This window comes from Amblyraja radiata, unplaced genomic scaffold (assembly GCF_010909765.2).
Source record: "Amblyraja radiata isolate CabotCenter1 unplaced genomic scaffold, sAmbRad1.1.pri S89, whole genome shotgun sequence".
In the NCBI taxonomy this organism is placed as follows: Eukaryota; Metazoa; Chordata; class Chondrichthyes; order Rajiformes; family Rajidae; genus Amblyraja; species Amblyraja radiata.
Window position 1 is genome coordinate 1,034,252 of NW_022630172.1, and position 71,451 is coordinate 1,105,702.

Here is a 71,451-nt window from a genome sequence, read left to right on the forward strand (position 1 = left end):
GGAGAAGGCAGGAACTGAATGGGGATGATCAGCCATGATCACATTGAATGGCGGTGCTGGCTCAAAGGGCCGAATGGCCTACTCCTGCACCTATTGTCCATTGCCCCAGCGCCCCGCCATTCACAGTGAAGACCCTGCCCTGGTTTGACTTCCTAAACTGCAACACCCTCCCCACCCCCAAACAGTGTGACCTCCTCCCTGTGGCTCCCTGCCCCTTACCCCTGCTGCCTCCTGCCCCTTACCCCCCTTTGCTCCCCCTCCACCCCCAAACAGTGTGAACCCCCACCAGGCTCCCTACCCCCTTCCATGACTCACTTGACCCGTCTCTCTCCCCCACCCCCCTCATCCCCCTCGGCACCAAACCAACTCCCACTTGAATCCCTCCCTTTGCTCCCTCCTTCCCCCCACTACTCACTTCATCCCTTTTCCCCCGGTCTCTCACTCTCCCCCCTCCTCCCTCCCCCGGACTGTCTCCTCTCTCTCTCTCTCTCTCTGAACCTCTCCCATTATTCCTGCCCCTCTCAGCCCCACCGCTCAGATATCTCTCTCTCTCCTCAACTCCCCCCTCTCTGTCTCTCCCTCCCTTCTCTCTCCACCTTCTATATCTCTGCCCCTCTCACTCTCCCCCTCTGTCTCCCCGTCCCCACACTCTCTCTCCCTCTCCCTCCCCACTCTCTCTCTCTCTCTCCACCGCATCTATCCCCGTCCCCACTCTCTCTCTCCATCTCTCCATCTCTCTCCCTCTCTCTCTCTACCTCCCCACTCTCTCTATCCATCTCTCCATCTCTCTCTCTCTCCCTCTCTCACCGTTCAGTGCGGATCGGCTCCATCTTGGTCGCGACAGTTGCGTCATTTCCGGGCTAGGGCCGCCCCGCAGAGTGCGGGGCAAAGGGCGTCCGGGGCGGAGACGTCATTTCCGGGTTAGGGCCGCCCCGCTCGAAGGTTCTCGAGAGGGGGAGGGAGAGAGAGGGGGCATGAGCCCGGAAATGACGTCGCGCACAGTCCTGCATCGTTGCCCCGCAGGTTGCAGCCCGGATATGACGTCTCGCCGCGGCCCAAGATGGAGCCGATCCGCACTGAACGGTGAGAGAGAGAGGGAGGGAGAGGGGGGGCGGGAGAGAGAGAGGGCGGGGCCACTAACAGTCCACCAATCACAAGCTGCCGAGCGCATCTATGACATCACTATGGGACGTTGCCAACGGTAACCACGGCAGGAGAGTTCGAGGGAGACAGAGACAGAGAGAGATATAGAGAGTGATGAAGGGATAGAGGGAGGGATATAGGCAGAGAGAGATATAGCGAGATCGACATATAGCGAGATAGAGATATAGTGAGAATCAGAGAGAGAGATAGAGAATATATATATGGAGAGGGTGACAGAGAGATAGAGATATATAGAGAGGGGGAGATATAGAGAGATAGAGTGAGATAGAGATAGAGTGAGAGAGATATAGCGAGATCGTGAGAGAGGAAGAGATAGAGAATATATAGGGAGAGGGAGAGAGATAGTGAAATTGAGAGCGATAGAGAGGGAAATAGGGACATATATATAGATATAGAGAGATAGAGAGGGAGAGGGAGGGAAATAGGGACAGATAGAGAAATATATATATAGAGAGAGAGCGAAATAATATATATATAGAGAGGGAGAGAAATAGAGAGAGATATAGAGGGGGAGAGAGGTAGAGAGACATAATATATATAGAGAGGGAGAGAGAGATGTAGAAATAGTGAGAGGACGAGAGAATATATAGAGAGGGAGCACTTGGTCTAGTTATTCCTATTATCTTGTTATTTTGGGTGAAGTTCATCCCTCTTTTCACTATTATTTTTGTTACTATTTTCATTTTTTTTGCTATTGTTGTGGGCGACGTTTTGATTTTGTTCTTCAGTGAGTGGAGCTGCTGCTGACCTTAACTGGGCTGGTGGGCACCTGGATCAGGATGGTGTGCAGGTAGAAATGCGTTTATATTGGGCATAGACACTGCTGGCCGAAGGGGCGGCTCCTGTTTACTGCTCTGCGTTGTGTTTTGTTTTTGTTTTGTAAACAGTGCAGGTGTAGTCCATTCGGCCCTTCAAACCAGCACCGCCATTCATTGTGATCATTGGGGGAGGGGTGGTGTGGGATTGTAGGCGCCCATTCCAGGTGGGGCAAGAGGAAGAGAGAGAGGGGTGGGGAGGGGGGGGGGGGGAGGAGAAGTGTCATATCTAGCTCATATTTAATTTAATACATTGTGTTCTTGGCTTTGATAGCAATTGATTTCTATGATTGCTGCATTTAACTACAGAGTTCCAATGTCTGTTTGTGAAAAATATGGTTGCTTATAAATTAGATAATTAGTACAGGATTCTGCCAGTAAATGGATATGTTAAAGAAAAACAGGTGCTATCAATATGAAACAAAACGATGATTGCTGCACAATGTACAGTGGATCATTACGTGTATCCATTGAATACTTTCTATGTCCAACATCTGTCAGTCTTGGTGGAACACACCTGCCTTTGACAGGCAGACAGACAGAAACAGACAGACACAGACAGACAGACACAGACAGACAGACACAGACAGACACAGACAGACAGACATACACAGATAGACAGACAGACACAGACAGACACAGACAGACACAGACAGACAGACAGACAGACAGACAGACAGACAGACAGACAGACAGACAGACAGACAATTAATTTCCAGGATAGGTATTTGGGTTCAGTTTATTGGGGATTTCCTTTCCAATCATGACTGCTCTCTGCCTCCTAATCCCATTTTCCTGTCTTCTCCCCATAACCCATGACTCCTGTTCTAATTAGAGTTCAGGTTGTTACAAGAATGCTGTTTGAATCAAAACTCCGTGGTGTTTTGAGAATTTTAAAGTTTGCACCTTAAGACGTAGTTGCTGGACTTCGACTTAGACTTAGTTCCTCTCACACTGTTGAGTTCATTGGTCAGCAAGCTTTGGCCATTCTGTTCAGTCGTGTGCACCATCTTCCACCCTCGATAGGTTTGTGTCCCGGGCTTCCAAATCCTTCTGCAATATTCGCCTCCATATGAGTTTTGGTCGGCCTCTTTTCCTTCTTCCGTCAGGTTGTCATTGCTATCTTAGGTGCACGTTCTGGTGACATTCTGAGTACGTCCTGCAGATTTCATCCTGCGTACCTCCATGTCCTGGCTGAGAGGCTTTGTTGCAGTTTCCCAGTAGACAAATGCATTCTCAGGTGTCTTTCCTTTGAGAACCAGCAACTTACAAGATGTACAGCTGTATCAATTGCTGAACTGAAGTATGGGCAATCAGTAGTGGTATTGCCAGCATGAATATTGACTGGGAATTAATTATTTAAAATGTTAAAATTATTTAAAATATGTATATTTTTGTCTTTGTAAACGCAGTACAAAGGAAGAAATGAAGAAAGCAAACACTAGTTGAATATCGAAAATCATGAACTTGGTGGGTAGTGATATAGATACACTAATTGTTTTAATATCAATCCATTTGAATAACATTCATATCAATTTCTAAACTGAAGTTTTCAGTTAATGTAAACGTAATTGATTAATTCTAAACTAATGGTATCTATAATATAACGCAGGTAAAGTTCACAAATTATAGGAGTAGAATTAGGCCATTCGGCCCATTGGGTCCACTGCCATTCAATCATGGCTGATCTCTGCCTCCTAATCCCATTTTCCTGCCTTCTCCCCATAACACTTGATACCTGCTCTAATCAAGAATTTGTCTATCTCTGCCTTAAAAATATCCACTGACTTGGCCTCCACAGCCCTCTGTGGCAATGAGTTTTACAGATTAAATACCATCTGACTAAAGAAGTTCTTCCTCACTTCCACCTCCTCTTTCTAAAAGAGCGCCCTTTAATTCCGAGACTATGAAACTCTGGTCCTAGATCGGGGTGGGGAACCTGCAGCCTTCTAGACCATTAAGTGCGGCCTTTTGAATGAATCCAAATTTTGTAGAACAAATCCTTTTATTTTTATTAATATTTTGTTTGTCTTTTATTATTTTAATTTTAATCTTAAAATGAACGTATTTAAAATATTAAAGAGTAAAAGAAGATTCAACAAAATAATCCTCCGCGACTGACGCCCACAACTTAAACAATAGTAAGTCATGAGGGCTATTTTAACAAAATAATGTACATTTTGAAGTTTATCTAATTGAAGTTTGCTGGATGCGGCCTTAATAGATTACAGCTAACTTAATGCGGCATTCCAACATGAAAAGGTTCCCCGCACCTTTCCTAGACTCTCCCAACATTGGAAACATCTTATAGCCTGGGACAGGATGTCAATATCCCGACAGGCTTTGGGAGGATGCTACTAGCTAGAGACAGACAGAGCAAAACTCTGGGAACAGGAGAACAAAGAAACACTGTGAAAATCAGATATGGACTTCGTTAATTTAAAAGGTATACCTTTCCGAATTATAATGGCTGTGCCTCTTGGTTTAGAAGTGAATGCGGAGTAGTAGGTTTGACCTATCCAGTTAGCCCTTAATCTGATCTGAGTTTGTTGTTTCAAATGCGTTTCTTGTAGGAAAGCGATATCCATGTTTAATGATTTACATATAATGATTGTGCCAGAATTTTACCCCTCTTAATTGGCTCATTCGCACCTCTAATGTTCCAACTACAGAAAGTGAGACCTCCGGTGTTTATTCGACTATTATCTTGCATTGGCTATTATTACCAGAATATATGATTCATGTGATGCAGCAAAGTTCCTCGAAATCCCGAGTCCAGGGTTGTCCTTCATTATTTCTTCACTAGTTTAACATCTCCTGGCACTATTAAACATAATTAAGGGAAAGAGAAAATCATAAAATGAAGTGTTCATAAAGATTGTTAAATCATACAACTCATAATAGTGAATTAACAAAAAAGGTCAGTGTAAGTTATCAAAAAAGCAATATCTTACAAAAAAGCCACCTATGGTGGGTAGGATTCATTTTAAATTGACCTCCGTCGATGGAATTATGCACTGGGCTTTGCCCTCCTAGTAAAGTATCATCCAACGTTAGTCGGTTTCCTCCACTTATAACCAAAATTATCATGTCAGGTCGATTAATAGCTAAAACATTTAAAATAAAATAGAAGAAAAGCTAGAAGATTTGAAATAAAATAAGAGTTATTATGGGTTAAAGTACATAGAAACATAGAAACATAGAAAATAGGTGCAGAAGTAGGCCATTCGGCCCTTCGAGCCTGCGCCACCATTCAATATGATCATGGCTGATCATCCAACTCAGTATCCCGTACCTGCCTTCTCTCCATACCCCCTGATCCCTTTAGCCACAAGGGCCACATCTAACTCCCTCTTAAATATAGCCAATGAACTGGCCTCAACTACCTTCTGCGGGAGAGAATTCCACTAATTCACCACTATCCCTGATTTCCCTTGTTATCCACGGATGCACTCCCTTCTCTGATTTATTTTTTTGCAAAACTGGGATGAACAATTGTTGTAGTTCATCCATGCAGTCTTTAAATACCTTCCATTGCATATCCACCGTCAACCCATTAAGAATCAATCGCCAGTCTATCTTGGCCAATTCACGTCTCATACCCTCAAAGTTAAGTTTCTTTAAGTTCAGGACCCTTGTTTCTGAATTAACAATGTCACTCTCCATCCTAATGAAGAACTCAACCATATTATGGTCACTCTTGTCCAAGGGGCCACGCACAACAAGACTGCTAACTAACCCTTCCTCATTACTCAATACCCAGTCTAGAATAGCCTGCTCTCTCGTTGGTTCCTCTACATGTTGATTTAGATAACTATCCCGCATACATTCCAAGAAATCCTCTTCCTCAGCACCCCTGCCAGTTTGATTCACCCAATCTATATGTAGATTGAAGTCACCCATTATAACTGTTTTACCTTTGTTGCACGCATATCTAATTTACTGTTTGATGCCATCCCCAACTCCACTACTACTGTTAGGTGGCCTGTACACAACTCCCACTAGCGTTTACTGCCCCTTAGTGTTTCGCAGCTCTATCCATAACGATTTCACATCCTCAAAGCTAATGTCCTTCCTTTCTATTGCGTTAATCTGCTCTCTAACCAGGAACGCTACCCCACCTCCTTTCCCTTTCTGTCTATCTGATTGATATTGATTGATATAATTTAATTGCCACACAACCAAGGTCGGTGGTATTTGGGTTGCCAGCAGCGGTACAATAATAAAGAACACAACCACAATAAAAATGTTACACAAACATCCACCACAGCATTCATCACTGTGGTGGAAGGCACAGAGCTTGGCCAGTCCTCCTCCATTTTCCCCCGTGGTCGGGACCACCACCCTCCACAGCCGTTGCTGCGGGCGTCCAGATGGTAAGGGACAAAGTCAAAGTTAAGGTGAGTCCAGGATCGGCTCTTCCCAACCAGAGACCGCGGCTTCAGGCTGGTGAAGGCCGCAGGCCGGCGGTCAAAGTTTAAAAGTACCTGCCGTGCCGCAGCCGGAAGCACCGCAGTCTGCAGGGCCGGCGGTCGAAGCTCCCCTCCAGGGGTGATGTTAAGTCCATACCACGCCCGCGGTAGAAGATGGCCGCGGGCCGGCGGTGGAAGCTTCTTCCACCCGGGTCCCCAACGTGAGATCCCGGGCTGTAGACGCCGCACCAGCTGGAGTTCTGCAGACCGCGGCTGCCGGCTGCCGCGGGCCAGCGTAACGGAGCGCTCCCCTCCAGCGAGGGCTCACCCGCTCCGCGCCGAGAGTCCACGCTGCGCCCGCCGCTGAAGCTCCGGGCGCGTCTCCGGGAAAGTCCGTGCCGATCCTTGCTGTTAGGCCACGGGGGAGGCGACCTGAAAAAAATCGCCTCTCCATGGAAGAGGCGGCCGAAACGGTTTCCCCCTTACCCCCCCCCCCACATCACCCCCCACACATAACACACAAAGAAACATTAAAAACAGACTTTTAAACATACTAAAAAAAATTAAAAAGTTGAATAAAAACGGACACGCTGCCGACAGGCTGCTGCCAGTGCAGCGCCCCCCATCTCTCCTGAATATTGAATATCCCTGGATGTTCAGCTCCCAGCCTTGGTCACCCTGGAGCCATGTCTCCGTGATCCCAACTCCACTTCTAACATCTAACTCCCTCTTAAATATAGCCAATGATCTGGCCTCAACTACCTTCTGCGGCAGAGAATTCCAGAGATTCACCACTCTCTGTGAAAAAAGATTTCCTCATCTCAGTCCTAAAAGATTTCCCCCTTATCCTTAAACTGTGACCACTTGTTCTGGTCTTCCCCAACATCGGGAACATTCTTCCTGCATCTAGCCTGTCCAACCCCTTAAGAATGTTGTAAGTTTCTATAAGATCCCCCCTCAATCTACTAAATTCTAGTGAGTACAAACCGAGTCTATCCAGTCTTTCTTCATATGAAAGTCCTGACATCCCAGGAATTAGTCTGGTGCACCTTCTCTGTACTCCCTCAATGGCAAGAATATCTTTCCTCAGATTAGGAGACCAAAACTGTACGCAATACTCCAGGTGTGGTCTCACCAAGACCCTGTACAACTGCAGTAGAACCTCCCTGCTCCTATACTCAAATCCTTTTGCTATGAATGCTAACATACCAGTCGCCTTCTTCACTGCCTGCTGCACCTGCATGCCTACTTTTAATGACTGGTGTACCATGACACTTAGGTCTCGTTGCATCTCCCCCTTTCCTAATCGGCCACCATTCAGATAATAGTCTACTTTCCTGTTTTTGCCACCAAAGTGGATAACCTCACATGTATCCACATTATACTGCATCTGCCATGCATTTGCCCACTCATCCAGCCTATCCAAGTCATCTTGCAGCCTCCTAGCATCCTCCTCACAGCTAACACTGCCCCCCAGCTTCGTGTCATCCGCAAACATGGAGATGTTGCATTCTATTCCCTCGTCCAAATCATTAATATATATCGTAAATAGCTGGGGTCCCAGAACTGAGCCTTGCGGTAACTCACTAGTCACTGCCTGCCATTGTGAAAAGGGCCCGTTTACTCCAACTCTTTGCTTCCTGTCTGCCAGCCAGTTCTCTAACCACATCAATACTGAACACCCAATACCGTGTGCTTTAAGTTTGTATACTAATCTCTTATGTGGGACCTTGTCGAAAGCCTTCTGAAAGTCCAGATATAACACATCCACTGGTTCCCCTTATCCACTCTAATAGTTACATCCTCGAAAAATTCTATCAGATTTGTCAGACATGATTTACCTTTTGTAAATCCATGCTGACTTTGTCCAATGATTTCACCACTTTCCAAATGTGCTGCTATCCCATCTTTAATAACTGATTCTAGCAGTTTCCCCACTACCGACGTTAGACTAACTGATCTGTAATTCCCCGTTTTCTCTCTCCCTCCCTTTTTAAAAAGTGGGGTTACATTAGCTACCCTCCAATCCTCAGGAACAGAATCTAAAGAGTTTTGAAAGGAGGAGGGGAGAGAGAGAGAGAGTGGGGACGGAGATAGGAGGAGGGGAGAGAGAGATAGGAGCGGTGGAGAGAGAGAGAGATAGGCAGATAGATCGATACAGAGAAGGAGAGAGAGAAAGATGGTGTGAGGAGAGAGAGGTTGACCCCACCCTCCATCCCCCTCTCCCCCTCTCCCTCACCCTCTCACTCTCCCTCTCTCACACACACAGTGAAGTTTCCTCCCCACTCTCGTGTCGGGTTAAAGAGAGGGTGTGAAGTTTATTAATGATGATATTTATCAGCGGGTGGTGAATCTGTGGGATTCGTTGCCACAGACAGCGGTGGTGGCCAAGTAAGTGGGTAAACAAGGAGGGGGGGGGCATTGAAACGTCACCGAACAGTGGGCGGCCCGGATAGAGTGGATGTGGAGAGGATGTTTCCACTAGTGGGAGAGTCTAGGACCAGAGGGCACAAACTCCCAATTCAAGGACGTTCCTTCAAGTCAAGTCAAGTCACATTTATTTATATAGCACATTTAAAAAACAACACTTGTTGGCCAAAGTGCTTTACATTTGTTATAAGACTAGCACAACAAAACAAACTACATACATATATACATGTAGCCCTCACTCAGAGGACATCAGGAAAGGCTTGGGAATATAGATAAGTCTTGACTTAAATGAGTCGATGGAGGGGGCAGTTCTGATGGGAAAGGGGATGCTGTTCCACAGTCTAGGGGCTGCAACCGCAAAGGCGCGGTCGCCCCTGAGCTTATGCCTAGACTGTGGGATATTCAGCAACCACAAGTCGGCCGATCTGAGGGGCCTGGAGGTGGAGTGGTGGGTGAGAAGACTTTTTATGTAGGTAGGGGCAAGCCCATTGAGTGCTTTGTAGACATGGAGGAGAATCTTGAAGGAAGGAGATGAGGAGGAATTTCTTTTTCCAGAGGGTGGTGAATCTGTGGGATTCATTGCCACAGACGGGGTGGAGGCCACAAGTCAGTGGATTTATTTAAGGCAGAGATAGATAGATTGTTGATTAGTGCAGGTGTCAGGGGTTATGAGGAGAAGGCAGGAGAAAGAGGTTAGCAGGGAGAGGTAGATCAGCCGTGATTGAATGACGGAGTGGACTAGATGGGCCAAATGGCCTAATTCTGCTCCTATCATAGAAACATAGAAAATGTGTGCAGAAGGAGGCCATTCGGCCCTACGAGCCAGCACCGCCATTCATTGTGATCATGGCTGATCGTCCCCTATCAATAACCCGTGCCTGCCTTGTCCCCATGATCATCCCTGATGATCTTGTGATTTCACTCAACAGGTTTTCACACTAGAGCAGTTTGTTACTTTTGGTTTGCTGAAAACACATTCTCAGGTAGGAGAGAGAGAGGGGAGGGAGAGAAGGAGGGGGGGGGAGAGAAGGAGGGGGGGAGAGAGAGAGAAGGAGGGAGAGCGAGAGAGAAGGAAGGAGGAAGGGGGAGGGAGAGAGAGGAGCAGTGAGAGGGAGAACGAAATGGAGAGGGAGGGGCGAGGACAGGAGGGTCTGTTTCCCGAAGTATTTGAACATCTGTTTCCCCTCCACCTCTCTCTCCCCCCCCACCTCTCTCTCCCTCTCCCTCCCTACCTCTCCTTCCATCTCTCTGTCTCTCTCCCCCTCCCCCTCTCTGTTTCGCCTCTCTCTCTCTCCATCTCTCCGACTCCCTCTCTCCGACTCCCTCTCTCCGTCTCCATCTCTCTGTCTCCGTCTCTCTCTCTGTCTCTGTCTCTCTCCATCTCTCTCCCTCTGTGTCTCTCTCTGTCTCTCTCTCTCTCTGTCTGTCTCTCTGTCTGTCTCTCTCTGTCTGTCTCTCTCTGTCCCTCTCTCTCTCTCTCTCTCTCTCTCTCTCTCTCTCTCTCTCTCTCTCTCTCTCTCTCTCTCTCTCTCTCTCTCTCTCTCTCTCTCTCTCTCTCTCTCTCACTCTCTCTCTCTTACAGGTAGCTACATCACTACTATCGGAGTGGATTTCAAGATTCAGACGGTCGATGTTAATGGGGAGAAGGTGAAGCTGCAGATCCGTACAATCACGTCTACGTAAGTTTGATGAAGCTGAATTTTAGTTAAAATATAAGAAGATATTAAATTGGCTTCTGGGCTAGCTTACAGCTTATATTTAGTCTCAAATTAGGCTTGCCTCAGGTTTCGGGTGTGTGGGATAATAAATCCTATAACATTGTCTCCCAAGTGAGGAAGTGACAGAGAAAGAAACAGCTAGTCACATCTTTGAAGTAAGATGCCATAAACCAAATGGCCTATGTTTATGAAGGACCAAATGACAGAGAGGAAGCAGCGAGAGCTAGGGTGATCTCTGTGAAGATAAAATGTCGTAAACCAAATGGCCAATGTTATCTTGTACTATGTAAACAAAAGGCCTTTGATGTGATGCATTCTGTGGAAACCTTTTCCTGTACCTCTGACCATGACTAATGTCTGTGAAATGTGCTAAGGGGACAAAAAAACCCTATTTAAGGCAATGTAATTCTGTTGTTCAGTGAGGTGAACGGAGGACGGTCAAGTGTCTGTAATGGTCACTTGACTGGAGTTCTCCCTCCCTTCCATCGGCCGATAATAAGTAAAGTTGTGAACTGGTCTACCAAACAGTTTGTGTGGTGTCTGTTTATTAAGAAGCGAACCTGGTTTAGTAGTTAAGATTTTCATTGGCGTAGTTATGCAGGCCTCGCTGGGACCACATCAACAGCTGACTGTGCAAGAGGTTGCCGGGATTGGAAGGGAGATAACTGAGCTCTGTCGGCCCCCTTGTCAGACCGACTCCCTAGAAACTCCCGGGAACATCTGTGATCCTTCATCAGACATTGAATTGGTTCCCTGCCGAGGTTCTTCGAAACAGACACAGGTAAGACCAGTTGGGCTTTATATGTTTTTTTTTAAGAAGGGATTGTGTATGTATTTTTAAGACAGAATTGTGCATGTATTTTTAAGAAGGACTTGAGCGGTTTCGCTTTCTATCTCTCTTTGTTTTCTCTTTTTCTCTATCTCTACTAAGGGCTCATAGGCCTCATTGAGACATCCGTGATTTGTCGGGTTGAGAATGGGGGGTTGAGGTGTGCGTCTGGCTTATTGAGACATCTGAAGAGTTGTCGGATTCAGAAATAAGTGGCGTTGTATATTAAAGATTTAAGAAGTTTGCCAGGTTGAGAAACAGGGGTCCCGGTTAGTGGGTCTGCTTCGTTGAGACACTTGGGTCGTATATTAAAGAGTTAAATAGTCAGCCAAATTGAGAAACTGGGGTCTCGAGTAGCGGGTCGGCCTGGTTGATATATTTGGAACGATTCGGAATTAAGAAGTCTGTTTTCTCTCTCTTTCTATCTATATATGAGGAATGCTCTGGATAACAGTCCAACATATGTGTTATTTGAATCCTAAGTATAATAAGAAATTTAGAATGTTAAGTTACAAGTTGACCAAACGGTTAGGGGATGAAGCCTGACCAGTAGGGGGAATATGGAATGTAGAGACATTTATATGGGAAAGGAAGGCAGGAAAGAAATGGAAGAAAGGAATTAAAACATGGGAAGCAGAAGCAGTGAAGAAGCATGAGGAGAGTATAGAGGTTGAAGTTGGATGGATGCTGTATGTAAGAAGGGGATAGAGTTAAGAAACAAGGATAGCACTCGGAAAGGATGGAACGTATTGCAACTAGAATGCCAGTGGGCAGAGGAACAAGAGGAAATAATTAAAAGACAGACAGGAGGTGAGAAACAGGTGATGATTAGTAAAAAATAAACCCAGTACTGGTAAATCCTCTGGAGGAGACTTCATGTCTGGCACGACGACCCTATTTGGTAATGAAGATGAGGAGTTAGATCATCTTGGGAGATGTCCACCTCCCTATGCCCTACCAGTAGCAATGGCATCTTTACCTGGGACAGTTCCGTCAGTAACATCCCTATACCTTGAAGTTCTGACCTTACAAAGCTCCCCAGGATTGGGAGCACGGGAATGCCTTTCTGTGCGTAATTTGTTTAACGCATTGATGCTACCAGAACAGCTGGTCATTGTTAAATGTACTGCACACACTGGTGCTGGGGACCCTATAGCAAAAGGCAATAGGTTGCTGATAGTGTATCCAAACAGGCAGCCTGTACATCCAAATGTGTAGTGACAGCACGTAAACAGATGCTAGCAAATAGAACGGTCCTACCAAACATGAAGGAGGTATGTACATTACAGAGGGACGCCTCTTATATATAATATAACTATGGAAACAAGAGGGCTGTGCCATTGATTCAGCACACCCCGATTGGACAAGTTGGTGTAAACTACATTTTTACCCGTCTTACCCATGCTGGTAAGGAGGGAATGATAGGATAACAAAGGAAATGTGGTGGCAGGCCTATGAATGTAAAATTTGCCAACAAAGTAATCCAGGCAAATCAATTAAGATACCCTCAGCGGTGACGCCAATGCCATCACGATCGTTTGAATGCATACAGATTGATTTTATTGAAATGCCAAGGGCCCAGTGTTATAAATATTGCTTAGTGATTTTAGATTTATTTAGCAGCTGGAGTGAAGCTCTACCAACCACTAATAATACTGCTGAAACTACAGTAACATTGTTATTCCCAGGTTTGGCCTACCTACTGCCATAAGTTCAGACAATGGTCTTCAGTTTATTGCCACTATTAATAAGGAAAAATGTGCACATTGTAATATTCGACAGCAATTTCACTGTGTACACCACCCACAGGCATCTGGGATGGTGGAAAGAGTAAATGGGGATTGCAAAACAAAATTACCCCGGAGGTAAATCCTTTTTCTGACAGGCAACTATGTTATAAAAAAATTGGGGATGAAGGAAAATTTGATGGAGAAATAAGGATAAGGTAGTGAGACTGAAAAGTCACGGGGAGTCTGACTAATCATGATCTGGATCAATGTCCAATTAGGGTTAGGTAACCAGGATTTTGGTAAACAGAAGTCTTGTCAGAAAAAGGGAAAGTAAATTACAAAGAGATGTCTTTGAAGATGAAATATTATATACTGCTGGTAAAACAATGTTTTTGTATATGTACTGCTGGTAAAACAATGTTTTTTGTATATGGAATGTGTGAAATTTGAAGCAATGAGCAAAGTTGTGTGTCACTTTAAGAAGTTGTCCTTTAAAATGCAAATGGACAGTTTATGGTGTGCTCTGTTGAGAAACAGGCATGAATGGGGGGTGGAGCTATACTCGAATGATAAAATGTGTTGGTTGATTATAAATCTTTTGAACCAAGTTTAAAAAAGACTCATCCCGATTAAAGTGTTAAATGAGATTGGAGATGTCAAAATTACAGAGAAAAAGAAAATGTATTATTGATTACTGATTCTGAGTGAGTTCTTTTGGGAAAGATTGTTTTGAGATGATAACAGAGGTTGTCTTTTAAAATGCAAATGAAGCAAGATTACTGTTTGGTAAAAGATAAAGTAGATTGGGGAAGAGAACATATTTGGAGAATTGAATATTTAGGTGGAGAGAGCCTCTTCGGATATTATCGAATTAAAGAATAAATTCAAAGGGAAGTGTTAGGAAGGAACTGGAGATGCTGAGAGATCAAAGGAAGACAAAAGTGCTGGAGAAACTCAGCTGGGAACAAGATTTACAACTTTTTATTGATACAGGAAAAGCTGCGGTGTCCACCCCCTGGAGAGTGGGGGGAAGCCACTTACAGGCCCTGGGCAATTAACTAATTATGTATGGACGGCAATTAACCCATGTCTTGCCAGATCTACATTCCCAGGTTGGAGGAGTTTTTGCTGGAAACCAGTGACCAAGGCCATAAAAGCTATACGATGATGGTGCTGGGACAAGGAAAAATTGAGACTGTGTTGAAAAGAACAACCAAGTGTTGCTAACAACATGAACTGCTGTAAAGATTGAAGATCATCGTCGCTGGATACATTTGATTGACTGTGAACAGTTTGTGGAAACAAGGACGATGGGCTATTGATACTCCCTTTATTCTGGGGTGGCCCAGCCCACATGGACTGAACTTTCTTCAGGCTGGCAAGCTTGTGGACTAACCCACATTTAAAGGATGGTACACACCTCCTTTTAAACAAGATTGAAGTCAAACATGACAAGCGCAGCAAAGAAAACCTGACTACAGACAGTAAGAGGTCTGCAAAGGCCAGTTAAATCTACCTGTTTTTGCCACAACCAAGGCACTGGTGTATTTTTAGGAAACAGTATATTTGTGACAGGCATTGTTATGTTGCAAATGCAGTGCCACACAAGAGAAGCATGAACCAGTTACACCAGCACACGGGGAATTCCAAGCGAAGCCGAATAAAGGCTGAGCAATTTTTATGATCCTTTTCCTGTCCTATGGTAGTATCTTAGTGTCACGTTCGGGGGAGGTTGGTGGCCATTTAAAATGTTTGGAGGGACTTGTGGAACGATTGTCCACTATGAAATGATTGTGTTGCTAGTGTACTATTAATTTGTCTGATGAGATGCTTATGGTCTTTCGTATGTACTCAGCAAGGACTGTAGTTGTTATCAAAAATTTGATAAAAGGATGGAATGATGAAGCTGAATTTTAGTTAAAATATAAGAAGATATTAAATTGGCTTCTGGGCTAGCTTACAGCTTATATTTAGTCTCAAATTAGGCTTGCCTCAGGTTTCGGGTGTGTGGGATAATAAATCCTATAACATTGTCTCCCAAGTGAGGAAGTGACAGAGAAAGAAACAGCTAGTCACATCTTTGAAGTAAGATGCCATAAACCAAATGGCCTATGTTTATGAAGGACCAAATGACAGAGAGGAAGCAGCGAGAGCTAGGGTGATCTCTGTGAAGATAAAATGTCGTAAACCAAATGGCCAATGTTATCTTGTACTATGTAAACAAAAGGCCTTTGATGTGATGCATTCTGTGGAAACCTTTTCCTGTACCTCTGACCATGACTAATGTCTGTGAAATGTGCTAAGGGGACAAAAAAACCCTATTTAAGGCAATGTAATTCTGTTGTTCAGTGAGGTGAACGGAGGACGGTCAAGTGTCTGTAATGGTCACTTGACTGGAGTTCTCCCTCCCTTCCATCGGCCGATAATAAGTAAAGTTGTGAACTGGTCTACCAAACAGTTTGTGTGGTGTCTGTTTATTAAGAAGCGAACCTGGTTTAGTAGTTAAGATTTTCAAGTTCAATCCCCCGCTCCCCCGCAGGGCTCTCGCTTAACTTTTTTTCCCTGTTGCCAGCCGGACAACCTAGGCAAAGTGTTCAAGAAGGAACTGCAGATGCTGGAAGATCGAAGGTACACAAAAATGCTGGAGAAATTCAGCGGATGCAGCAGCATCTATGGAGCGAAGGAAATAGGTGACGTTTCGGGCCGAAACCCTTCTTCAGACCCGTTCAGTCTGAAGAAGGGTTTTGGCCCGAAATGTCACCTATTTCCTTCGCTCCATAGATGCTGCTGCACCCGCTGAGTTTTTCCAGCATTTTTGTGTACGGACAACCTAGGCAGCTTTTTAGGTTGCCAAATGATGGAACCCTGGTCTCTGGCGCCGTGAGGCGGCAACTCTACCGCTGGGCACCGTGATGCCAGAGAGGGAGGGAGGTGAATACTTCTCTCTCCCTCCCTCATCCCTTTCTTTCTCTCACACTCTCTCTCCCTCTCTCTCAATTTCTCCAAAACTTTTCAAAACTCTCCCAAACTTTCTCTCATACTCTCTCTCTCCCTCTCTCTCTCCTTCCCTCTCTCCATCCCTCTCTCTCCCTCCTTCTCCCTCCCTCCTTCTGCCCCTCCTTTTTCTTCTCCATCCCACCCTCAATGAAAGCGCTCCAGAGGGCCATTGACAACGCCCAGAGGATTGTTGGCTGCCCTCTCCTTACCTTGGAGGACTTACACAGTTCCCGCTGCATCAAAAAATCCCAGAGTATTATAAATTACATTTCCCACCCGGGACACTCCCTGTTGAACTGTTGCCGTCAGGCAGACGGTACAGATCTACAAGGACAAGGACAAACAGACTTGAAAACAGTTTTTACCCCACTGCTATAAAGGAACTAAATGTAGCCGCCAAGGAACGCAGGGGCGATACATACTAAGGGACTGTGGTACACTGTGAAATCGACATAAGGATGTAGGGTTGGGTGTTTACGCGTGCTATTTTCATGATATTTATTTTAGTTGTTTATCTTTTTTAATATTTTACCTTGTATGTATCGTTAGCTTTTAGAAATGTTTGAATGGTGCACTGACTGGCTGACATTTTTAAATTTCGTTGTACATGGTTCATGTTACAATGACAATAAAGAAACTATTCTATTTCTATTCAATGCACCAAAGAACCATCCGGAACCAACATTCGGCGTTTCGCCCTCCACCCGGACGCCTGAGACCCACCGTCCCACTTTCCCAGCGCCGGTGCGCCGCTCTAAATCGTCCCCCTTCCTGCCGGAGGCGCCTTTGTCGACGAGAGGTTCGCCACCCAACCGGAAGTGGTGCGGGAATGCAGCTGTGAAGAGCAGGTGAGGATAAAAGCTCTGTGATGCAGCGGGAGAGGCAGCAATGCAGCCAGTGATGCATGCATTCCCTTTAATGCAGCAGGGGGAGCATGCACAGGCACTGGCAGGCGGTTCCCCCTCTCTCCATCACCCCCCTCTCTCTCCCTCCCTTTCTCTCTCCCCCCCTCTCTCTCCCTCCCTTACCCTCTCTCCCTCCCCTTCTTTCTCCCCTTCTTTCTCCCCCTCTCTCTCTCCCTTTCTCCCCCTAGCTCCCTCCCCCTATCTCCCTCTCTTCCCCCCCCCCTCTCTCTCTCTCTCTCTCTCTCTCTCTCTCTCTGTCTCTCACCCATCTCAGCCTCTCTCTGTCTCTCCCTCTCCCTCCATCCCTGGTGAGACCACACACTAAGTATTGTGTGCAGTTTTGGCCTGTTGGCCTTCATAACAAGAGGAGTTGAGCATAGGAGCAAAGAGGTCCTTCTTTGTACAGGGCCCTGGTGAGACCACACCTGGAGTATTGTGTACAGTTTTGGTCTCCTAATTTGAGGAAGGACATTCCTGTTATTGAGGGAGCCCAGCGTAGGTTCACCAGGTTAATTCCCGGGATGGCGGGACTGTCATATGCTGAGAGAATGGAGCAGCTGGGCTTGTACATTCTGGAGTTTAGAAGGATGAGAGGATATCGTTTTGAAACATATAAGATTGTTAAGGGTTTGGACACGCTAGAGGCAGGAAACATGTTCCTGATGTTGGGGGTGTCCGGAACCAGGGGCCACAGTTTAAGAATAAGACGTCGGCCATTTAGAATGGAGATGAGGAGAAACTTTTCCACTCAGAGAGTTGTGAATCTGTGGCCATTTAGGACTGAGATGAGGAGAAAATGTTCCACCCAGAGAGTTGTGAGTCTGGGATTTTCTGCCTCAGAAGGCGGCGGAGGCCAGTTCTCTGGATTTTTTTTTCAAGAGAGTGCCAGAAAGGGCTCTTAAAGATAGCGGGGTCAGGGGATATGGGGAGAAGTCACGAACGAGGTACTGATTGGGGATGATCAGCCATTGAATGGTGGTCCTGGCTCAAGGGGACAAATGGCCTCCTCCTGCACATGTTGTCTATTGTCCAGTGAAGGTGATTTGACTTGTTGTTAGACAAAAATGCTGGAGAAACTCAGCGTGTGAGGCAGCATCTATGGCGTGAAGGACATGGTTCTTGAGTCTGAAGAAGGGTCTCGACCTGAATCATCAACTGTTCCTTCGCTCCATAGATGCTGCCTCACCCGCTGAGCTACTCCAGCATTTTGTGTCTACCTTCGATTTTCCAGCATCTGCAGTTCCTTCTTAAACATTTAGACAACATTGTTGTCTCGTTTATTCCATTCCATTAATAATAATAATAATAATAATAACTTTATTTATAAAGCACTTTAAACAACTACAGTTGCCACAAAGTGCTGTACATGAGAAATCATGAACAAAAAGCTATTACAAACAATTAAAAACCATTAAAAACCGTACAACGAAGGACTATAAAAAACACACTAAAAATTAAAAGACATTAAAAGCACTAAAAACAGGAGCAATGCCTCAGCCAGTGTCGAAAGCCAAAGAATAAAAATATGTTTTTAGGGAGGATTTGAAGATGGACAGTGAGGGGGCCTGTCTGATGTGCAACGGCAAGGTGTTCCAGAGTGCCGGAGCAGCAACAGAAAAGGCTCTATCCCCTCTGAGCTTCCGCCTAGTCCTTGGTACCTCAAGGAGCAGCTGATCAGCTGACCTGAGGCACCCACAGGAGCATATAGGTGGAGCAGCTCAGAGAGGTAAGGCGGGGCGAGCCCATTCAATGATTTAAAAACAAATAAAAGAATTTTGAAATGAACTCGAAAGTGCACTGGGAGCCAGTGTAGGGTTCTTACAAAGAACGAGTCCTTACAAAGAACGAGTCCTTATAAATATCTGACCTGGCCAATGGCGTTTCTATTTGCAGATCATTTCTCTTTCCTGTCCTATGTGTTGAGTACGTTATGTATCTATCTGCAGTTAGGCCCACGGTTGGCAGGAATGGGTCTATGTTCACCCAAATCCTCTGTCCCAGAGAGGGAGAGAGAGAGAGAGAGGGTGATATATAGATATAGACAGATAGAGGGAGAGTCAGAGAAAGAGAGAGAGAATGAGAGAGACAGAGAGAAAGAGAGAGAGATAAATATATAGACAGAGAGAGAAAGAGAGAGAGACAGAGAGAGACATAGTTAAGGAAACCGCCTGAAAATTAGAAGCTGGTGTGACTGCAGTAAGGGGGAGAGAGAGAGAGAGCGAGACGGATAGACAGAAAGAGAAAGAGACAGAGAGGGACACAGACAGACAGACTACATTAATCCCACCCTGACCAACATGCCCCATCTACACAATAACCACCTGCCAGCATTTGGCCCATATCCCTCCAAACATGTCCTATCCATGAACCTGTCCTAGTGTTGCGATAGTCCCAGCCTCAACTACATCCTCCGGCAGCTCGTTCCACACACCCACCAACCTCTGTGTGGAAATGTTGCTCCTCAGATTCCTATTCAATTTTCCCACCCCCGCCTCACTCACCTTACACCCGCAGGTCTTCGATTCCCCTACTCGGGGCAAGAGACTCTGGCCCCTTGAGTCCCGGCAACATCCTCGTAAATCTTCTCCGCGCCCTTTCCAAGCTCAACGACATATTTCCTGTAACACGGTGCCCAGAACTGAACACAATGCTCTAAAGGCAGCCTCACCAACGTCTTGTACAACTGCAACGTGACCTCCCAACATCTAGACTCAATACAGAGAGAGAGAGGGGGAGGGAGACTGAGCGTGGGAGAGAGAGAGACAGGGAGGCAGGGAGAGATACAGAAAGGGAGAGAAAGAGGAGAGAGATAGAGAGAGAGATAGAGAGAGAAGAGAGAGAGAGCGTAGAGAACTCTCTCTGAGCTATCTCTCTGCTCTCTCTCTCTCTCTCTCTCTCAGAGCTCTCTGCTCTCTTCCTCTCTCTCCTTCTCTCTCTCTTCTGTTCTCTCCTCTCTTCCTAATACCACTATTTTACAACATCCAATTTCCAATTAAAATCTGATTAAAATATTGACAGTGTAATCCAGCCTATTGCGCTTTATGGTAGTGAAGTATAACTCAGTCACCATAGTTATAGTAAATGGGAAAAACATACAACGGAGGCCCTTCATGCGGAATTTTGTCGGAACATTCTCCGTATCCAAAGGAAAACACCAACAAACGCATGTAGGGCAGAATTAGGCAGATACCCACTGATAATAAATATCTAGAAAAGAGCACTAACATTTTGGAATCACCTTTAATCTAGCCCCCGATCCCCTCCAGTGTAAAGCCCTTCAAACAGAAGAGGGAAACCCAGAAAAGAGTTCCCTGTGTCAGTTGGTACTGAGACTGACTACCCCTATTCAGTTAAACCCTATCCAATTAAACCCTGACCGGCCCCAGATCAATACTGATCCCCAATCACCAGTTAGAGTGAACCAAATTATCAAACAATGTAAAGAAACGTACTTGGAACATTGGGATAAAGAAACCAAAAGCCAAAGCAGATTAGAATGTTACCGTGCGTGCCCTAAAAAGAGATTATAAATTGGCAGACTATCTCTCAACTGTTAGAGACATAAAGCAGAGACAGACCCTCACCAAATACAGGTTAAGTGACCACTATTTGGCAGTTGAAAAAGGAAGACAGAAGAGATTCTGGCAACCAAGAGAAAACAGAATATGCGGCCACTGTTTGACAGATGAGGTTGAAACAGAGATGCACTTCCTCCTAAAATGCAAAAAAATTGACAAAACAAGGAAAGGATACTTTGTCAAACTCAGTGTGGCAACCCCTGATTTTAAAGAACTAGATGATACATCAAAACTAAGAATAATCCTTGGCGAAGGAAATACGGCACATCTTGGTGCACAATACGTAACAGCATGCCATAACCGGAGAGATGGTGATTGACCAACATACACATATGTATGCACACGCTAATCGACATTAACTAACACTAAGAAATTAATATTGAATTGCTAAACTTGCGATTGTGTTGTACTGCTTACAGCTGCAAGAACGTGTAGCAATCAATAAAGGGCTATAGGCCTATTGCGAGTTTATGTACAGGGACATATCTATCCATGGTGAGGGAGAGAGAGACCGAGAGAGAGAGAGAGAGAGAGAGAGAGAGACTGCCAGAGAGAGAGGGAGAGAGAGACAGAGAGAGAGGGAGTGACAGAGAGAGAAACAGAGTGTGTGAGATAGAGACAGACAGGGAGAGACAGAGAGAGAGGGAGAGACAGAATGACAGACAGAAACAGAGAGACTTAGAGAGGGAGACTGAGAGAGAGGGAGAGACAGAGCGAGAGACAGAGTGTAAGAGAGAGACAGACAGGGAGAGAGAGAGAGAGCGAGAGGGATAGACAACTACAAAGGCAGAGAGAGACAGAAAGAGAGAGAAGAGAGAGAGAGACATAGAGAGAGAGAGAGACGGAGAGTAAGAGATGGAGAGTGAGGGACAGAGGGGGGGAGAGACAGAGAGAGCGAGAGAGAAAGAGGGAGAAAGAGAGAGAGATGGACAGAGAGAGAGGCAGACAGACAGAGGGAAACGGAGAGAGAGAGAGGCGGGGAAAGGGAGAGAGACAGATAGAGAGAGAAAGAGACAGAGCGAGATGGAGAGAGGGTCAGAGAGAGAGATGATGAGACGCAGAGAGAGAGGGGAGACAGGGAGAGAGAGAGGTAGTCAGTGAGAGACGGAGAGAGAGAGAGACATGGTGAGGGAGAGAGAGACAGAGAAACGGAGAGAGAGAGACGGAGAGACAGATAGAGATATTGAGAGGTAGACAGAGAGAGAGAGTGAGAGAGACAGAGAGAGAGAGACGGTGAGATAAAGAGATGCAGAATGTGATACAGTTACAGAGAGCGAGACAAGAGAGGGACAGAGAGAGATGTGAGAAACATACACAGAGAGAGAGAGTGCTGGAGTAACTCAGCATGTCAGGCAGCATCTGTGGAGATGATAGACACAAAATGCTGGAGTAACTCAGCGGGTCAGGCAGCATCTGTGGAGAGAAGGAATGGGTGACATTTTGGGTCGAGACCCTTCTTTGCTTTTAATTTAGTTTAGAGATGCAGCGCGGAAACAGGTATTTCGGCCCGCGGAGTCCGTGCCGACCAGCGATCACCCCGTACACTAGCACTAGCGGTGAGGCAGCAACTGTACCGCAGAGCCATTGTGCCACGCAGAATTATATAACGGTTTCCTCCGCCAAAAACACACCCAATATGTGCTAGTAATGTCCTGTTCACCAGCTTGTTGACCCTCTGTGTTCCCCTCCTGCAAGGTTTAGGAGCCGTTGCTGTGGGCAGAGAGACGGGGACGTGAGCGGCCATTGAGGGCGGCCAGGGTGCAGGTGAGCCCCCCCCCCCCCCATCTGCTCGGTGTGCGGCTGAGCTTCGAGGGGCTGAGCTTCGATGGAGGACCACATGATGGGGCACAACAAGGAAAAGTGTTATGAGTGTGACGTCTGTGGCAAGACCTGGCAGAGCCCTAGCAAGCTTGAGACCCACCGGCGGGTGCACACGGGAGAACGCCCCTTCGACTGCTCGGAGTGCGGCAAGAGCTTCACCCGATCCTGCAGCCTGCTGCGGCACAACCTCGTGCACTCCGGCGAGAGGCCCTTCACCTGCTCCGACTGCGGCAAGAGCTTCAAGATGCCAAATCAACTGAAGAAGCATCGGCGGGTGCACACGGGTGAGAAGCCCTATTGCTGCTCCACCTGCGGCAAGAGCTTTGCCCAGTCGTCGGCGTTGTGTGAGCACCGGCGGGTGCACAGCAGTGAGCGACCCTTCACCTGCTCCAACTGCGGCAAAGGCTTCAAGTCGTCCAACTACCTGAAGGTGCACAGGCGCCTGCACACCGGCGAGCGCCCCTGCAAGTGCATCCAGTGCGGCAAGGGCTTCACCTCCTCCAGCAGCCTGCTGAAGCACCAGCGCACCCACACCAGCGAGCGCCCCTACACCTGCGCCCAGTGCGGGAAGGGCTTCACCCAGTCCAGTAACCTGCTGACGCAGCAGCACACCCACACCGGCGAGCGCCCCTACTCCTGTGCCCAATGCGGCAAGGGCTTCACCCAGTCCGGCACCCTGCTGACGCACCAGCGCACCCACACCGGCGAGCGCCCCTACACATGCGCCCAGTGCGGCAAGGGCTTCACCCGTTCCTCCAAGCTGTTCTCCCACCAGCGGGTGCACACCGGCGACCATCCTGTCCCCAGTGTGGAGAGCGCTTTGCCAAGGCCTCCCATGCCCTGTCTCACCAGTGCGTGCACACCAGTGGACAGCCCTACGACTGCCCGTACTGCGGTGAGCAGTTTGACAGTTCGCGGGGGTTGCGGCAGCACCGGCGGACCCACGCCGGCGAGCAGCTGCTCCCACTGTGACAAGAGAGCACGGGGGCTGTGGGAGCAGCAGCGGTTACACACCGGAGAGAGACCCTTTGTGTGCGCTGAGTGTGGCAAGGGTTACATCCGCATGTCCAGCCTGTGGCAGCACCGGCGTACCCACAACGGTGAGCGTCCCTTCCCCTGCCCGTCCTGTGGTAAGGGCTTCACCTGCCTTGACCACCTGCTGGAGCAGCAGCGAGTCCACACCGGACAGCGCCCCTTCACCTGCCCGCTCTGTGGCAAGGCCTTTGCCCGCTCCTCCAGCTTGCTGGCACACCGCCACGTTGATAGATAGGCGCTGTTCAGGTAAACACAAAAATGCTGGAAGGAATGGGTAATGTTTTGGGTCCTTTCTTCACTCGCACATTCCTTCTCCCCAGAGATGTCCCGCTGAGTTACTCCAGCACTTTGTGTCCTTTTCTCAAATTCTCTCCACTCCATCCTCTCGTGCCCCCCTCCTCTCTCTCTCACACACTCCCTCTCTCGCTCCCTGTCTCTCTTACACTCCCAATCTCACCCCCCGTCTCTGTCACACACTCCCTCTCTCACCCTGTCTCTCTCACACACGCCATCTCTCACTCCCTGTCTCTCACACACACAAACGCTCCCTCTCTCACTCACACACACTCCCTCTCTCTCTCACACACACACTCCTGCTCTCACACAAACACACCCTCTCTTTCTCTCACACACACACAAACACTCCCTCTCTGTCACACACACACTCCGTCTCTCTTGCTCTCTCACACACGCACTCACACACATGCTCTCTCTCACACACACATTCTCACGCACGCTCTGTCACACACACATTCACACACACACATTCTCGCACACGCTCTTTCTCTCAAACACACTCTCTCTCCTTGTATCTAGACTAATAATAATAATAATAATAATAATAATAAATTTTATTTATGGGCGCCTTTCAAGAGTCTCAAGGACACCTTACAAAAATTTAGCAAGTAGAGGAAAAACATATAAGCGGAATGAATTAAATGGTAGAGACATGACTAGTACACAAATTAAAGACATAATTCAATACAAAACAAAATATGAGGCAATTCAAGCACAGATGAAAAGGGAGGGGGACGTGAGGCTAAGGATAGGCAGAGGTGATGAGATGGGTCTTGAGGCGGGACTGGAAGATGGTGAGGGCCACGGAATTGCGGATCAGTTGGGGGAGGGAGTTCCAGAGCCTGGGAGCAGCCCTGGAGAAGGCTGTGTCCCCAAAACTGCGGACGTTGAATTTGTGGATGGAGAGGAGGCCGGCTGATATGGATCTGAGGAACCGTGAGGGTTGGTAGGGGGAGAGGAGGTCAGTGAGATATGGGGGGACCAGATGGTGGAGGGCTTTGTAGGTGAGGACCAGGACTTTGTAGGTGATCCGGTGGGAGATGGGAAGCCAGTGAAGTTGTTTGAGGACTGGAGTGATGTGGTGCCAGGATTTGGTGTGGGTGATGAGTCGGGCGGCTGCGTTCTGGACCAGTTGGAGTCGGTTGATGTAGGTGGAGCTGATGCCAAGGAGAAGTGAGTTGCAGTAGTCCAGTCGGGAGGAGATGAAGGCATGGATGTCTTTCAGCAGCGGGAGGTGTGAGAGAGGGTCTGATTTTGGCGATGTTGCGGAGGTGAAAGAAAGAGATTTTAATAACATGGCGGATGTGAGGCTAAGGGAGAGGGTGGAATCAAAGATCACGCCAAGGTTGCGGGCCTGGGGAGATGGGGAGACAGTGGTGCCGTCGATGGTGAGAGTGGGGTTATTGAGTTTGCTGAGTGTGGATTTGGAGCCTATGAGGAGGAATTCTGTTTTATCGCTAGACTAGGCGTGCATTTCTCCCGGTTGCCAACTATTTTTAACTTCCCTTCCCACTCCCACACTGATCTTTCTATCCTGGGCCTCCTCCATTGAAAGAGCTAATAGTCAAATCTAAAATGGAGTTCTTCTACAAAAGCATGGTCTAGTTAGAACAAAAGAATGGCTCGGTGACAAGTCTGGATGACTTTGCAAATTATATGGAACACAATATGGTGGACAGTTTGTCTTTTTAATAAAGGCATTAAGATGGAAGCCTGCGTAATAACATGTGCTTCTTTCAAGGCCATAAAGAAGCCAAGATTGAAAAAGCCAGCTTTTCCTATATTCTGAAAGGCTACAGAATCTTTCAGTCATGCCATATTTAGACCTGGTAGGAGTGTTTTACTGATGAGAAAAATGTATAATTGCGCTAACTTTCCTTTGTTCTGTGAGTGGAGCCTGAGAAGCACTGAGCAACGTTTGTGCTCTTTGTAGATCTTGCCTCTCCCGTCTGACGAATTAATTAAAGATTGCCATGGTTTACCTTTAACAATTTTGTTGCGATCTGCTTTTTAAAAAACAAACTTTGAGAAGGTGACACACAAGCTGGAGGAACAGCAGTGTCCAGACCCAACACGTTGCCTGTTCATTCCCCTCCAAAGTACCGGTAGAACTCAGCAGGTCAGCCATCCGTGGTGGGAAACGGATGGAATAGTGTTCCTGATATAAGCCCCCCTTGCCCCTCTCGTGGAGCAGACAATCAACAATACCAGAACCTTCTCATTCATACTGTACTCGTGAAAATGCTAAAGTGAGCCAAGCTGCACACAGCCGACTGCTCATAGTACCAGCTGGCTGCCACTGGCCCAAAAACTTAAGGGCATTTTAAAGTGTTTTTTTTTAAAGAAAATGTTCGCGCATTTGTCCCTTACGTAACAAATAAAGCAAGTTTAGCCTGACCTCACTATGAAATAGTTTAATTTGGTCAAGTTTTGTTCCTAAATTCAAAGAATTCAATGGAGATTTGCTGAAAAACAGAAAGCAGTCAAATTTAAAAGAGAACTAAACTAAGTGGGACCCGTTGGGTTGCAGCTTCACACGTTCCCCCAACGATGTATTCCACCTCTCCACCAATTCCAATATTGCTGGCGGGGGGGGGGGGGGGTGGTGGCTTTCTGGATCACTAGCATTGGTGTTGTGGACCGAAGGGGCTGGTTTCCAGAGGGCTAATATGGACATTGTGGGCCGAATGGATTATTTGGCTGGCAGCTCAGTCACTCAGGCCAGGCAGCTCAGTCACTCAGGCCTGGCAGGCTGGCAGCTCAGTAACTCAGGCTCAGTAAGTCTTAGTGGCTCTCCGACAGCGCAGCCATTCCCGCCTATTAGGTTCCCATTGTGATGAAGAACATGAACGCATGGCAAGTGGAAATTTTTTTTTTATTTATTCATTTATTTATTTATTTATTTTTAAAAATTAGAAGTACGGTAAATTACAATAATACACAACACATATATCTTAATACATTTTTTGTACCGCTTCATTTTTTTGAGCTTTAAGAAAAAGATAGAAGTAAGGAAAGTAAAGAAATTGCGCAAGAGTCGTGAAGTGCAAGAGAGTGTTGGGAAAAGAAAGCCCCTTAGAAAAGAAGTTAGAGAAGGAAGTAAAGTAAGAAAGTAGACCCTAGAAAAGAAAGAAAAAGAAAGTAGGGACAATCGCTCTATTATAACATTAAACTTCGCAGAAAGGGGACTACCAACCAAGTCTGTTTTTGTTGTTTTACCTCCCATTGCCAGGTCCTGATACCATTTATTTATTTATTTATTTATGTTTTAAATTACTATTGCACCTCATGCTTGTAATAGGTCCATAAACGTAGACCACGTCTTTTGGAATTGGTCTGCTTTACCTGCTAAGAGGAATCTCATCTCTTCCAGATGTAATGTTTCAAACATATTTGATGTCCACATTTTTATTGTTGGTGTGGGCGCATTTTTCAAAAATTTAAGTATGAGCTTTTTTCCCATTATTAGCCCGTAATTGAATAAATTCTTCTGATACACGTTTAATTCAGGGATACCTTCCGATATTCCAAAAATTATCCATTCTGGTTTTGGTACCAGTTTTATTTTAATTAATTTTGAAAAAATATCAAATATTCCATACCAGAATTTTTGGATTTTTGTACAAAAAACAAAAGAATGCGCTATGGTAGCTTCTTGACACAGACATTTATCACAGATTGGTGAAACATTAGGAAAGATTTTATTTAATTTGGTTTTTGAATAATATAGTCTATGTAATGTTTTGAATTGGATAAGCGTATGTCGTATGTTGATCGAACATTTATGAACCTGTAGTAAATGATTATCCCAGCTCTCTTTTGAAATTTTTATAGCTAATTCTTGTTCCCAGTCTCTTCTAATTCCATCTGTTGTGGGTATTTCTATGTTTAAAATGATATTATATAAGTACGATATTAGATTAGCTGATTCCGCCTTTGTCTTCATTGCTTCATCCAGTAAGTCGGAAGGCATATTATGATAATCTTTTGTGTATTTTTTCATATAATCACGAATTTGAAGATATTTAAAATATTGGTTATTTTTCAAATTATATTTCAGTTGTAATTGTTGAAATTATAGTAATTGTCCCAATTCATACAGATCTTCGAGCGTTTTGATTCCCATTCTTTCCCATTGTATAAATGATTTGTCTATGATTGATGGTTTAAACGATGGGTTATTGACTATTGGTATTGAGAGAGATAGGTTTCTTAATTTTAGATTCTGTTTTATTTGTTTCCATGTTCTAATTGTGCTATGTATAATTGGGTTTTTATTATAATTTTTATTATTCAAATTTATTGGTGAGAGGATAATCGCTCCTATATTACTCGGGGAGCAGTCCCCTTTTTCCATTACAATCCAGTCCGCCTGCTGGGCAGAATTGTCCAGCAGGTGAATCATATTTTTAATATTTACTGCCCAATTATAACCATATAACCATATAACAATTACAGCACGGAAACAAGCCATCTCGGCCCTACAAGTCCGCGCCGAACAATTTTTTTCCCTTAGACCCACCTGCCTGCACTCATACCATAACCCTCCATTCCCTTCTCATCCATATGCCTATCCAATTTATTCTTAAATGATACCAACGGACCTGCCGCCACCACTTCCACTGGAAGCTCATTCCACACCGCTACCACTCTCTGAGTAAAGAAGTTCCCCCTCATGTTACCCCTAAACTTCTGTCCCTTAATTCTGAAGTCATGTCCTCTTGTTTGAATCTTCCCTATTCTCAAAGGGAAAAGCTTGATCACATCAACACTGTCTATCCCTCTCATCATTTTAAAGACCTCTATCAAGTCCCCCCTTAACCTTCTGCGCTCCAGAGAATAAAGACCCAACTTATTCAACCTATCTCTGTAACTTAGTTGTTGAAACCCAGGCAACATTCTAGTAAATCTCCTCTGTACTCTCTCTATTTTGTTGACATCCTTCCTATAATTGGGCGACCAAAATTGTACACCATACTCCAGATTTGGTCTCACCAATGCCTTGTACAATTTTAACATTACATCCCAGCTTCTATACTCATTATAATACATAAAGTTAGGGAGCGCTAGACCCCCCAACTCTTTTAGTTTATTAAGGTGTGTTCTTTGTATTCTATGGGATTTATAATCCCATATAAAATTTGTAATGTCTGAGTCCAATTTTTTGAAAAACTTTTTTGGGTGATATATAGGTATTGATTGAAATAGGTATAGAATTTGTGGTAAGAAAATCATTTTTATAGCGTTTATTCTGCCTATTAAGGACATCGGAAGTGTTTTCCAGAATTTAATCAAATTATTTAATTTCTTAAGTAAGGGATTATAATTGGCTTTAAACATATCCTGGTAATTTCTAGTAATTTCAATTCCCAAATATTTGAATTTTTCTGTAGCTATTTTAAAGGGGAATTTCCTGAGGTGTGTTGAGTCTTTTGGTTTTATCGACATAATTTCACTTTTGTTCCAATTTATTCTATTTCCTGAGAAGGATCCAAAGTCCTCAATTAAATTTAATATATTCGGTATACTAATTTATTAAAGTTTAAGATGTGAATGATTCTTAAAATATAACAACAATTTAAATGTTAAAGATGAGATTTATTGAATTCTTTCTTGTTGTGTCTCTTGTTGTGTTTTGCTGCTCAGTGCTTCTAGATGGCTCTTTGCTGTTGATAAAAAATGGAGACATTGAGCGGTCAAATTTTAACAGAAAATCTGAGCATTTATCTCAAAAATCATTCAGTGCAGGCCTGCACATCCAATCCCACAGCACTCGAAGCGGAGTGCAGGCCGCAAATCCAATCTCGCAGCACTCGAAGCGGACTGCAGGCCACAAATCCAACCTCACAGCACTCCAAGCGAAGTACAGGCCACAAATCCAACCTCACAGTTCTCCAAGCAGAGTGTAGGCAACAAATCCAACCTCGCAGCACTCCAAGCAGAGTGCAGGCCACAAATCCAACCTCACAGGATTCCAAGCAGAGTGCGGGCAGCAAGTCCAACCTCGCATCACTTCAAGCAGAGTGCAGGCCAGCAAATCCAATTTCACAGCATTTCAAGCAGTTGGAAGATTTTGTGATGTGTGACTGAATTAAAGGAATCACACCACAACATCTACACCCCCATACCTATTCACCTATTACCTTACTCCCCCCACTTTCTTTTGCACTCCTCTCTTTCCCTCTCTCTCTCTCTACCCCTCTCCTTTTTTTAATTTCCTCTCTCCTCTTTCTCTCCCCTCTCACTCTCTCTGTCCCTCTCTCTCCTATTTTTAATCCCCTCTCCCTCTTTCTCTCCCCTACCTCTCTGCCCCACTCTCTCTCCTCATTTTAATCTACTATCTCCCCTCTTTCTCTCTCTATCTGTCTTGCCTCTCTTTCTCTCCTATCTTTCTCGCTCCTCTCGCGCGTCTCTTTCTCTCTCCTCCCCTTTCCTCTTTCTCTTTCCCTCTTTCTTTCCTCCTGTTCTCCCCCCTCTTTCTCTCCCCTCTCTCTCCTCTCTTTCTCTCTCGCTTCTCTTTCAGTCTCCTCTCTCTCTCTCCTCTTTCTCCCCCTCTCGTTCTCACCTCTTTCTCTCTCCTCTCTTCCTCTCTCTTCTTTCATTTTCCTCTCTTTCACTCTCCTCTCATTGTCCCCTTTCTCTTCTCTCTATCTCCCCCTTTCTCTCCCCTCTCCTTTCCTCCTCTCTTTCTCTCCTCTCTTTCTCTCCTCTCTTTCTCCCCCTCTTTCACTCTGATCTTTCTCTTTCCCTCTCTTTCTCCCCCCCCCCTCTCTTCCTCTCCCCCTTTTCTTTCTCTATATCGTCTCTTCCTCTCTCCTCTCTCTTTCTCCTCTCTTTCTCCCCCCCCTCTTTCTCTCCCCTCTCTTTCTCGCATCCTTTTCTCTCGCTTCTCTTTCTCCAATCACAGACGAATGTAACCAGGTTGGCTCTGCCAAACAATAAATTACTTTTGAGAACGTTTATTTAAGTATTCTGAGAGAAAAAAGAATATTTTTGTAATTAGAGAGAAAAACGTTTATTTAGGAAATATAGAGTTTGTTTTTCAAATAAAAAGTTAAAAAATGTTTATTTTAGTAGAAAAATGTTTATTTCAGTAATTAGTGCGAAAAAAGTTTATGTAGGAAATATAGAAAGAGTTTGTTTTTAAAATAAAAAATTAAAATGTTTATTTTCGTAATTAGAGAGAAACACAGTTTATTTAGGAAATATAGAAAGAGATTAGTTTTCAAATTAAAATTATTTTAAAGTTTATTTCAGTAATTAGAGAAAAAAACATTTATTCAGGAAATATAGAAAGAGTTTATATTTCAAATAAAAAAATAAAAAGTATTTAGTAGAAAAAAGTTTATTTTAGTAATTCGGGAGATAAAAACGTTTATATAGGAAATATATAAAGAGTTCATTTTTCAAATAACAAATTTAAAATGTGTATTTTAGTAGAAAAAGTGTATTTTTGTAATTAGAGAAAAAATAGGTTTATTTTAGTAATTAGAAAATACGTTTATTTCGGAAATATAGACAGAGTTCATGTTTCTAACAAAAAATGTTTTAGTTTATTTTAGAGAAAAAAGTTTAGTTTGGTAATTAGAGAGAAAAAGGTTTATATAGGAAATATAGGAGTTTGTTTTTCAAATAAAAATTAAAAACGTTTATTTGAGTAATTAGAGAGAAACCAGGTTATTGAGGAAATATAGAAAGAGTTGTTTTGCAAATTAAAATTTAAAAAAGTTTATTTTAGTAGAAAAAAGTTTATTTCAGTAATTGGAGAGAAAAAAAGTTTATTTAAGCAATATAGAAAGAGATTAGTTTTCAAATACAAATTTACAAATATTATTTTAGTAATACAAGAGAAAAAAAGTTTGTTGGAAATATAGAAAGAGTTTATTTTTCAAATGAAATTTTAAAAACCTTTTTTAGAAAACTGTTTATTTTAGTAATTTTGCTGCTCCAGCTCCACGTTGAATCCAACCGTGAAGGCTGCTGGGAGTTGTAGTCTCATTGTCCCATCACACGCATGCGCACCGATGGCCGCCGGCACCCACGCAATCTGCACGGCAACAGCCTCCCATTGGCCGGTTCCCCGCCTCCCACGTGGGTCCGAGCAGCGTCACGTGACTCTCTCTCTCTCTCTCTCTCTCTTTCCCCCTCCCCTCTCCCTCTCTCCCCTCTCTCTCTCTCTCTCTCTCCCTCTCTCTCACCGTTCAGTGCGGATCGGCTCCATCTTGGTCGCGACAGATGCGTCATTTCCGGGCTGAGGCCGCCCCGCAGAGTGCGGGGCAAAGGGCGGCCGGGTCGGCGACGTCATTTCCGGGCTAGGTTCTCGAGAGGGGGAGGGAGAGGGCATGAGCCCGGAAATGACGTCGCGCACAGTCCCGGCTCGTTCCCCGCAGGTTGCAGCCCGGATATGACGTCTCGCCGCGGACCAAGATGGAGCCGATCCGCCCTGGACGGTGAGAGAGAGAGAGAGAGGGGACGGAGATAGGAGCGGTGGAGAGAGAGAGAGATCGATACAGAGAAGGAGAGAGAGAGAAAGATGGTGTGAGGAGAGAGCGGAGAGAGAGGTTGACTCCCACTGTCCCCTCCCTCTCCCTCTCTCCCTCTCCCACACACAGTCAAGTTTCCTCCCCACTCTCCTGTCGGGTTAAAGAGAGGGTGTGAAGTTTATTAATGATGATATTTATCAGCGGGCGGTGAATCTGTGGGATTCGTTGCCACAGACGGCGGTGGAGGCCAAGTAAGTGGGTAAACAAGGGGGGGGCCATTGAAACGTCACCGAACAGTGGGCGCTTTGCCCGGATAGAGTGGATGTGGAGAGGATGTTTCCACTAGTGGGAGAGTCTAGGACCAGAGGGCACAAACTCCCAATTCAAGGACGTTCCTTCAAGTCAAGTCACATTTATTTATATAGCACATTTAAAAAACAACTCTCGTTGGCCAAAGTGCTTTGCATTTGTTATAAGACTAGCACAACAAAACAAACTACATACATATATACATGTAGCCCTCACTCAGAGGACATCAGGAAAGGCTTGGGAATATAGATAAGTCTTTTGTCTTGACTTATTTGTCGATGGAGGGGGCAGTTCTGATGGGAAAGGGGATGCATTTACACAGTCTAGGGGCTGCAACCGCAAAGGCGCGGTCGCCCCTGAGTTTATGCCTAGACCGTGGGATATTCAGCAACCCCAAGTCGGCCGATCTGAGGGGCCTGGAGGTGGAGTGGTGGGTGAGAAGACTTTTTATGTAGGTGGGGGCAAGCCCATTGAGGGCTTTGTAGACATGGAGGAGAATCTTGAAGGAAGGAGATCAGGAGGAATTTCTTTAGCCAGAGGGTGGAAACAAAATTTTGTTTGAGTCTCACTGGGGCTCAAATGACAATAAATGTGTATTGTATTGTATTGTATTGTATTGGTGAATCTGTGGGATTCATTGCCACAGACGGGGTGGAGGCCACAAGTCAGTGGATTTATTTAAGGCAGAGATAGATAGATTGTTGATTAGTGCAGGTGTCAGGGATTATGAGGAGAAGGCAGGAGAAAGAGGTTAGCAGGGAGAGGTAGATCAGCCGTGATTGAATGACGGAGTGGACTCGATGGGCCAAATGGACTAATTCTGCTCCTATCATAGAAACATAGAAAATAGGTGCAGGAGGAGGCCATTCGACCCTAGGATCCAGCACCGCCATTCATTGCGATAATGGCTGATCGTCCCCTATCAATAACCCGTGCATGCCTTCTCCCCGTGATCATCCCTGATGATCTTGTGATTTCACTCAACAGGGGTTGGAAAGAGCAGTTTGTTACTTTTGGTTTGCTGATAACACATTCTCAGGTAGGAGGGAGAGAGAGAGGGGAGGGAGGGGGGGGGGGAGATGAGGGAGAGAGAGAGAATGAGGGAGAGGGGAAGGAGGGAGAGAGAGGAGGGAGGGGCAGTGAGCAGGAGAAAGTAATGGTTAGGGAGGGTCGAGGACAGGAGGGTCTGTTTCCCGAAGTGTTTGAACATCTCTCTCCCCTCCACCTCTCTCTCCCCTCTCTCCCTCCCCACCTCACCCTCCGTCTCTCACCCTCCGTCTCTCTTCCTCCGTCTCTCTTCCTCCGTCTCTCTTCCTCCGTCTCTCTTCCTCCGTCTCTCACCCTCCGTCTCTCTCCCTCTGTCTCTCTCCCTCTGTCTCTCTCCCTCTGTCTCTCTCCCTCCGTCTCTCTCCCCTTCCCCCTCTCTCTTTCGCCTTTCTCTGTCTTTCCCTCACTGTCTTTCTCTCGCTCTCTGTCTCTCTTCCTCTGTCTCTCCCTCTCTGTCTCTCTCTCCCTCCGTCTCTCTCTCTGTCTCTCACTCTCTCTCTCTTTCAGGTAGCTACATCACTACTATAGGAGTGGATTTCAAGGTTCAGACGGTCGATGTTAATGGGGAGAAGGTGAAGCTGCAGATCCGTACAATCACGTCTACGTAAGTTCAATCCCCCGCTCCCCCCTGTTGTCAGAGAGGGAGGGAGGTGAATACTCTCTCCCTCCCTTTTCTCTCTCTCTCTCTCTCTCTCTCTCTCTCTCTCCTCGTCTCTCTCTCTCTCTCTCTCTCTCTCTCTCTCTCTCTCAATTTCTCAAAAATGTCGTAAAAACTTTCTCAAAAGTTTCTGAAAACTTTTCAAAACTCTCCCAAATTTTCTCTCACTCATTCCCTCACTCTCTCTCTCCCTCCCTCCTTCTCCCCCTCTCTATCTACCTCCATCTCTCCCTCCCTCCTTCTCTCCCTCCTTTTTCTTCTCCATCCCACCCTCAATGCACCAAAGAACCACCCGGAACCAACATTCGGCGTTTCGGCCTCGAACCGGACGCCTGAGACCCGCCATCCCGCTTTGCCAGCGCCGGTTCGCCGCCCTAAATCGTCCCCCCTCCCGCCGGAAGCGCCTTTGTGGACGAGAGGTTCGCCACCCAACCAGAAGTGCAGTTGTGAAGATCAGGTGAGGATAAAAGCACCGCAATGCGGCGGGAGAGGCAGCAATGCAGCCAGTGATGCATGCATTCCCTTTAATGCAGCAGGGGGAGCATGCACAGGCGCTGGCAGGCCGATCCTCCTCTCTACATCTCTCCCCCTCTCTCTCCCACCCTCTCTCCCTCCCTCTCTTCCTCTCTCTCACCCTTTCTCCCTCTGTCTCTCCCTCTCTCTCTCCCCCTCTCTCTATCCCTCTCTCCCTCTCTCACCACTCTCTGCCCCTCTCTCTCCCTCCCTCTCCCTCCATCCCTGGTGAGACCACACACTAAGTATTGTGCGCCGTTTTGGCCTGTTGGCCTTCATAACCAGAGGAGTTGAGCATAGGAGCAAACAGGTCCTTCTGCAGTTGTACAGGCCCCTGGTGAAACCACACCTGGCGTATTGTGTACAGTTTTGGTCTCCTAATTTGAGGAAGGATATCCTTGCTATTGAGGGAGCCCAGCGTAGGTTCACCAGGTTAATTCCCGGGATGTCGGGACTGTCATATGCTGAGAGAATGGAGCTGCTGGGCTTGTTTAGAAGGATGAGAGGGGATCGTATTGAAACATATAAGATTGTTAAGGGTTTGGACACGCTAGAGGCAGGAAACATGTTCCCGATGTTGGGGGAGTCCGGAACCAGGGGCCACAGTTTAAGAATAAGGCGCGGCCATTTTGAACGGGGATGAGGAGAAACGTTTCCACCCAGAGAGTTGTGAATCTGTGGTCATTTTGGACTGAGATGAGGAGAAACTTTTCCACCCAGAGAGTTGTGAGTCTGTGGGATTTTATGCCTCAGAAGGCGCTGGAGGCCGGTTCACTCTTAAAGATAGCAGAGTCAGGGGATATGGGGAGAAGGCAGGAACGGGGTACTGATTAGGCATGATAATCCATGATCACATTTAATGGCGGTGCTGGCTCGAAGGGCCGAATGGCCTCATCCTGCACCTGTTGTCTATTGTCCAGTGAAGGTGATTTGACTTGTTGTTAGACAAAAATGCTGGAGAAACTCAACGTGTGAGGCAGCATCTATGGAGTGAAGGAAATGGTTCTTGAGTCTGAAGAAGGGTCTCAACCCGAATCATCACCTATTCCTTCGCTCCATAGATGCTGCCTCATCCACTGAGTTACTCCAGCATTTTGTGTCTACCTTCGATTTTCCAGCATCTGCAGTTCCTTCTTAAACATTTAGATGACATTGTTGTCTCGTTTATTCCATACCATTGCGGTTCTTACAAAGAGCTAGTCCTTATAAATATCTGTCCTGGACAATGGCGTTTCTATTTGCAGATAATTTCTCTTTCCTGTCCTATGTGTTGAGTACGTTATGTATTTATCTGCAGTTAGGCCCACGGTTGGCAGGAATGGGTCTATGTTCACCCAAATCTTCTGTCCCAGAGAGAATGTGATAGAGAGACAGAGAGAGAGAGTGAGGGAGAGATGGAAAGAGAGAGGGACAGAGGGAGGGAGAGAGACAGAGACAGAGAGAGAGAGAGGGAGAGGGAGAGGGACAGAGAGACAGACACACAGACAGACACACAGACAGACAGACAGATTGACAGAGTGTGAGAGAGAGAGAGAGACAGAGGAGGGTGATATAGAAATATAGCGAGGGAGAGATAGAGGGAGAGTCAGAGAGAGAGAGAGAGAGAGAGAGAGAGAAACAGTAAAGGAAACCGGCTGAAAATTAGCTGTTGTGACTTCAGTGTGGGGGGAGAGAGAGAGAGATACAGTGCGGAAACAAGCTCTTCAGCCCAACTTGCCCACACCGCCTAAAATGCCCCATCTACACTAGTCCCACCCCGACCAACATGCCCCATCTACGCTAGTCCCACCCCGACAAACATGCCCCATCTACACTAGTCCCACCCCGACCAACATGCCCCACCTACATTAGTCCCACCCCGACCAACATGCCCCATCTACACTAGTCCCACCCTGACCAACATGCCCCATCTACACTAGGCCCACCCTGACCAACATGCCACATCTACACTAGTCCCACCCCGACCAACATGCCCCATCTACACTAGTCCCACCCCGACCAACATGTCCCATCTACTCGTCCTACCCTGACCAACATGCCCATACCTACACTAGTCCCACCCCGACCAACATGCCGCATCTACACTTGTCCCAACCCGACCAACATGCCCCATCTACATTAGTTCCACCCCGACCAACATGCCCCATCTACACAGTCTCAACCCGACCAACATGCCCCATCTACACTAGTCCCACCCCGACCAACATGCCCCATCTACACTAGCCCCACCAGCCTTGGAGGGCATCTACCACACGCGGTGCCTCAGGAAGGCCCTCAGCATCCATAAGGACTCATCACACCCCTGCCACGGTCTGTTTCAACTACTTCCCTCCGGCAGACGTTACAAAGCCTTCTACGCCCGAACCTCCAGACTCAGGAACAGTTTTATCCCAAGAGCTATAGCGGCTCTGAACCGGCCCTAATGAGTGCCCCCCCCACCCACCCCCTTTGGACAGTCTCCCTCAGATGGTCACGTCAATCAATTCAGCTTGTCTATTTATGTATTGTATTTATTTACCTTCCTTGTACATCAGTGGAGCTGCACACTAAATCTCGTTGCACTGACGTGCAATGACAATAAAAGATATATTATTATTATTATTATTATATTATTACCAACATGCCCCATCTACACTAGTCCCACCCTGACCAACATTCCCATACCTACACTAGACCCACCCCGACAAACATGCTGCATCTACACTAGTCCCACCCCGACTAACATGCCCCATCTACACTAGTCCCACCCCGACCAACATGCCCCATCTAAACTAGTCCCACCCCGACCAACATGTCCCATCTACACTAGTCCTACCCTGACCAACATGCCCATACCTACACTAGTCACACCCCGACCAACATGCCCCATCTACACTTGTCCCACCCTGACCAACATGCCGCATCTACACTTGTCCCAACCCGACCAACATGCCCCATCTACATTAGTTCCACCCCGACCAACATGCCCCATCTACACAGTCTCAACCCGACCAACATGCCCCATCTACACTAGTCCCACCCCGACCAACATGCCCCATCTACACTAGCCCCACCAGCCTTGGAGGGCATCTACCACACGCGGTGCCTCAGGAAGGCCCTCAGCATCCATAAGGACTCATCACACCCCTGCCACGGTCTGTTTCAACTACTTCCCTCCGGCAGACGTTACAAGGCCTTCTACGCCCGAACCTCCAGACTCAGGAACAGTTTTATCCCAAGAGCTATAGCGGCTCTGAACCGGCCCTAATGAGTGCCCCCCCCACCCACCCCCTTTGGACAGTCTCCCTCAGATGGTCACGTCAATCAATTCAGCTTGTCTATTTATGTATTGTATTTATTTACCTTCCTTGTACATCAGTGGAGCTGCACACTAAATCTCGTTGCACTGACGTGCAATGACAATAAAAGATATATTATTATTATTATTATTATATTATTACCAACATGCCCCATCTACACTAGTCCTACCCTGACCAACATGCCCATACCTACACTAGTCACACCCCGACCAACATGCCCCATCTACACTTGTCCCACCCTGACCAACATGCCCCACCTACATTAGTCCCACCCCGACCAACATGCCCCATCTACACTAGTCCCACCCCGACCAACATGCCCCATCTACACTAGTCCCACCCCGACCAACATGTCCCATCTACACTAGTCCTACCCTGACCAACATGCCCATACCTACACTAGTCCCACCCCGACCAACATGCCCCATCTACACTAGACCCACCCCGACCAACATGCCCCATCTACACTAGTCCCACCCCGACCAACATGCCCCATCTACACTAGTCCCACCCCGACCAACATGCCCCATCTACACTAGTCCCACCCTGACCAACATGCCCATACCTACACTAGTCCCACCCCGACAAACATGCCCCATCTACACTAGACCCACCGCAACCAACATGCCCCATCTACACTAGTACCACTCCGTCCAACATGCCCCATCTACACTAGTCCCACCCCGACCAACATGCCCCATCTACACTAGTCCCACCCTGACCAACATACCTACACTAGTCCCACCCTGACCAATATGCCCCATCTACACTAGTCCCACCCGACCAACATATCCCATCTACACTTGTCCCACCCCGACCAACATGCCCCATCAACACTAGTCCCACCCCGAACAACATGCCCCATCTACACTAGTCCCACCCTGACCAACATTCCCATACCTACACTAGACCCACCCCGACAAACATGCCGCATCTACACTAGTCCCACCAAGACTAACATGCCCCATCTACACTAGTCCCACCCCGACCAACATGCCACATCTAAACTAGTCCCACCCCGACCAACATGTCCCATCTACACTAGTCCTACCCTGACCAACATGCCCATACCTACACTAGTCCCACCCCGATCAACATGCCCCATCTACACTTGTCCCACCCTGACCAACATGCCCCAGCTACATTAGTCCCACCCCGACCAACATGCCCCATCTACACTAGTCCCACCCCGACCAACATGCCCATCTACACTAGTCCCACCCCGACCAACATGTCACATCTACACTAGTCCTACCCTGACCAACATGCCCATACCTACACTAGTCCCACCCCGACCAACATGCTCCATCTACACTAGACCCACCCCGACCAACATGCCCCATCTACATTAGTCCCACCCCGACCAACATGCCCCATCTACACTAGCCCCACCCCGACCAACATGCCCCATCTACACTAGTCCCACCCTGACCAACATGCCCATACCTACACTCACCCACCCCGACAAACATGCCCCAACTACACTAGACCCACCGCAACCAACATGCCCCATCTACAATAGTCCCACCCCGACCAACATGTCCCATCTACTCTAGTCCTATCCTGACCAACATGCCCATACCTACACTAGTCCCACCCCGACCAACATGCCACATCTACACTAGTCCCACCCCGACCAACATGCCCATACCTACGCTAGTCCCTCCCCAACCAACATGCCCCATCTACACTAGTCCCACCCCGACCAACATGCCCCAACTACACTAGTCCCAGCCCGACAAACATGCCGCAGCTACACTAGTCCCACCCCGACCAACATGCCCCATCTACACTAGTCCCACCCCGACCAACATGCCCCATCTACACTAGTCCCACCCCGACCAACATGCCCCTACACTAGTCCCACCCTGACCAACATTCCCATACCTACACTAGACCCACCCCGACAAACATGCTGCAGCTACACTAGTCCCACCCCGACTAACATGTCCCATCTACACTAGTCCCACCCCGACCAACATGCCCCATCTAAACTAGTCCCACCCCGACCAACATGTCCCATCTACACTAGTCCTACCCTGACCAACATGCCCCACCTACATTAGTCCCACCCCGACCAACATGCCCCATCTACACTAGTCCCCCCCCGACCAACATGCCCCATCTACACTAGTCCCACCCCGACCAACATTCCCATACCTACACTAGACCCACCCCGACAAACATGCCGCTTCTACACTAGTCCCACCCCGACTAACATGCCCCATCTACACTAGTCCCTCCCCGACCAACATGCCCCATCTACACTAGGCCCACCCCGACCAACATGCCCCATCTACACTAGTCCCACCTCGACCAACATGCCCCATCTACACAAGTCCCACCCCGACCAACATGCCCCATCTACACTAGTCCCACCCTGACCAACATGACCTATTTGCACTAGTCCTACCCCGACCAACATTCCCCATCCACACTAGTCCCACTCCGACCAACATGCCCCATCTACACTAGTCCCACCTCGACCAACATGCCCATACCTACACTAGTCCCACCCCGACCAACATGCCCCATCTACACTCGTCCCACCCCGACCAACATGCCCCATCTACACTAGTCAAACCCGACAAACATGCCGCATCTACACTAGTCCCACCCCTGACCAACATGCCCCATCTACACTAGTCCCACCATGGCCAACATGCCCCATCTACATCAGTCCCACCCCGACCAACATGCCACATCTACACAAGACCCACCGCAACCAACATGCCCCATCTATACTAGTCCCACCCCGACCAACATGCCCATACCTACACTAGTCCCACCACGACCAACATGCCCCATCTACACTAGACCCACCGCAACCAACATGCCCCATCTACACTAGTCCCACCCCGACCAACATGCCCCATCTACACTAGTCCCACCCCGACCAACATGCCCCATCTACACTAGTCCCATCCCGACCAACATGCCCCATCTACACTAGTCCCACCCCGACCAACATGCCCCATCTACACTAGTCCCACCCCGACCAACATGCCCCATCTACACTAGGCCCACCCCGACCAACATGCCCCATCTACACTAGTCCCACCTCGACCAACATGCCCCATCTACACTAGTCCCACCCCGACCAACATGCCCCATCTACACTAGTCCCACCCTGACCAACATGACCTATTTGCACTAGTCCTATCCCGACCAACATTCCCCATCCACACTAGTCCCACTCCGACCAACATGCCCCATCTACACTAGTCCCACCTCGACCAACATGCCCATACCTACACTAGTCCCACCCCGACCAACATGCCCCATCTACACTCGTCCCACCCCGACCAACATGCCCCATCTACACTAGTCAAACCCGACAAACATGCCGCATCTACACTAGTCCCACCCCTGACCAATATGCCCCATCTACACTAGTCCCACCATGGCCAACATGCCCCATCTACATCAGTCCCACCCCGACCAACATGCCACATCTACACAAGACCCACCGCAACCAACATGCCCCATCTATACTAGTCCCACCCCGACCAACATGCCCATACCTACACTAGTCCCACCACGACCAACATGCCCCATCTACACTAGACCCACCGCAACCAACATGCCCCATCTACACTAGTCCCACACCGACCAACATGCCCCATCTACACCAGTCCCACCCCGACAAACATGCCCCATCTACACTAGTCCCATCCCGACCAACATGCCCCATCTACACTAGTCCCACCCCGACCAACATGCCCCATCTACACTAGTCCCACCCCGACCAACATGCCCCATCTACGTTAGTCCCACCCCGACCAACATGCCCATCTACACAAGAACCACCTGCCAGCGTTTGGCCCATATCCCTCCAAACTTGTCCTATCCATGTACCTGTCCAAGTGTTGCGATAATTCCCTGCCTCAACCACCTCCTCCGGCAGCTCGTTCCATACATCCATCTGTGTTGCCCCTCAGATTTCAATTCAATATTTCCCACCCCCGCCTTACTCACCTTGAACACATGTCCTCAGGTCCTCGATTCCCCTACTCAGGGGAAGAGACTGTGCGTCTCCCCGATCTATTCCTCTGGTGATTTTGTACACCTCTATAAGATCACCCCTCATCCTCCTGTGCTCCAAGGAATAGAGTCCCAGCCTGCCCCAACTTCTCCCTGTAACTAAGGCCCCTCGAGTCCCGGCAACATCCTCGTAAATCTTCTCCGCGCCCTTTCCAAGCTCAACGACATCTTTCCTGTAACACGGTGCCCAGAACTGAACGCAATGCTCTAAATGCAGCCCCACCAACGTCTTGTACAACAGCAACATGACCTCCATTTAATATGATCATGGCTGATCATCCAACTCAGTATCCTGTACCTGCCTTCTCTCCATACCCCCTGATCCCTTTAGCCACAAGGGCCACATCTAACTCCCTCTTAAATATAGCCAATGAACTGGCCTCAACTACCTTCTGTGGCAGAGAATTCCACAGATTCACCACTCTCTGTGTGAAAAATGTTATTTTCATCTCGGTCCTGAAAGATTTCCCCCTTATCCTTAAACTGTGACCCCTTGTTATGGACTTCCCCAACATCGGGAACAATCTTCCTGCATCTAGCCTGTTCAACCCCTTATGAATATTGTAAGTTTCTATAAGATCCCGCCTCAATCTGCTAAATTCTAGCGAGTACAAACCGAGTCTATCCAGTCTTTCTTCATATGAAAGTCCTGACATCCCAGGAATCAGTCTGGTGAACCTTCTCTGTACTCCCTCTATGGCAAGAATGTCTTTCCTCAGATTAGGAGACCAAAACTGTACGCAATACTCCAGGTGTGGTCTCACCAAGTACAACTGCAGTAGAACCTCCCTGCTCCTATACTCAAATCATTTTGCTATGAATACTAACATACTATTCGCTTTCTTCACAGCCTGCTGCACCTGCATGCCCACTTTCAATGACCGGTGTACCATGACACCCAGGTCTTGTTGCATCTCCCCTTTTCCTAATCAGCCACCATTCAGATAATAGTCTACTTTCCTGTTTTTGCCACCAAAGTGGATAACCTCACATTTATACACATTATACTGCATCTGCCATGCATTGCCAACTCACCTTGCAGCCTCCTCACAGCTAACAGTGCCACCCAGCTTCGTGTCATCCGCAAACTAGGAGATGTTGCATTCAATTCCCTCGTCCAAATCATTAATATATATTGTAAATCACTGGGGTCCCAGCACTGAGCCTTGCGGTACCCCACTAGTCACTGCCTGCCATTTACTCCTACTTTTTGCTTCCTGTCTGCCAGCCAGTTCTCTAACCACATCAACACTGAACCCCCAATACCGTGTGCTTTAAGTTTGTATACTAATCTCTTATGTGGGACCTTGTCGAAAGCCTTCTGAACGTCCAGATATAACACATCCACTGGTTCTCCCTTATCCACTCTACTAGTTACATTCTCGAAAAATTCTATAAGATTCGTCAGACATGATTTGCCTTTCGTAAATCCATGCTGACTTTGTCCAATGATTTCACCACTTTCCAAATGTGCTGCTATCCCATCTTTAATAACTGTAGCAGTTTCCCCATTACCGATGTTAGACTAACTACTCTGTAATTCCCGGTTTTCTCTCTCCCTCCCTTTTTAAAAAGTGGGGTTACATTAGCTACCCTCCAATCCTCAGGAACTACTCCAGATTCTAAAGAGTTTTGAAAAATCATCACTAATGCATCCACTATTTCTGCGGCTACTTCCTTAAGTACTCTGGGATGCAGCCTATCTGGCCCTGGGGATTTATCGGCCTTTAATCCATTCAATTTACCTAACACCACTTCCCGGCTAGCCTGGATTTCACTCAGTTCCTCTATCTCATTTGACCCCCGGTCCCCTGTTATTTCTGGCAGATTATTTATGTCTTCCTTAGTGAAGACAGAACCAAAGTAGTTATTCAATTGGTCTGCCATGTCTTTGTTCCCCATGATCTATTCACCTGTATCTGACTGCAATGGACCTACATTTGTTTTAACTAATCTTTTTCTCTTCACATATCTATAAAAACTTTTGCAGTCAGTTTTTATGTGGCCTGACAGTTTTCTTTCATAATCGATTTTCCCTTTCCTAATTAAGCCCTTTGTCCTCCTCTGCTGGACTCAGAATTTCTCCCAGTCCTCTGGTTGGCTGCTTTTTCTGGCTAATTTGTATGCTTCATCTCTTGTTTTAATATTATCCCTGATTTCCCTTGTTATCCACGGATGCACTACCTTCCCTGATTTATTATTTTGCTGAACAGGGATGAACAATTGTTGTAGTTCATCCATGTTGGTTTAGAAAACTATCCCGCAAACATTCCAAGAAATCCACTTCCTCAGCACCGTTGCCAGTTTGATTCACCCAATCTATATGTAGATTGAAGTCACCCATTATAACTGTTTTACCTTTGTTGCACGCATTTCTAATTTCCTGTTTGATTCCATCCCCAACTCCACTACCACTGATAGGTGGCCTGTACACAACTCCCACTAGCATTTTCTGCCCCTTATTGTTTCGCAGCTCTACCCATATCGATTCCACACCCTCCAAGCTAATGTCCTTCCTTTCTATTGCGTTAATCTGCTCTCTAACCAGCAACGCTACCCCACCTCCTTTTCCTTTCTGTCTATCCCTCCTGAATATTGAATATCCCTGGATGTTCAGCTCCCAGCCTTGGTCACCCTGGAGCCATGTCTCCCTGATCCCAACTATATCATAGTCATTAATAACTATCTGCACATTCAACTCATCCACCTTATTACAAAGATTAGATTGCCAAAGTCTACAGAGAGATTTAGGCCATTTGGAAGAATGGGCTGAAAGATGGCAGATGGAGTTTAATGCTGATAAGTCTGAGGTGCTACATCTTGGCAGGACAAATCAAAATAGGACGTACATGGTAAATGGTAGCGAATTGAGGAATGCAGTTGAACAGAGGGATCTAGGAATAACTGTGCATAGTTCCCTGAAGGTGGAATCTCATGTGTGCTAGCCTTTATAAATCAGAGCACTGAGTATAGAAGTTGGGATGTAATGTTAAAATTGTACATTGGTGAGGCCAATTCTGGAGTATGGTGTACAATTTTGGTCGCCCAATTATAGGAAGGATGTCAACAAAATAGAGAGAGTACAGAGGAGGTTTACTAGAATGTTGCCTGGGTTTCAGCAACTAAGTTACAGAGAAAGGTTGAATGTTAGGTCTTTATTCTTTGGAGTGCAGAAGGTTAAGGGGGGACTTCATGGAGGTCTTTAAAATGATGAGAGGGATAGACAGAGTTGACCTGGATAGGTTTTTCCCTATTGAGAGTAGGGAAGATTCAAACAAGAGGACATGACTTTAGAATTAAGGGACAGAAGTTTAGGGGTAACATGAGGGGGAACTTCTTTAATCAGAGAGTGGTAGCTGTGTGGAATGAGCTTCCAGAGGAATGGGTGAAGGCAGGTTCGATTTTATCATTTAAAATTCAATTGGATAGATATATGGATGGGAAAGGAATGGAGGGTTATGGTCTGAGTGCAGGTAGATGAGACTAGGGGAAAATAAGTGTTCGGCGCGGACTTGTATGGCCGAGATGGCCTGTTTCCGTGCTTTAATTGTTATTTGATTATATGGAATGCGCCTTACATTGAGGTTACAGCCTTCAGGTTTGTTTTTACAACACTCTTACCCCTTAAACACTTATGTTGAAAAGTGGCCCTTTTTAATTTTTGCCCTGGATTTGTCTGCCTGCCACTTTTACTTTTCACCTTGCTACCTATTGCTTCTCCCCTCATTTTACACCCCTCTGTCTCTCCACTCACACATTTAAGAAACCCTTTCCCTTTAACTCCGTCCTCAACTATCCCATTTGACACCCCACCCCCTTATTCAGTTTTAAACCACCCGTGTAGCAGTGGCAAACCTGCCTGCCAGAAAGCTGGTCCCCCACCTGTTAAGATGCAATCCGTCCCTTTTGTATAGTTCCCCTTTACTCCAAAACAGATCCCAGTGATCTAAGAATCTAAATCCCTGCCCGTGCACCAGTTCCTCAGCCACACATTCAGGTACCGTATCTCCCTGTTCCTGCTCTCGCCAGCACGAGGAACAGGAAACAAACCAGAGATACCAACCCTGGAGGTCCTGCTTTACAGCATTTTTCAAAGCTCTCTAAAGTCAATCTGCAGAATATTCATCCCCTTCTTTCCGACATCGTTTGTGCCGGCATGCACTACCACTCCCGGCTGTTCACCTTCGCCCTTGAGGATTTTCTGCACTCTGTCCGTGACATCCTGGATCCTGGCACCAGGAAGGCAGCACACCATCCTCGAATCCCATCTGTTGCCGCAGAAACCCCTGTCCGTACCTCTAACAATGACGTTGGCCTCTTTGGTTTTGGCTCAACAGCCCTTTTTGCTTCGCAAGCCAGTCTGCCGCTCAATGTAATAACATCTTCGGTCCCGACAGCTTCTAAGTGGGTGAACCTGTTCACAAGAGGTACAACACCTGGGGACATTTGCATTCCATGCTTCCCTCCCTTTCTCACTGTCTCCCACCTTCTCTCTTCTAGTACCTTAGGTGTAACAATCTTACTGTAGGACTTGTCGAGGAACGACTCAGTTTCTCGGATGAACCCGAGGTCATCCACTTGCTTCTCCAGTTCCCTAACACAGTCCTTCAGGAGCTGTACCTGGATGCACCTCACATTTGTAGCAGCCAGAGGGACCAGCAGTGTCCTTGACTTCCCACATACTGCAAGCATCACACTGAATCAGCTTGCCTGACATATCCTTGTTTCGTCTCTCCCTCTCCAGCGTTTTGCGTAGCCGCCTCTCCTCAGCCTCCTCTCGAGCCAAAGACTCGCCCTTTTCTCACAAGGCACTTCCCTCACAAGGCCGCTCCCTAATAGCCATCTTGCTTATATTGACTGATAAATTGCCTAATTTATAGAGGGACTATAAAACCAGGAAGTGGTGTGCCTCAATTAATCTCTGCAAGCTGGAGCTCTGTCAATTAGTCTCTGTCATTCTGAGCTCTGAATGACACTGAACAAATGTCCACAGCACTGTGAGTACCCTTAATATCTCTCTCTCTCTCTCCCTCTCTCCCCTCTCCCCCCTCTTCTCCTCCCCTCTCTCTCTCTCCCCTCTTTTTCCTCCCCTCCATCCCCCCCACCATCCCTCCCCTAACCCCTTCCCCTCCACATACCCCTACCCCCTTCCCTCCACCCTCCCTCCCCCTCCCTGTTCCCCACCTCTCCCCCTCCTCTCAGCACATTCTCTGCCCCTCTCCCCCTGCCCCCTCTCCCCCCTGTTTCATTATGTTCTGTCTCTATCTGGACTATACATAATGGACGATTAAAGCAGTCTTGCTTACTTGAACTTTATTGTCTTTGTGCAGTCATCATCCGAACTGTGCCGCGCCCCGGTGTCACCTCTAAACCAGACCCCCGTACAACAGTACTTAAATAACAATCCTATTGTTACATCTTTCTTTTTCACTTTTCAAGTTAGTCTCTTTCCCTTAGGTATTCTGTACAACACTTGTACCATATGCTCTGCTCATTTACAACAGATCTAACAACATAAGCAATAATAAATCAACAGTTCAAAACATCCGTTTCCAACAAGTGCATAAACAACACATTTTCATTTCTTTTTTTTTTTCATAGTCCATACTCTAATCACTGAGTATAGTCTGTCAGGTAGCGGGGTCTGACAACTTGTCGACCTGACCTGGTGACCGTGGTGACAACTTGTCGACCTGACCTGGTGACCGTGTCTTGGTTCTCTGCTGGGCCATCTGGCGGTATGGCCGCCTCAGTCACTGTTGGTGTGGGTGTGTTTTGTGTTGGTGTGAGCGTGGTGAGATTGTGTCTGAGGTGGCGACGATTTCGTCTCAGAACACCTCCTGACTCTAACTCCACCTCATACGATCTATGGCTCACCTGTTGGACCACTCTCGCTGGTCTCCAACCCTTGTGTGTGTCATAGGGCTGTACTCTCACACTGTCCTCTCTTTTCAGAGTGTCCATGTCTTTTGCTGTGCGGTTGTAGTACTTTTCATGTCTCTGTTGTATTTCAGTCCCTGTTCGTCGTGTGTCACCTCTGGCTTCAGCAGAGTGTCCTTTGTGGGAAGCAGGGTCCTGGTCCTCCTGCTTAGGAGTCTCTGTGCCGGGCTTGTGTTGAGGCCCTGGCTCGGTGTGTTGCGATGATCCAGCATTGCCAAGTACGGATCCTGTCTCGCTGCTGCAGCCTTCAGCATCAGGCGCTTGGCTGTCTTTACCGCTGACTCCGCCTTCCCATTACTCTGCGGGTATCCCGGCGACGATGTCCTGTGTTCAAAGCCCCACTTCTGGCTGAAGTGCTGAAACTCTTGTGATGCATACTGGGGTCCGTTATCCGAGATAACAATGTCAGGAATCCCCTGTCGGGCAAAGTGGGCCTTGAGTTTTTTGATCACTGTGTTGCTCTTAGTGTCAGGTAGATAATCGACCTCCCAAAAGTTTGAATAATAATCTACTGTTATCAGATAGTCTTTATTGTGAAAGGAGAAAAGGTCCGTTCCTACCTTGGCCCAGGGTCTGCTGGCCATGTCATGTGGATGTAGTGTCTCTCTTTGTTGCTTTGGGTCCACTGACCTACATATGTCACATTTGGCGATGAAGGTCTTGATCTCGTCGTTCATTCCAAGCCAGTATACACACTCCCTCGCTCGCCTCCGACATCCTTCTACTCCCAGGTGAGAGGAGTGGATCCTGTGAGTGATGTCCACCCTGAGTGCGTCAGGTATCACGGCTCTGTCTCCTCGGAACACTATGCCGTCCTGGAAACTCAGTTCATCTTGGAAAGTGTGGTAGTGCCTGATGTCACTTGGTAATGCGGCTTTTACACGGGGCGACTTGACGCAAGAGTTAACCAGAGTTCAACATCGTGGGAACCTCGTGCGATAACAGTGCGGCATTCGTGGACCACCGTGGACCACCGTAGCGCTAACGGCAGGTCATCGTGTAACTTGGTCACTCGGGAGAAAATTCAAGAAAATTGGAATTTCTCCAAGAGTGACTTGTACACTTGTGGTTGAGTATTGCAACATTATATGAACGTAGTGGCCAGTGCGATATCCGTGCGATATCCGTAATAACTCTTGCGGGTACCGTGGGAACTCCTGCGAACGGTGAACCCGGAAGCTGGACAGAGGGGACAGAAGGTGATTACATATTATCTTCAGTGGGATTGAATTTAAAAAATAAATAAAAATAAAGATTTACATCCGCATATGGACATCAACTTATTCATGAGTTATGTTAATGAGATTCAAGAAAATAACTATAATCTTTAAAAGGGACTTTAAAAGGGACTTTACTGAAAGGTTACGCATTTTTATGGTCCGTGAGATATTTTTCACATGTACTTCTTTGAGAGATACAGGTCGGAGTCCTCGGGTCCAGGGGTCCGGAACGCTACCAATCAATGTTGTGCAGAGACCCGTGTAAGGAGTGAACTGCACATGCTGGTTTAAACCGAAGACAGACACAAAAAGCTGGAGTAACTCAGCGAGTCAAGCAGCATCTCTGGAGAAAAAAAAGCTGATGTTTCGGGACGAGACACATCTTCAGACTCAATTCCGATTAGGATGTCTGAAGAAGGGCTCCGATTCGAATCGTCACCTATTCTTTTTCTCCAGAGATGATGCCTGACCCGCTGACTTACTCCAGCTTTTTATGCTTTTCTTCCCAGATCTGACTTACCTGCTGAGTTACACCAACATTTTGTGTCCTTCTGTGCATATTAACCAGCATTAACCAGCGTCTGCAGTTCCTTTAGACATTACATAACTTCAGATTTTAGAGATATAGCGCGTGGGAACTCCTGCGAACGGTAAACCCGGAAGCTGGACAGAGGGGACAGAGGGTGACTAAAAAAGGTGGTCTCAAAAGGACACATGGGAACATGTGTCCTTCGAGGACGTCCCACCTAATTGTCATTGTTGGATAATCTTTTTAACAGGAACACTTGCAGAGATGGCTCCCAGAAAATCTCAAAGGAAGGGGGTAAAGCTGGTCAGAGATGTTTTTGCCATGCAGGAGAATGAGGAGGAGACGCAGCAAGAGAGACAGGTGGAGAGGCAACAGGAGATGCCACAGATAACACTGCCTGTGGGCTCCTTGGAGCAGGGAGAGGGTGAGCAAGGTTCGGCAGCCTGGCCAGCTGTTCGACCTTTAGACTTTCGCTTACCGCCGACACCTCCAGCCCTCCTTCTCATGGCCGATCATCGGTTCATGAGTTGGATGGGGTGCCGAATATTCTCCGGTGCCCGGGCCAAAACTCCTCAGCTGGCCCACCGGCTCGGTCAACGAATTGCCGTCGGCAAATTTGTCCCTTATTTTGACCCTTTGACCCTTATTTAGGAGTGAGAAAGTTGTCAACCCTAGTTGGCGTGGGCAAGTTGGGCCGAAGGGCTTGCTTCCGTGCCCAATTACTTCATGACTTTGCACAAATATGGTTAGAATTCTCAATTAATGCAGATAACTGTCTTGCTCTTCCGACCCCTGTGCATGCCTGGCACGCTTGCCAGAGGTGGGCTTGGCGTGCAAGCGGCTGAGCAAATAGGGACCCATCTAGCAAGCCAGAAGGAGCTCAGAGGGTGGGTGGTCCACCGAAAGGGTCACGTGGGGAGAAGGGGGGGGGGGCGGTTGATTGACAGCGGAGGCGACCATTCGCAGGCAGGCGGCGACGACGTCACAAAGGGAGGGGTCGGGGAGGGAGCGGGCGGGCCAATGGGAGCGGGCGAGGTGGGCGGGACCATGCCCCCTTTGTTACTGTAGCGAGGGAGGAGCCGTGGGCGCGGGGGCAGCAGCAGCAGCGGCGCCGCGGCAACAACAACAACAACAACAACAGCAGCAGCAGCAGCAGCGGCAGGAGATGCCTCTGGTTGCACTGCTTGTGCTGCTGCGCCCTGCTCTTCCTCCTTGTGACTCTGCAGGTCAGGCACTTTCTTGCTGCTCTGTCCCATTTGGAGACAGAGGCCCTATTGCCACCTCCCTACCCCCCTAGTCTGATCGGAGCAGATCACGGTGCAGGGATGGATCATCTGCGAGGCAGCAGTAAACACCCTCTCTGTAAAAGGTCATGTCCTTCCTTCACATCGTTTTTGCATTCACGTCCACGTTTTTAATGCAAGCTCCGAGTAAACTTGCACATTCCTGCCAATGGGTCTCTGCCCATATACTGCCAATGAACTTGCATTTACGTGGCGCCTTTCACCACCTTGGAAGATCATAAAGTGCAATTCGGCCAGTAAGTTAGGTTTGAAGCATTACAAATCAAAGCAAGTACTGGAATCACAGCATCTGTGGTTACTACTGGATAGATTAATAAAGGCACTCCCGTTATAAAAGTAAAACGAATTCACGAATTGAAAAGTTGACTGGTAAATGTGTGCACATGTAAGATTTTTATATGCATATGTGCAAGCTTCGTCTTTATGAATAGCGCCTGGGATAAACCATAGTTTAGACATTTAAATGATCGCCATACAAAAGTTATTAATTTATAAAAACTATTTTCCTCCATTTAAAAGTTTCCCATTCATTTAAAATCCAGTTGCAAACATTTTGATGGCTACGTTGCAATTTACTTTCTTGCCATAATACAGAAGACATTTGAGCCGATTCAACCAAGGGAGGATATATATAGTGTGTGAAAAAAAAAGTTACATCATTTGTGTCACGTGTAGTTCACGATGTTCATTCAAGATTTAACGCGACAGCTCGGGAAACGGCCAAGTAACTCGCACGAATAACATAAATGCCGAGTACCGTGGGAACTCTTTATCTACTGCCGTTATATCGTGCGAGACTCGTGCTGGACCACGACCTCTTCACTCTGGTGACATCTTGCGTCAACTCGCCCCGTGAAAAGGCCCTTTAAGTCCTTTTTTCTCTTGGGCCACCCTGACAGTATTCTGTTTGCCACACTCTGTAACTTTGTGTCATCTTTTGTTGCAGCCCTGATGGCACTCAGCCTCTCTGCTGAAATGGGTAGGTAGCTGACCATGTTCACAGTCTCTATATCTGTCTCACTCTCTCCCTTAGTGCTCTCTGGTAAGTATGCTCTACTCAGCGTGTCTGCAAGTAGCATGTCCCTGCCTGGAACATAGGTCACACTGATATCATACTGCTGCAGCCTGAGTAGCATTCTCTGCAGTCTCTTAGGTGCACTAAGTAATGGCTTTCTGTGTATATTTTCTAGAGGCTTGTGGTCGCTTTGTACTGTGACCTCTCTACCATAAGTATACTGATGGAACTTTTCCATCCCAAACACTATGGCTAAGCATTCTTTCTCTATTTGGGCATAGCCCCTTTCAGTTAGTGTGAGTGCCCTACTACCAAATGCTACCGGTTTACCTTTCTGTGTCAGGGCGGCCCCCAGTCCCGTGTCAGATGCATCACACTGAAGTGTCAACTCCTTTTCCTTGTTGTAGTATTGTAGAACTGGTGCTTTAGCGATTTTGTCTTTCAGTCTTTGAAACGCCCCTTCTTGGATGTCCGTCCATTCCCACATGTTCTCCTTGCGCGTGAGTTGTCTCAGAATCTCAGAGTCATCTGAAAGGTGGTCATAGAACTTAGAAAGATAGTTGACCATCCCAACTAATCTCTGTACCCCCTTTCACGTCCGTTGGCCTTGGCATCTCTCTGATTGCCCGTACTTTCTCCGGGTCAACCCTCAGTCCCTCGGCCGTGAGCAGATGACCTATGTAGGGTACCTCTTTTTGTCTGAGCTTGAATTTGTCCGCGTTCAGCTTGATGTTGCGCTCTCTGCACCTGGTTAGAAAGCGTCTGACTTTCTCGTCGTGGTCCTTTCCTGCCTCCTCTTGTGTTGCTCCTTCCCCCGTGATTAACACATCATCTGCTATGACGCAGACTCCTGGGAGGCCCTCCAGGGCCTGCATGAGCTTTCTTTGGAACACTTCAGGTGCTGGGCTTATTCCCATCGGCATCCTTAGCCAGCGGAAGCGACCAAATGGGGTGGCGAATGTGGTAAGGAAGCTCGACTCTTCCTCTAGTTTGACGTGCCAGAAGCCTTGCTTCACGTCGCAGACTGTGAATACTTTTGCCTTTGACATCTCCGGCAGGATGTCATCTATAATTGGGAGTGGATAGTGACTTCTTTTTAGTGCCCGATTCAGAGGTTTTGGGTCTATACAGATCCTCAGCTTCCCATTAGGTTTTCTCACTGCGACCATGCTACTGATCCAGTCAGTGCTACGTTCCACTGGTGTGATTATCCCTCTTCTCTCTAGATCTTTGAGTTCCTCTTGTAGAGGTGTCATCATAGCTACAGGCACTCTGCGCTTTGGCAGTTTCACTGGCGGTACTCTGTCATCTATCTCTATTCTATATTCGCCCTCCATGCAGCCATCTCCGGTGAACACATCCTCAAACTCTTCATTTATTTTGTCCATGGTCATATGTTTGCCACTTTCTCCCTTTGTCACTGGGCTCGGCTCTTTCTTCACTATGTTGTCTATAGCCAGAATATTCTCGTACTGTACTTTTATCAACTTCATTGCCTCGCTGGCTTTTCTGCCCAGTACAGGGATTCTGCTACTCTGGTCAAACACTTGAAACTCTAGTCGGTACAGCTTGTTGTTTCTGGGGTTTCTGACCTTAACCTTACATGTACCCAGAGGAGTCAACTTGGTCTTGTTATACATCACTAGCACCTTCTCAGTGTGCTCTAACTGTGTGTCTGGGTTTAGTAGATCGATGGGGATGACATTACAGGTGGCCCCACAGTCTATCTGGAAGTCAACTAACTTTTCCCCTATCTTCATTCCTGCAAAGAGCTGCTGGCCCTGACTGTGGCTGTTTTTAACCTGGTTTACAGTTTCATCCTCTCTATTTGCTTCAGTTATACAGTTGACATCCTCATAAGAGTCACTGTCACTAGTCTGCTCTGTAACTGCATGCACTTTCTTAGTTTTCCTACTGCTCTCTTGTCTCGATCTGCACTGAGCTGCAAAATGATTTTCCTTTCCACACTTCTTACACTTTTTTCCAAAAGCTGGGCATTTTTTCTTATTCCTCTCGTGTGTTCTACCACAAAACTTGCACAGTATCTCATTGTCTTTTTGTCTCTCTTCTGCCTGTTTCAGTGCATGTACCTCCTCCACTGTCTGTCCTTGCAGTGTTCTGCTATTCTCCCTTGACAGCTCTGTAGCTCTACAAATGTGCAGGCATGTCTCAAGAGTCAGCTTCTCTTCCCTGAGTAATCTCTCCCTCAGTGCTGAGCTATTTGTACCACACACAAGTCGATCTCTAATCAATGAATCTCTAATGTCCCCAAAATTGCAACTACTAGTAAGTATTTTTAAGTCTGTTACATAGCTGTCCACGTTTTCATCCAATCCTTGGTTCCTCATGAAGAATCGGTACCTTTCCACAGTCCGTTCACCTTTGGGTTGCAGTACTTGTCAAACTGTATGATCATTGAACTCACTGTGGTCCTCGCTGAAGGGCTAGCACTCGACAAAGTTGCCCAAAGTTCTCTGCCTTTTTCTCCGATGAGATAGTTGAATAGCTTGACTTTTGTGTTCTCTTCGGCGTCTGGCATGGTAAGGTCTATGTACAGTGTGAACTCCTCCTTCCAACTTTTCCATGACTTCGCCAAGTTGTTGGAGTCTAAAACTAAAGTTCCAGGGGATTTTAGCCCTTCCATCGCTGTCAGCTAGCTGTTGTTTTTTTTCTTTGCCGATGCTGAAGGCTAACTGCTTATCTTTTGTGCTTTGTTGTGTCTTTGGTGTGCTGTTGGCTACGGGCCCACTGAAAACAAGCTACTGGCTTCAATTGTTCAACTGCATTTTCTTCTTTGCCGGCTTCTGTAAGGCTAACGTTAGCCTGCTGCTAGCTAGCTAAACTTTCACTTTTTTAGTTAATTCTGACAATTTTCGACGTCCATCCCACCGCTGCCACCATGTTTCATTATGTTCTGTCTCTATCTGGACTATACATAATGGACGATTAAAGCAGTCTTGCTTACTTGAACTTTATTGTCTTTGTGCAGTCATCATCCGAACTGTGCCGCGCCCCGGTGTCACCTCTAAACCAGTCCCCCGTACAACAGTACTTAAATAAACAATCCTATTGTTACACCCCCCTCCTCCCCTCCCCCACCCTCACTCCATCCCCTAAACCCCCTCCCCTCCACACCCCTTACCCTCTTCCCTCCACCCTCCCCCTCCTTGCTCCCCACCTCTCCCCCTCACCCCCCTCTCAGCACCCCCTCTCTCTCCCCCTCACTCGCACCCTCTCTCTCTCCCCTCCTCCCCCACCTTTCCCCTCTCACCCACCCTCCCTCTTATCCTCCTCTCCACCCCCTATCCCTCTTGCCCCTCCCTCTGTATCTCTGTCTCTCTCTCTGTCTCTGCCCCTTCTCTCTCTGCCCTCACTCTCTACCCACGCCCGCCCCCCCCCCCTCTCTAGATGTGACTGCAAGTTGGGGGCTATGCGTCAGTAGATAGGGTGGTTATGGGGTAAAAGGAGCAAATTAATAATATTAATATAATATCAAGGGGGGTAATTAGCGTGAGTGCGGTGGGGATAGTTAGTGTGTGTGATGCTGCATGCCGCCTCCCCCCCCCCCACAACCGCACGTTGGGGGAACAGACCCAACGGGTCTGCACTTGGTCTAGTATTTGATATATTTACAAAGCTTTTCAAGTCAAGAATAGAACCTAATACAGAATGGATTATATTTGGAATAATAAAAGATATCAATTTAAATAAAGACCAAAATGTTTTTTTAAATTATGGGTTAATAATTTGAAATAAATTGATACTTAAATTTTGGAAAAATACAGCTATACCAACTGCTAAAATGTGGATTAGGAATATGATGGACATAGCGCACCTTGAAGAAATGAGACTCCGACTAATAGATAAATATGACCAATTCTTAAGGAGTTGGTCCCCTTTTATCGACTTTTTGGAATCATGTGATGCAGCGGTACTGTAAAGATTGCTGATTTCAGGTCAGGTCGTGGATAGATTTACATCTCTGAATAAAGATTTGAAAATGTCTCTTTAAAGTGTATTTTTCTCCTATTTCTACTTTCCACTTTTTCTTTTCTTATATACACGTTTTTCTATTTTCTACTATCTATTTTTTCCTCTTTTTCTCCTCTCCATTTTCTTCTTCCTGTCTTTCTTATTTCCTTTTCAAAAACATAAAACTAGAGGTTGTACATTGAATGTATAATTACGTTATGACATAGTTGGCACCTAAAATTAGGTCCCACTGTATTGTTTTGTATTGCACTAACTTATAATAAAATAAACACAAACAAAAAAACAAAAACAAATTGCCTAATTTACCAGTTTGCAAACCAAATTCCTCAGTTTTCAATTGTTTTCCCCCCTCTGACTCACTTCTAACTCTCCTCCCACACGGGCTGGAGCCAATCAGTGTTTTCTCCTGCTTATCTTTGTTGCTGTTGCTTCCAATTCCACAGCAGCTCTGAGTAAAGTCTGCCTGTGCTTTGCCTCTCCTTTTCAACGGTTTCCCCCCCTCTGACCCACTTCTAACTCTCCTCTCACTTGGGCTAGAGCCAATCAAAGATCTTATAGCAGAGCAAGATGGCCTACTCCTACGCAAAACACTTAGAGCGGTCATGGGCAGATTCATGGGTGATTATAGGACCCCTTTTTAGCAACCAGCCTCCGCCACCTTGCTTCCGGCCAAAGATCGGATCTGTAATGTCCTGTTTGCCAGCTTGTTGACGCTCTGTGTTCCCCCTGCAGGGCTTAGGAGCCGGTGCCGTGGATGGAGAGACGAGGACGTGAGCGGCCCCGATCTGCTCGGTGTGCGGGCTGAGCTTCGAGCTGCTGAGCTGCGATGGAGGACCACATGGCGGGACACAACAAGGAGAAGCGTTATGAGTGTGACGTGTGTGGCCAGGCCTGTCAGTACCCGAGCCAGCTGGAGATCCACCGGTGGGTGCACACGGGAGAACGCCCCTTCGACTGCTTGGAGTGCGGCAAGAGCTTCACCTGCTATGACAAGCTGCAGCAGCACAACCGCGTGGACTCCGGCGAGAGGCCCTTCACCTGCTTCGACTGCGGCAAGAGCTTCAAGACGGCGGATGTGCTGAAGATACACCGGCGGGTGCACACAGGCGAGAAGCCCCATGGCTGCTCCACCTGCGGCAAGAGTTTTGCCCAGTTGTCGGCGTTGTGGGATCACCGGCGGGTGCACAGCAATGAGCGGCCCTTCACCTGCTCCAACTGCGGCAAAGGCTTCAAGTCATCCATCCACCTGAAGATTCACCAGCGCACTCACACCGGCGAGCGTCCCTACACCTGTGCCCAGTGCGGCAAGGGCTTCACCCGCTCCAGCACCCTGCTGTTGCACCAGCGCACCCACACTGGCGAGCGGCCATACACCCTGCATCCAGTGCGGCAAGGGCTTCACCCGCTCCAGCACCCTGCTGCAACAACCAGCGCACCCCACACTGGCGAGCGGCCATACACCTGCATCCAGTGCGGCAAGGGCTTCACCTGCCCCAGCAACCTGCTGTCCCACCAGCGCACCCATACTGGCGAGCGTCCCTACACCTGCATCCAGTGCGGCAAGGACTTCACCCGCGCCAGCAACCTACTGGTGCACCAGCACACCCACACCGGCGAGCGCCCCTACACCTGCGCACAGTGCGGAAAGGGCTTCACCCACTCCAGCACCCTGCTGGTGCACCAGCACACCCACACTGGCGAACGCCCCTACACCTGCACCCAGTGCGGCAAGGGCTTCACCCGCTCCAACAACCTGCTGAAGCACCAGCGCACCCACACCGGTGAACGGCCCTACACCTGCATCCAGTGCGGCAAGGGCTTCACCCACTCCAGCAACCTACTGATGCACCAGCGCACCCACACCGGCGAGCGTCCCTACACCTGCACACAGTGTGGCAAGGGCTTCACCCGCTCCACCTCTCTGCAGTCCCACCAGCGGGTGCACGCCGTCGACCGTCCCGTCCCCAGCCCGGTGTGCGGAGAGCGCTTCACCATGGCCTCACATGCCCTGTCTCACCAGCGCGTGCACACCAGTGGCCAGCCCTACGACTGCCTGTACTGCGGTGAGGAGTTTGACAGCTCGCGGGGGTTGCGGCAGCACCGGCGGACCCACGCCGGCGAGCAGCTGCTCCCACTGTGACAAGAGAGCATGGGGGCTGCGGGAGCACCAGTAGATACACATCGGAGAGAGACCCTTTGTGTGCGCTGAGTGTGGCAAGGCATTCACCCGCCTTGACCACCTGCTGGAGCATCGACGAGACCACATCGGCCTGCGCCCCTTCACCTGCCCGCTCTGCGGCAAGGCCTTTGGCCGCTCCTCCAGCCTGCTGGCACATCGCCACGTGGATAGGCACAGTTTAGGTAGACACAAAATGCAGGAAGGAATGGGTAACGTTTCAGGGTCAAGACACATCTTCAGTGTCGACCCGAAACTCCACCATTCTTTGTCTCCAGAGATGCTGCCTGTCCCGCTGAGTTACTCCAGCACTCTGAAATGTCACCTATCCATGTCCTCCACAGATGCTGTCTGACCCGCTGAGTTACTCCAGCACTTTGTGTCAGTCATAAAGTGATACAGTGTGGAAACAGGCCCTTCGGCCCAACTTACCCACACCGACCAACATGTCCCAGCTACACTAGTCCCATCTGCCCGTGTTTGGTCCATATCGCTCCAAATTTGGCCTATCCATGTAACTGTCTAACTGTTTCTTGGAATAGTCACAGCCTCAACTACCTCCTCTGACAGTTTGTTCCATACTCCCACCACCCTGTGTGAAAATGTTACCCCTCAATTTCCTTTTAAATCTTTTCCCCTTCACCTTGAACCCATGTCCTCTGGTCCTCGATTCCCCCACTCTGGGCAAAAGACTCTGTGCATTTAACTAAATTGTGTTCTATGCAAGATTCCAGCATCCGCAGTTTCTTGTGTCTCCCTCACCTATATCCACCTATCACTTCTGAAGATGGGTCTCAACCTCGAAGCGTCACCATTCCTTATCTCTAGAGATGCTGCCTATCCTGCTGAGTTACTCCAGCATTTTGTGTTCACCTATCACTTGCCAGGCTTTGTCCAGCCCCCATCTCTCTTTTCCAGCTTCCTCCCCCCACCCTCTCCACTCAGTCTGAAGAAGGATCCTGACTCAAAACGTCATCTGTCCATTCCCTCTAAAGCGGTGGAGGAACTCAGTGGGTCAGGCAGCATCTGTAGAGCGAAGAGAATCTAAGGCAACCACTCCCACCTCTCCTTTCCAACTTTCTCCACCCCCCACAACAAGCAGTCTGAAGAAGGGTCCTGACCTAGAATGTTGCCTGTCCATGCTCTCCAGACGTGCAAGTTACTCCAGGAGATTGTGTCTCTTTTTGTAAACCAGCATCTGCTGTTCCTTCTATCTGGTCCTCGATCCCCCCACTCTGCATTGCGCTCGGTCCGCCAAGGCTAAGGACGGATAAGGACCAAACACAAACACTCCCAGTTGCCAACCATATTAACTCCCCTTCCCATTCCCACACTGACCTTTTTGCCTGGGCCTCCTCCATTGCCAGAGTTATGTGACACACAAACTGGAGGAACAGCACCTCATAGCTTACAGCCCAATGATATGAACATTGAATTCTTCAAATTAAGGAGACTTCCCCCCCCCCCCCCCGCGTCCTAATCAAGTCCTGGAGTATTGATTCCCCTCCATAGTGCCGGTAGAACTCAGCAGGTCAGCCATCCGTGGTGGGAAACGGATGGAGAAGTGTTCCTAATATAAGCCCCTCCTTGGCCCTGTCGAGGAGCAGACCATCAACAGTACCAGCATCTTCTCATTCATACTGTACCCAAGTGAAAATGGTAAAGTGAGCCAAGCTGCACACAGCCGACTGCTCACAGTACCAGCTGGCTGCCACTGGCCCAAAAACTTAAAGGCATTTAAAAGTTTTTTTTAAGAGAGTCTTGATGTATTTGTGCCTTACGTAACAAATAAAACCAGTTTTTTCCTGACCTCACTGTGTTTTTCGGAATTCTTCAGAATTCATGTTGTTATCAATAATGAAAGAAAATGCTAACCATCTCCAGAAATGATAAGAAATTATTCTCGCCTCCATGCATATCTGTAGCCGTAGGGCAGTCGCACACCTCCCCACTACTTCAAAGATAGCTCCTGCAGCTGGGAATATCGTTTGGCTGCTGTTGTGTTTTATTTGTTTAATGGATTTGATTAGATTAGGAAATGCTTCCTTTCCTACAAGGGTCATTCCTCTGAGGAGTTTCTATAGCAACATGCCCACTCTTGCCTTTATGAAGAGACTGAAGATTTGTACTGCAAGGTATGTCTGACAAATAATGGATTAGCTGTACAAAATATGATCCATTGATTCAATTGTGGTCAAATCCTAGTGAACACTGTCACCTTTTTCTAACGCAGCCGTCACCAACGTTGCAGAAGAAAAAGGGCAATTATTATACACATTCTGCACAACATACTTTTTTGACAGCAAACAATGTTACATTTTGTATCAGGCTATTCTTTACCAATCCTCACTGTTTGATGCCATTTCAGCCTTCAGTGGTGAACATTGTTTATCTCTGCTGATACAAACTTTTAGCTTGGTACCAGACCAAGTGGGACTAGTTGTCTCCCTGGCACACGGTAGGCCTGGTCCCTCAACGTAACCCATTCCCCTAATGCAATATTCCACCACTCACCTGTTCCCCCAATACAATAATCCTCAACTCACCCAAAGCCCCCAAATGTGCAAGGACAGCTTATTTCCCCTTATCCCCCAGCACTCTCTCCCTTCCAATTCAGCCCCCCAATTGCACTTGCTGCCAGGAATTTAAAAAATAATCCAATTGCACTTCCCCTGCCTCCCCCAGCCCTGCCTCCCTCAGCACTCCCTCCCCACCCCCACCACATCAGCCACCCAGTTTTTAAACTTTTAAAAAAATCCCACAGGACTAAGTGGGGATGGCCAGCAAGGATTGGATCCCATTGTGGCATCATAGCTGTAACTGCCAGTGTGCAGATGGAAGCAATTGTTGTCAAGGTGGGATTTTGTAAAGTTAAACATGTGAATAACTTGTAAAACATAACATCAATCTGAACAAAACTTGATAAAAAAGACACCACAAGACAATTGGGCCTCAGTGATTAATCTCAAAATGAGACGCAGCCGAGATTACTTCCAGAGCCTTTTACTTTCAATCTTAGCAAGAATCTTTCCACATTTCACTTCACTCCTTGGAATTTTAAGAGTGATTTGGTCTGTTCCCTTTTTTGTGCCGCTCCTACATAAACAATTCAATGAGCTTGTTTTAAGAATATTATCCTTATACCTGTTAGATTACAATCAAGTTTGTACCTCCTCCAACCTCATCTACTGCATCCGCTGTTCCAGGTTTCATCTTCTCTACATCGGCAAGACCAAGCACAGACTCTCCCGGTGGCCCAGCACTTACTCCCCCTCCCAGTCCCAATCTGACCTTTCTGTCCTAGGGCTCCATTGGCAGTGTGATGCCCAGCGCTAATTGAAGAAACAGCACCTCATATCCCATCCCTTCCCCTTCCTCGTTTTCCCACTGACCTTACTGTCTCTGCCTACATTCTTTCTTTATCCAGCCGTCTCCTCTGATATCACTGAAGAAGGGTCTCAACCTGAAACATAGCCAATTCCTTCTCTCCATAGATGCTGCCTCGCCCGCTGAGTTTCTCCAGCAGTTTGTGTCTCCCTTCGATTTTACCAGCGTCTGTAGTTCTTTCTTTAACATTCCAGCAAGGAGACTCCCATTTCAACACCAATGCTGAATACACGGCTGACCATCAGGAACATGCAGTGTGATAGTGATCATTAATCAATCTGACCTCCAAGCCTATCATTCTGGTGACAGTTTACTACTAAATCCAGATATCCCACCGGCAAACACAAAGGTCACATGAAATGCTGGGTCGACAACATTGCCGACCTCCCGAAATTAGCCGATTTATTAACTTCCAGTTCAAGGTCAGATTTATTGCCACATGCACCAATTAAGGTGTAGTGATATTTGAATGACCATACAGCCATACAAGTAAAAAGTACACATTACACAATAACATTTAACATAAACATCTACCGCAGTGGAATCCACATTCCTAACTGTGATGGAATGTAATAAAGTTCATTCATCTTCCTACTTTGTTCACCCGTAGTCGGTGCTGAACCCTCTACAGTCGCCAGCTGCCGACGGCCCAATGTCCAAGCCCTCGCATCGGGGTAATGGAAACACCGGCGTCGGGACGGATCGGAACACTCCGCGGCATGGAGATCGAGTCGGCCTCTTCTTACCGGAGCCCGCGGCTTCGTGATGTTAAAGTCCACAGGCCCCGCGGTCGGAGCACATCCACAGCGATCCTCGGCAAAGGATCGCCGCTCCGCGATGGTAAGTCTGCGCCGCGCCCTGAAGCTCCGGGCCGGTCTCCAGGAAAGGACGCACCAATCCAAGTTGTTAGGCCGCAGGGGGGGGGGGGGGAAGACGTGACACAGAGAAAACCGCTTCTCCGCAGAGGTAAGTGACTGAACAAAGTTTCCCCCGACCTCCCCACATAAAACATACCGTGAAAGTTTACACCCCAGCAGTAGGAACATTAACTTCTCCAATTTCAGGAAATCCCTGCTTTCTCCCTCTTTCCCCTCCCCTTCCCAGCTCGCCCACAGCCCACTGTCTTCGCCTCTTCCTTTCTTCTTCCCCCCCCATCCCCTCCCCAGTCTGAAGAAGGGTCTCCACCAGAAACGTCACATATTCCTTCGCTCCACAGATGCTGCTTCACCCGCTGAGTTTCTCCAGCATTTTTGTATACCTTTGAGAAACATTAAAACATATTTTAAGACATACTAAAAAATAAGGTAAAAATTGAAGGGACAGACAGGCTGTTGGCGTGGCTGCCATCACGTGGGATGAATACTTAAACTAATGCCTAGAATGCAAATAAACCATGTTTTGCCTGGGGGAAATGTATTTCCACTTAGCCAGTCAGAAGGATATGCTAAATTGCAATATTTGCAACCCCATGGCTCAACAGCAGTCCTGCCTTTCCACAACGCACCTTTCTCCCTATAATCATCAACTGAATATTTTGTTACTTACCTGCTTACACATGTGAAGTGGGCGGCGCGACCCTCGTCAGCAGCGGTCTCTGCAATCCGTCTGTGTTTTATTATTTTTTGTCTCGTTTTTATGTAGTTTTTGTTCTTTTTTGTTGGGGTATGCGTGTGGGTGGGTGGGGGTGGTGTGGGGGGGGGGGGATAACTTTAAAATCTTTCCCCTGCACTGGAGACCCGACCTTTTCTTTGTCGAGTCTCCGTTGTCGTTGGGGCTGCAACGTGGAGCGTCTGTAGTTCTTTCTTTAACATTCCAGCAAGGAGTTGAGTCCGGAGCGGGTGGAGCTGTGGTGGAGCGCTGTCACCCGACCTCCGGAGTTTCGGAGGCTGCAACTGCGGGTTTGACGGACAGCGGCACCGGGAGCCCGCGGGTCCCTGCTGGGAGACCGCTTTTCGGGGCTTCCGCAACGGCGACTTCTCCCGCCCGAGTTGCGGGGTTGAAGAGCACCTGGAGCGGGGGCCTTACACCATCGCCCCGCGCGGCTTGGAATGGCCGCGGGACTCTGTAAGCGCTCACCGGGGGCTCTAACAACAAGACCTGGTGCGCGACCTTGCATCACCCGGCGTGGCTTTAATGGCCGCGGCACAATCGCCATCGCCAGCCGGGGGCTTTGACTCTGACTCTGACATGGGGGGAGAGTGCAGTAGAGAGATAAGTTTTTTTTGCCTTCCATCACAACGATGTGATGGATGTTTGTGTAAACTGTGTTGTGTCTCGGGTCTTTTTGTTTTGTAATGTATGGCTGCAGAAACGACATAAATTGAATTGTATTGTATTGTATTGTTCTCCAACTAATTTGTCCATAGCGTAGCACTCCGCTCTCCAACAAAGGTTCGTGGTGATAGGCTGGGCCATGTCCTGTACCTTGGAAGCCATCTCTTGGCGAGGACAGAATCAATGGTCCAATTCATCACAGCCTTCATTCATTGTGTCAACACAGCTCACAGTGGGTTGAGGAAAAGGGTTTGAAAATCATGATCTCAGACCCAGCTGAAATATCACAGGATCCTGGACAACAGTGAAACTTGCCTTCCATGCACTTCCAAAACCTTGACTGGCTACAACAAACAAGCACCTCGGGCAACCAACGTTGCACCATCCTGCAAATGGACTGGATGCCTTTAATAAAGGCCATTTTTATATATTTTGGTCTCACCATGTAGAAATTACAGCTGTGTTTAAACATAGTCCCTCCATTTCAAGGCACCATAATGTTTGGGACTCATGGCTTCACAGGCGTTTTTAATTGCTCAGGTGTGTTAATTCAATTGCCTCCTTATTGTAGGTATAAGAGAGCTCTCAGCACTTAGTCTTTCCATTACCTTTGAAACTTTTATTGCTGTTTATCAACATGAGGACCAAAGTTGCAATACAGGCCTGGCAGAGCATCACCAGAGAAGACAGCCAGCAACTGGTGATGTCCATGAATCACAGACTTCAAGCAGTCATTGCAGGCAAAGAATATGCAACAAAATACTAAGCGTGACTACTTTCATTGACATGACATTGCTGTGACCCAAACATTATGGTGCCCTGAAATGGGGGGACTATGAATAAACACTGCTTTAATTTCTACATGGTGAAACCAAAATGTATAAAAATGGCCTTTATTAAAAACCGATAGTGTGCACTATAGCCACATGGGATTTTTTCTATAGCAAATCTCAAATTGTGTTTTTATGTGTGATATAGGGTTAGATTCGTAATTCTGTCAGTTCATAATTCTGTTAATTCTTGTTAAAGAATAAAATGTTTATAAACACACATACATGAATGTGATATAAATGTATATAATTATTTAACACACACAATTATATTTCTTGTGATCCAATGATGAACTTTATTTCAGACTAACCAAGGGACATTAAATAAGAAACATTGCAAACCTTCCCGCAACTTCACACACACGAGGCCTTATCCCCCCCCCCCCCACCCCCCCCCCCCCCCCCCCCCCCACTCCCTCGCCTGCCCCCACACTACAATGTCTCCCCCCCTCCTATGCCCCTCTCCCCGCTACCCCAGGCCGCGCACACCATCTCCACGGGCACCACACCCCCTCTCCCCGGGCCCCACACTCCCTCTCCCCGGGCCCCACACTCCCTCCCCCGCCACACACTCCCTTTCCCCGTGCCCACACTCCCTCTCCCCGTCCCCACACCCCCCTCCTCTCCGGGCCCCACACTCCCTCTCCCCGGGCCCTCACACCCCATCTCCCCCGGCCCCCCACACCCCCTCTCCCCCGGGCCCCACATCCCGCCCCCGGCCCCACAACCCCTCTCCCCCGGCCCCACACCCACTCTCCCCGGGTCTCCACACTCCCCGGGCCCCACACTCCCCTCTCCCCGGGCCCCACAACCCCCTCCCCGGGCCCCACACCCCCTCTCCCCGGGCCCCACACACACCCCCCCCCCCCCGGCCCCACACCCCCCCCCCCGTGCCCCACAATCCCCTCTCCCCGGCCCCACACCCCCTCTCTCCCCGGGCTCCACACTCCCTCTCCCCGGCCCCACCACCCCCTCTCCCCGGGCCCCACACCCCCTCTCCCCGGGCTCCACACTCCCTCTCCCCGGGCACCACACCCCCTCTCCCCGGGCCCCACACTCCCTCTCCCCGGGCCCCACACCCCATCTCCCCCGGCCCCACAGCCCCTCTCCCCTGGCCCCACACTCCCCGGGCCCCACACTCCCTCTCCCCGGGCCCCACACCCCCTCTCCCCGGTCCCCCACACCCCTCTCCTCCCCGGGCCCCACACTCCCCGGGCCCCACACCCCTCTCCCCGGGCCCACACTCCCTCTCCCTGTGCCCCACACCCCTCTCTCCCCCGGGCCCCCACACTCCCCGGGCCCCCACTCTCTCCCTCTCCCCGGGCCCCACACTCCCTCTCCCCGGGCCCCACACTCCCTCTCCCCAGGCCCCACACCCCCTCTCCCAGGGCCCCACACTCCCCGGGCCCCACACTCCACGGGCCCCACACTCCCCGGGCCCCACACTCCCCTGGCCCCACACCCCCACACCCCCTCTCCCCGGGCCCCACATCCCCTCTCCCCGGGCCCCACACTCCCCGGGCCCCACACTCCACGGGCCCCACACTCCCCGGGCCCCACACTCCACGGGCCCCACACTCCCCGGGCCCACACCCCCTTTCCCCGGGCCCCACACTCCCTCTCCCCGGGCCCCACACTCCCTCTCCCCGGGCCCCACACTCCCCGGGCCCCACACTCCCCGGGCCCACACCCCCTTTCCCCGGGCCCCACACCCCCTCTCCCCGGTCCCCACACGCCCTCTCCCCGGGCCCCAGTTGCGTGGTTGAAGAGCACCTGGAGCGGGGCCTTACAGCATCGCCCCGCGCGGCTTGGAATGGCCGTGGGACTCTGCGAGTACACGCCGGGGCTCTAACACCAGGACCCGGTGTGCGACCTTGCATCACCCGGCGTTGCTTTAATGGCCGCTGGACAATCGCCATCGCCAGCCGGGGGCTTTGACTTTGACTCTGACATGAGGGGGGAGAGTGCAGTGGAGAGATAAGTTTTTTTTTTACTATGAATAAACACTGCTTTAATTTCTACATGGTGAAAGCAAAATGTATAAACATTGCCTTTATTAAAAACCGATAGTGTGCACTTTAGCCACATGGGATTTTTTCTATAGCAAATCTCAAATTGTGGAATACAGAAACAAATAAATAAATGATGGGTCTTAGTCCCATGGAGGGCACTGTACATCCCACCATAATTCACAGTACTCGGGGGTAAATATGTTAGGGACAATACTGTGGAATATAGTCTTTGCTGACTTGGCCGTGTACTAATCCCAACCATACCTCACTCCTGCACTTACTTCATTCACAAGGGACTGTCAAATGTTGTATTAAATAACAAGCTGCAAGTTACAAAACAGAAACACTGATGGCAGAAAGTGAACAGCTGGAAGCACGAAGCAGCAGCAGAAATGTAACCAAATCGTGCAAAAAGCAATATTTGGACTTACAGAACTCACAAATGTCTTAATCCTGAATAGGTTGATTTGGTGATTCTTGTGATGTTGTTCCCATTCAAATCCCTGAAAAGAAACAATGTCAAAGTGGCTGACAATAAAACAGGGAGAGACAACAGGACAGGAGCTGAAGCGTAAACAAGGTGCAAACCAAAGACCAGATCTGGGCCCGGTTATTGATATTTCACTCGGCGACACGAGCATTTTTCAGTTTGTCGTGAACACTGATAAAACCAGGACGTGCCTGCCCACCCCCACCCCCACTGTGTACCCGTCTGAAATAGTGTTGAAAATATTTGTCCGGCAGGTGATTTTATCCTTTTTGTCTCTGCGTGCATTTTATTTTTTAAATAGATCATAAATAACAATTTGCAGCATAATTAACAGCGGGGAAGAAAATCTGCAATGTGACCTGCGTAAGTGGCTGAACTGCCAGCACAATAATCCATTCAGTCCACCCTCTCCCCTTCTCTCTCACAGTCTGTCATTTGTTTTGTGCAGAATTTCTGGCAGTTTCTCAGCTGCCAGCCTGCCAGGTCTGAGTGACTGTACTGCCTGGCCTCAGTGACTGAGCTGCCAGCCCACGAATCCATTCGGCCCACAATGTCCATACTAGCTCTCTGGAAATTAGTCCCCTCCCACAACCAGCAATATTGGAATAGGGAGGTTGCACGGCAGTAGGGTCACGACCCATGACCCGTACTGTTGCTACGCGTTTCTTGCATTAATAACATATACCGGAAGTGACGGATGTCCTCCAGACGGATTGAACGGCTCCGTGCATCAAGCCCTTTAACCCAGTGACCTTAGGTGCAAAGCCTATACTTTGCAATATAACAATGTATTTTTATCATGCCAATAACGTATTTTTAATTGAAAAATTGATAAGAGATACAGAGATAGATAGAGAGATACAGACATCAGTGAGTGAATGTGCCGACTCCCCGCCCTCCTCAGCCCCAACATGACTCCTCCAGCACCTCCAGCGGCCGCACGACGCTCCCACCCATCAGCCCCACACACACACACACACACAGAGATTAATGATGGTGGTGGTGGGGCTGTGGCGGGACCCAGGCCCAGCTCCCCGAGCTCCGCCAACCGCAACCCCAGCTCCCTGAGCTCCGCCAAACCCAACCCCAACCCCAACCCCAGGCCCCGCTCACCGAGCTCCGCCAACCCCAACCCCAACCCCAACCACAGGCACCGCTCCCCGAGCTCCACCAACCCCAACTCCAGGCCCAACCCCAGGCCCCGCTCCCCGAGCTCCGCCAACCCCAGGCCCAACCGCAACCCCAGGCCCAACGCCAACCCCAACCCCAGGCCCCGCTCCCCAAGCTCCCCCAACCCCAACCCCAGGCCCCGCTCCCCGAGCTCCGCCAACCCCAACCCCAACCCCAGGCCCAACCCAAACGCCAGGCCCAACCCCAACGCCAGGCCCAACTCCAGGCCGCAACCCCAAACCCAGGCCCCGCTCCCCGAGCTCCGCCATCCGCAACCCCAACCCCAGCTCCCCGAGCTCCGCCAACCCCAACCCGTCACTCACTGTGGGGAGGGAGGGAGGGAGCAAAGATCTTAGAGCAGAGCAAGACGGGCTACTCTTGCGAAATACAATGGGCTGACGTGTAGTAGCTACGGAGGGGATCCTGGGCATTTTTCCCCGCCCATTTTAGTAACCGGAGCCGACCTGACCCGACTCGCAGTGTAATCAACGTTGCGGGGCAACAGTTTGTGTGTGTGATATATGGTTACATTCATAATTCTGTCAGTTCATACTTCTTGTCAAGAATCAAATTTGACTCTGGTAATTGTCTTTTTTAATGTTTTTTAAATCATTTATTTTTAAATGGCTCACAAGCAGTGTTTGAGTTGATTTTGTAGTAACCGGAACCGACCCGACCCGCAGGGTAATTGACATTGCGGGGGAAGTTGTTGTGTGTGATATAGGGTTAGATTCATAATTCTTTTAGTTCATAATTCTGTTAATTCTTGTTAAAGAATAAAATGTTTATAAACACACATACATGAATGTGATATAAATGTATAGAATCATATAACACACACAATTATATTTCTTCTGATCCAATGTTGAACTTTATTTCAGACTAGACAAGGGACATTAAATAAGAAAAACATTGTAAACCTCCCCGCAACTTCACACACACTGGACCTTATTTCCCCCCCCCTCCCCCCCCGCACTCCCTCGCCTGCCCCCACACTACAATGTGTCCCCCCCTCCTATGCCCCTCTCCCCGCTACCCTGGGCCGCGCCCTGCCTCTCCCCGGGCCCCACACTCCCCGGGCCCAACACCCCCTGTCCCCGGGCCACACACTCCCTCCCCGGGCCCCACACCCCCTGTCCCCGGGCCACACACTCCCTCTCCCCGGGCCACACACTCCCTCTCCCCGGGCCACACACCCCCTCTCCCCGGGCCCCACACACACTCCCTCTCCCCGGGCCACAACTCCCTCTCCCCGGGCCACACACTCCCTCTCCCCGGGCCACACACTCACTCTCCCCGGGCCCCACACCCCCTCTCCCCGGAAAGACTCTTGCTAAGATTGAAAGTAAAAGGCTCTGGAAGTAATCTCGGCTGCGTCTCATTTTGAGATTAATCACTGAGGCCCAATTGTCTTGTGGTGTCTTTTTTTAATCAAGTTTTGTTCAGATTGATGTTATGTTTTACAAGTTATTCACATGTTTAACTTCACAAAATCCCACCTTGACAACACTTGCTTCCATCTGCACACTGGCAGTTACAGCTATGATGCCACAATGGGATCCAATCCTTGCTGGCCATCCCCACTTAGTCCTGCAGGAAGTTTTTAAAAGTTTAAAAACAGGGAGGCTGAAGAGGAGGGGGAGGGGAGGGAGTGCTGGGGGAGGCAGGGGAAGTGCAATTGGATTATTTTTTAAATACTTGGCAGCAAGTGCAATTGGGGGGCTGAATTGGAGGGGAGAGAGTGCTGGGGGATAAGGGGAAATAAGCTGTCCCTGCACATTTGGGGGCTTTGGGTGAGTTGAGGATTATTGCATTGGGGGAACAGGTGAGTGGTGGAATATTGCATTAGGGGAACTGGTTACGTTGGGGGACCAGGCCTACCGTGTGACAGGAACACACTGGTCCCACTTGGTCTGGTACCAAGCTAAAAGTTTGTATCAGCAGAGATAAACAATGTTCACCATTGAAGGCTGAAATGGCTTCAAACAGTGAGGATTGGTAAAGAATAGCCTGAAACAAAATGTAACATTGTTTGGTGTCAAAAAAGTATGTTGTGCAGAATGTGTATAATAATTGCCCTTTTTCTTCTGCAACATTGGTGACGGCTGCGTTAGAAAAAGGTGACAGTGTTCACTAGGATTTGACCACAATTGAATCAATGGATCATATTTTGTACAGCTAATCCATTATTTGTCAGACATACCTTGCAGTACAAATCTTCAGTCTCTTCATAAAGGCAAGAGTGGGCATGTTGCTATAGAAACTCCTCAGAGGAATGACCCTTGCAGGAAAGGAAACATTTCCTAATCTAATCAAATCCATTAAACAAATAAAACACAACAGCGGCCAAACGATATTGCCAGCTGCAGGAACTATCTTTGAAGTAGTGGGGAGGTGTGCAACTGCCCTACGGCTACAGATATGCATGGAGGCGAGAATCATTTCTTATCATTTCTGGAGATGGTTGGCATTTTCTTTCATTATTGATAACAACATGAATTCTGAAGAATTCCGAAAAACACAGTGAGGTCAGGAAAAAACTGGTTTTATTTGTTACGTAAGGCACAAATACGTCAAGCCTCTCTTTAAAAAAAAAACACATTTAAATGCCTTTAAGTTTTTGGGCCAGTGGCAGCCAGCTGGTACTGTGAGCAGTCGGCTGTTTGCAGCTTGGCTCCCTATAGCATTTTCACTTGGGTACAGTATGAATGAGAAGATGCTGGTACTGTTGATGGTCTGCTCCTCGACAGGGCCAAGGAGGGGCTTATATAAGGAACACTTCTCCATGCGTTTCCCACCACGGATGGCTGACCTGCTGAGTTCTACCGGCACTTTGGAGGGGAATCAATACTCCAGGACTTGATTAGGACGGGGGAGGAGGGGGGGGGGGTGTGTCTCCTTAATTTGAAGAATTCAATGTTCATGTCATTGGGCTGTAAGCTATGAGGTGCTGTTCCTCCAGTTTGTGTGTCACATCACTCTGGCAATGGAGGAGGCCCAGGCAAAAAGGTCAGTGTGGGAATGGGA

The 71,451-nt window shown here is 48.0% G+C and overlaps 2 protein-coding genes across 2 annotated transcripts in view; one reads left to right on the plus strand and one right to left on the minus strand.

The window, feature by feature from the left end:
• Nucleotides 1-32,134: 32,134 nt before the first annotated feature.
• Nucleotides 32,135-60,701, plus strand: LOC116969598 (oocyte zinc finger protein XlCOF6-like). Its single transcript, XM_033016427.1, has 5 exons — nucleotides 32,135-32,181; nucleotides 34,078-34,170; nucleotides 56,818-56,978; nucleotides 57,020-58,214; nucleotides 60,676-60,701. Exons 1-5 carry the CDS (start codon nucleotides 32,136-32,138, stop codon nucleotides 60,699-60,701), a joined length of 1,521 nt encoding a protein of 506 aa, XP_032872318.1. The 5' UTR covers nucleotide 32,135.
• Nucleotides 60,702-67,259: 6,558 nt separating this feature from the next.
• LOC116969599 (zinc finger protein 239-like) overlaps nucleotides 67,260-71,451 on the minus strand; it is an 8,528-nt gene continuing 4,336 nt past the window's right edge. Inside the window, exons 5-6 of the mRNA XM_033016428.1 lie at nucleotides 68,666-68,746; nucleotides 67,260-67,267 (exon numbers count right to left, since the gene is read on the minus strand). Of these exons, the coding sequence (XP_032872319.1) occupies nucleotides 67,260-67,267; nucleotides 68,666-68,746 (89 nt within the window). The remainder of the gene's footprint in view (nucleotides 67,268-68,665; nucleotides 68,747-71,451) is intronic.

Bases quoted from the DNA above. Each gene is read 5' to 3' on its own strand.
- LOC116969598 (XM_033016427.1), top strand. From the start codon at position 32,136: ATGACGTCTCGCCGCGGACCAAGATGGAGCCGATCCGCCCTGGACG. The intron at 32,182-34,077 runs GTGAGAGAGAGA...TCTCTCTTTCAG, and splicing joins GAGCCGATCCGCCCTGGACG to GTAGCTACATCACTACTATA. The intron at 58,215-60,675 runs TCCCACTGTGAC...ACAAACTTTTAG, and splicing joins CCACGCCGGCGAGCAGCTGC to CTTGGTACCAGACCAAGTGG.